This window comes from Pieris brassicae, chromosome 7 (genome assembly GCF_905147105.1).
Source record: "Pieris brassicae chromosome 7, ilPieBrab1.1, whole genome shotgun sequence".
Taxonomy (NCBI): Eukaryota; Metazoa; Arthropoda; class Insecta; order Lepidoptera; family Pieridae; genus Pieris; species Pieris brassicae.
In genome coordinates this window covers 8,264,686-8,316,370 of record NC_059671.1, presented here as the reverse complement: position 1 = coordinate 8,316,370, position 51,685 = coordinate 8,264,686, and the positions used below count along the sequence as shown (strand labels likewise).

General features: G+C 34.6%; 4 protein-coding genes across 12 annotated transcripts; 3 read left to right on the top strand and 1 right to left on the bottom strand.

Annotated features, from left to right (window-relative positions):
* The first annotated feature begins 4,935 nt into the window (after positions 1-4,935).
* LOC123711619 (globin-like) lies at positions 4,936-15,364 on the top strand. Of its 2 annotated transcripts, none has more exons than XM_045664249.1 (4): positions 4,936-5,091; positions 13,895-14,055; positions 14,637-14,862; positions 15,127-15,364. In XM_045664249.1, exons 2-4 carry the CDS (start codon positions 13,901-13,903, stop codon positions 15,262-15,264), a joined length of 519 nt encoding a protein of 172 aa, XP_045520205.1. In that variant the 5' UTR covers positions 4,936-5,091; positions 13,895-13,900; the 3' UTR covers positions 15,265-15,364. The 2 variants fall into 2 exon arrangements, with proteins under 2 accessions (XP_045520205.1, XP_045520204.1); XM_045664248.1 differs by lacking the exon at positions 4,936-5,091 and adding an exon at positions 13,143-13,296.
* Positions 15,365-19,744: 4,380 nt separating this feature from the next.
* On the bottom strand, positions 19,745-36,391 carry LOC123711618 (protein Gawky). 6 transcript variants are annotated; one of them, XM_045664242.1, is made up of 18 exons: positions 36,273-36,391; positions 35,254-35,354; positions 34,002-35,011; positions 33,723-33,824; positions 33,084-33,209; positions 32,602-32,771; positions 31,970-32,527; positions 30,658-31,106; positions 30,319-30,573; positions 29,858-30,014; positions 28,036-28,158; positions 27,636-27,773; positions 26,968-27,122; positions 26,550-26,682; positions 25,440-25,769; positions 24,161-24,280; positions 23,836-23,976; positions 19,745-23,735 (listed from the first exon to the last, which is right to left on the bottom strand). In XM_045664242.1, exons 3-18 carry the CDS (start codon positions 34,786-34,788, stop codon positions 23,619-23,621), a joined length of 3,861 nt encoding a protein of 1,286 aa, XP_045520198.1. In that variant the 5' UTR covers positions 34,789-35,011; positions 35,254-35,354; positions 36,273-36,391; the 3' UTR covers positions 19,745-23,618. The 6 variants fall into 6 exon arrangements, with proteins under 6 accessions (XP_045520198.1, XP_045520197.1, XP_045520201.1 ...); XM_045664241.1 differs by lacking the exon at positions 36,273-36,391 and adding an exon at positions 36,084-36,144; XM_045664245.1 differs by lacking the exon at positions 36,273-36,391 and adding an exon at positions 35,761-35,861.
* A 1,897-nt stretch (positions 36,392-38,288) lies between these two features.
* LOC123712234 (transmembrane protein 104 homolog) lies at positions 38,289-41,992 on the top strand. Its single transcript, XM_045665239.1, has 5 exons — positions 38,289-38,521; positions 38,942-39,154; positions 39,341-39,606; positions 39,882-40,084; positions 40,360-41,992. The coding sequence occupies exons 1-5, from the start codon at positions 38,444-38,446 to the stop codon at positions 41,124-41,126; spliced, it is 1,527 nt and encodes a 508-aa protein (XP_045521195.1). The 5' UTR covers positions 38,289-38,443; the 3' UTR covers positions 41,127-41,992.
* Positions 41,993-45,767: 3,775 nt separating this feature from the next.
* Positions 45,768-49,900, top strand: LOC123712575 (transmembrane protein 104 homolog). 3 transcript variants are annotated; one of them, XM_045665742.1, is made up of 6 exons: positions 45,768-45,990; positions 46,072-46,151; positions 46,496-46,708; positions 46,885-47,270; positions 47,540-47,742; positions 48,021-49,900. In XM_045665742.1, the coding sequence occupies exons 2-6, from the start codon at positions 46,113-46,115 to the stop codon at positions 48,773-48,775; spliced, it is 1,596 nt and encodes a 531-aa protein (XP_045521698.1). In that variant the 5' UTR covers positions 45,768-45,990; positions 46,072-46,112; the 3' UTR covers positions 48,776-49,900. The 3 variants fall into 3 exon arrangements, with proteins under 3 accessions (XP_045521698.1, XP_045521697.1, XP_045521699.1); XM_045665741.1 differs by having other exon boundaries at positions 45,768-46,151; XM_045665743.1 differs by lacking the exons at positions 45,768-45,990; positions 46,072-46,151 and having other exon boundaries at positions 46,706-46,780.
* The last annotated feature ends 1,785 nt before the right edge of the window (positions 49,901-51,685 follow it).

Below are 51,685 nucleotides of genomic sequence, written 5' to 3'. Positions count from 1 at the left end.
TCACGCGACATTGCACATTACATAGGGTACATTGCAATGGACATTAGATGCCGGTTAGCAGATAGCACTCTTGAGACACTTTAGAAGATACTCTTTTTTTGGAAGTTACTTTCAAAATCACCAATTTTAATCTCCTTGAGCTATACCTACTTTTGTTTTGATTATGTTCATGTAATTAAAATTGTTAGTTGTCTAGTTCGTAATATTAAAGGATAAAGGCTTTTGTTTTCTTTCAAATAATATTTTATTTTAATTAACCTCACTATCGCAAACATGCAGTTTTCATCGTATTCAGTCACGTGAAATTTTTTTTAAACTAAGATCCCGAAAATTTCAGGATCCCGCTGGATTGATATTTCTAATCCCGCGGGATCTCGAATTCACGATCTCGAGTCGGGATTGCATTCCCTAGTTTCGACTGATCTAATAATGATTTTTTTGATACTGCAAAAAATATATGTTACGATATAAAAATATTTTTTTAACTATTACGTTTTATTTATACACCATCGTTAAATAAATGATATTATGAGTTACAACTTCCTCCACTCTCCCTCGTTTTTGGCAAGCCCAGCGCCTGGAAAGTGGTGCGACCTGTTAGGACCTTTACTAGAGCCAGCGAGTAAGGGGAGGTCTGGTGCACTCCACAATGTCAGTCACATGTTTTTCTATATTTTCTGGATCTCTGCGTGTTACATAGTCAAAGAAACTCGGGATCCGCTGGTAACAAAGTGTCGAGAGACGATTTTTTACCTGTAACCGTCTTATTATGGTTACATACATACACATTATTATCCTTATCTGTCCAGACCATCATAAGAATCCGCCACCAAAACCATATTTCCAGAGCATCTATTTTCCTGCTACAAAATCGAAAATGCCAGTTATTATACATAATAATTTAATAACTATTATACCTACATCCATATGTTGAAATTTAACTATACATTTTGCTATCTGTAAACCAAGGAAACGAATTTGGTTAACTAATATTACAACGATAGACATAACTAAATTGATGCAGCAATTTCATTATTAAAACGTGTTCGTTCGTCTATTGTAACCGGGGCTGTATAAAGATCGGAATATAACAAGAACATAATAATTTAGTGCTTAGGCAAATAAACGCCATTTCATAGATTGTATATAAAATTTAAGACTGGTGGTCAATCTAGGGTTTTTAAATTGAATTTTGTTCAAGCCAGTCCTGGAAAACTTTGACCAATTGTACTGTGAATTTTCGTAAAATTTATTGGATTCCATATTTATTTACAAACTTTCGCCCGCATGGATATTTTGGCGGGATCTTCAACGAATTTGGTTCATGTTCAGTCAAGCGTAGCCGAGGTATTTCATTTTATAATATATTACGATATTTTACATTAATAATTTTATTAATATGCCGACTGCACTTATCGGCAGTCACCTCACGGGGCACCCATAGACAATAGATCGTTAACACTACTTAGCATTGATTTACCAATCATGGCGCGTTCACGCTGACTACTGAATACAGTCATTTATTCGCGCTTGATATTTACCAAATTCAAGGAACTTGCATTATATTTCTTTATTTCAAAATTATAAATGGTTTATATTGTTCCTACAGCTTAGTTTTATCATCGGACGTCAAGGCAGAAAACAAAATAGCATAGCTGTTTTACCTCGGCGTCCATCGTTCCACAACTATCAACTAATAATAAGCGTTTCTTAAGGTGCCTCTTTGCGAAAGCAGCTGCCCACTGACGTATAATTTCGAACCAATTCGACTTAGAGTCCTTTAAGAAAAGAGCGCACCAATTCTTAAAATGCCAGCAAAACACTGGACAGCCTTCTGGTAATATGAGTGTCCATGAGTATCATTTAACATCAGGTGAGACTCCTGCCCGTTTGCGTCCTGTTACACATTGACTACTGCGTAATTTATTTTGCGTGGTAATCTAAAAGTGTCACCCAAAGGATTTAAGGGTAAGGATTCGTGTTGACTTAGCTAAATAAAATTCTCGTAGATCAAAAACAAGTCTCCAGTCGAATACCTAAGAGTACGAAGGCTTAAAGCGACTCCGTCGAGTTAGTTTCACATACACGAGGAACATGTGACATATATATGAATTATGTTATTTCTTGCTTTGTTCCCTTTGGAGCAGAGACTCTTGGGCCGTGTGGTGTAAGTGTAAAGGCGCTAATTAAGGATTTAACTTGGCGCCCGGTAGACACTGACACGGAGCTGATGCTCTCCTCGATCAAAGAATAAGTATCACAATGCACTGAGGAACACTTAAGTGTTAACGGTACATTGCCACATGGACGAAACTTTTAAAATGTGTTTTGATTTTCTTTTCATTAATATTTAATTATTATTGTTACTATTCAAATTTGTACAAACAAGGCCGCAGTCTACAAGGGCTTTAATATTGTCCTGCCTTAAAATCTGATTATTTTAATGTGAATACAATATTTAGTATTGCCAATACACGGTGCAATATAAATATTAAAGTAGTCGAGCTGGAGCCTCCTAGGTCCGATCCTTTGTAGATCGTAGCCAAAGAACAGCTTTGACATACCAATTACCAAAGACAATTGATAGGAACACATGGATATTACTCCATTTCTGCTACATATATTCTACAAGATCGGTCTTAATAAATTCCATTTACAGATTAGCTTATCAATATTTATCGCACAGATTAAACTTGTATTTCTTCAAATTCCAATTTCCAGTTTTAGATAAACGTATGTGTCGATTTATGAATTACAGGAATACTTTGAGTGAATAGTTTATGTTTTTCTGAAGACCTTTTTAATTGTTTCCGTAAACCTTTATGAACACAAAAGAATAAAACACTATTTTTGCTATCTACAGAAATGATCTTTGGTTTACGTACTACATTACATTTGCGAAATACATTAATTTCAATAACTCGAAATTTCTAGTGCTTTTCCGCAACTATCCGCGAGGGAATCGTTAATATTCGATAAAAAAGTTTTATTTACGAAATAATTAATATACTGTTTCTTATTAAATATGGAAAAAAAATCTTAAATAGGTTAGGTTTCAAAATAAAAGATTTTTTTGTATTGATAATTTTCATACTGTTGATAGTTCAGAGACAATAAACGATAATAAATACATCAGGTATTTTCTATACAACTGCCCTTGCTAAACGCGGTGATTCACACTTATCATTATAAATTGTCCATGTTCCTTTCTGAGTCAAGAGTCCCGTTATCCCCAATATGGCATGATGCAAACCCATATCTACACTCGTTTATTATATTTTTTTTTAAACTTAATAACTAACTTGATAATTTCTGATTTGTTGGCATTATATGTTATGGGAGAAAAATCTAAATTACATTTATTACAATCTAGCCCAAACAATAATTATGGCTAATATGTGACTTAGTGTTCTATAATGTTTTGACGCTATATTCATGTGTCCGAGATATCTCACTCGCACTTATATTCACTACACTAGGTAGATTAAATCAAAAGGTTTGGTTCTTTTTAGGCTTTTTATTCCTGTTGTGTCAAGAAGTTTAATTGCCTCAGCATTCACATGCTATGCCGCCTGGTTAAGTGAGCAAAGGCCGTTTCCCCGTATTTAGGAGCATACGATTGGCAGATTGGCTTTCGTTTCTACATAAGTTAAAAAAAGTCTTACATTAAAATATCAAATATGTAGTGACAAAATTTATCACTTCTGTACGTTTACACCCTGCCCCATAAAACAATTAAACTAACTGTGAATATACGTATATACACGCATAGTACTTAGTGTATATATGTATATACGGAATATACGGCGTATATGGAAGATACGGCGCGCCTCACAACCTTGACACGGAAGTAATGTCATAAGCTTAAAGACAACTTTATGTAGACTACAAGATGCCACGCGTGCCTCGCAGACTTAGAAACCCCTTGGGGAACGTATATATCGTTTAGTACTCTCTATTTGAAAGGGCTGAGTAGATGGAAATTTTATATGAAGGTATGAAAATTTTATATACATACATAATATTTATTAGTTAAATGAAAAGAATAATATTCTGTTACTTTTTTAAGAAAGAAGAAAAGTAAGTCCCTAATCCAATGACACTATGAAATTGAACGTCCAAAGATGCGTTCAAGGTGTAAAACTGAGAAGGTCATAGTATAATAATAAAAACATTATTTGTATCTTATTATTGTCAATACGAATAGATTTCTCATAAGATTTACTATGGCAGATATACGTATAAAGGCAGTTGTTTTATTTTAGCCAGCAAAAAGCGTATCCTTAATTGTACCGTTTATTGAGATACTACAATTTAAGTAGCAACTTTTTAGTTTGTTCAATGCTCTGACGGTCTTAAGTTGAATAGCCGGCGAAAGAATTGTTACGAGCAATCAGTAAAAATATGTGTCCCAGGTATATTAGTTGGAACAAGTGACTGTTGAGAGTTACGGGACTTAGAATACCAGTTTTTAGAGCCTCAGATTTCTATATCTGTTTTATGATAATTTGTCCATCTCATAGGCGAGTAGGTGATCAGTCTCCTGTGTGTTAAACACTCCGACGACTTTTTGGGTGTAAGGCAAGTCGGTTTCCTCACGATATTTTCCTTCATCGTTCGAGCGTATGTTAAATGCGTACATAGACAGAAAAGTCCATTGGTGGACAGACGGGGATATAACCTACGACTTCAAGGACGTAGGCCTTCTCACTTACAACATACAAGGACACAAAAACAATATGCCATAAATTCAATATTTGGTAAATCTAGTATTTATAAATGTGTACTTTAATACGGTTCTACTTTATTTACATATATAACCGCTATTTCTGATAAGGCTAACAGAATTAATAGTTTGTTTTCATCTTAAGAATTAGGAGTGCAGGGCTAAACAGCCTAAGGGCCCAGGGCGGGCGGGTGTTAAGTGAAAACAGAACTGAGAATTCAGTTCTGTACATATCATCGGCATTGGCGCACGTTTCATATTCTTTAACGTTTTAATTACGCGGAAAAGTTAAAAAACGAATTATGTAAAAGTTTATGTACTGTCAAAACTGTGATGAAAAAAGGATTTAGTGCTCGTACGTAAAGGTGGGTTCTTGTAAATTGCATAACTAAAATGCGTACTTTTAATCACGTTATTAATATAGTTCATATGAAATTCAGCGTCATTGGAATTGACATTTACGTAAAATAGTTTTAATCTGTAGATTATGGTCGTGTTTATGATCACTTAATTCTGGTTTTTTGATAATAAAGAGCTTTAAGATTTCTTAAAACGTGACCTCAATTCAAGTTTAACATTTATTTTATTGATAATTTTAGATATCTGTCAGTAAATTAACATTTCTTAAATTTATAATATTTTTAATGAGACGTAAAAGCCGGCGAAAATTCGTCATTTTAAATATTTGTAGGGTTTACATATTATATGCAAACCAGGCGCAGACAAACCAGTTATTTATTTTGTAATAAATGGGCGTTATGAGTGTTCGTGAAAGTGTCACGGCAACATTTATGTTTATATTACTGGAAAGAGATTTTGAAAGTATTATTTATATCAAAATTATTAATAATGTAATAAATAAGTATTATATAATGCGTAAAAACCTTTTCCAAGTTCTTTTATTTAATAAATAGTTGTTATTTATCAGATATACACATTATTTTACTAATCAACATTAATTTGCTTTAAATAATGTTATCGTAAATGCTTAAACTATTTATAGTGTTATCGCGTTATATTATGATTAAATAATCCATTAATTACAATTATCTATTCAAAAATTAATTAACAACATGTTCTTTAAATTCTTAAGTAAAACTATTTGGACCAGGTGTTCAGTCTCATTGTATAGTTTCTATTAATTTGGATATTAAACATACTCGTACAATCAACAAATGTGTTCCTCCATTTTGCCAGCATTAATTTCGTAGTAGTATTATCGAACTATTGAACGAAAAATAATTATTTAATTCGAAATTTATTTTAATAAACAAGCAGCTACAGCTGCAATAATTTTAGCCACTTTCGTGCTAAAACTATAGTAATGTGTTCGTTATTAAGTTATCAAAAAAAGACCAAACCCATCCCATTTTAAGTAACATATGATACATACTTAAGATGTCATGTGGAACGTGGTGTAATGGTTGCAGCTCCTTACAAACGTTGTGAAAAACAAAAAATGGCGATTAAAAAGAGTGGCGGAGAATTTATTACGAGTTCTTAATTTGAGGATTGGCAGTAAATGTATCATTAGAAGCATTTTAGTTCTGTTTTTGACGTTCATAAGTGTACATTGTGTTTCCTATATGAATAAATGATTTTGAATGTTGAATTGTATGTACGTTCTCCTGTACCACAAGCTAAATACACGCATAACAAAATTCGCCAACACTTAAAGAAGTTGCACAAAATATAATGCCAAATAAGTATTATCTCTGGATCAGGCGTTTTCGTGTTTTCTTTGTAGAATAAGTCTTCATTCTGTTATCGATTCAGGATAGATACAAGTTAACTTAAAAATGTATGAGACCAATGAGCAAATCATTTTTAACAACTCTATATAACTCATAACAGCGAATGCGTTTGTTATCGATTTTCTTATCAAATGCTTTGCTTGAAATGCTCACTAAGCGTATAATTAAATAAGAAATTAGATATTTGTATTCATTTGATTAGGTATGTGTATTCAGCGCATATTTCTGCATCTTTTATGTATTAGTCAATTACTACTGATACTGGCACCTAAGAGTAAATTTTAATATTTTTTTGATAATTTTTCTTTAAAGGCAAGTGTACACGCGTAAGACATGATAAGTGTTAAGCCGGTATTCGAAGCAGTGATGCCTACTCAAACGGAATGGGAACTTTAAATACCTCTAAATATCGATTAAAAACTCTTAAAGTTTGTTTTTGTACACTCGGTTTGAGCGGTAATTTCAAATATGCATCAAAAATACATTCAAGTAGTATAAAATGTAAAATATAATTTGATTTCAGTTATAACGCATATTAAAATATTTGGATTAATTTGTTGGTTCTGTTTTAGGCTTAATATTAATTGTATAGAATCGTGTGTATGTATCGTGATCGTGCGCTAAAAAAATCCTGTATATATAGGTACGTCCTAAAATCTCCCAGGACATCTTGATTAAATCATAGAATATGACATCTAAATTTGGAGGAAAAACTGCCAATTTGACATTGATTCGAATGCACTGACTGAAAAGATTTAATTCCCACTATATCTGTAAATGCCATCTTTACATGATTTGTAGTGCCAGGATTCCTTTTCTTTTATCAGTTTCATAAAATGGCTTAAAGATCAATCAATATAGTGAATAATACACGTGGCATAGAAACCGTCTTTTTGGCTTTTAAAAATCGATTAATAATAACAAATACGAAAAATGATATGTATTTTTGCTATTATTAAAATTGGTCCAAATATATGACAATACAAAATTGGTTATATTAATTATAATTGGAGACGAAACGATGTTCCTCTCTTCGAAGATAATTTAGCTACATTCTATATACACACGACATCTGTTCAATATTTATATTTCTGTAGAAGACGCCAAACTGTAATTTGTTCTCGTGGAACAGGTCATTGACGACTATGTGGTAATTTTCGTTATATATAATTTTCTATCATGTTTATACATTTGAGAACTGTAGTATTCAAGAAAAAAAGAGTACTGCATGAAATGTTTTATTTAATATATGTAATAATCCAAACACTTCTTTATATTGATATTATAAGCTACTAGCTGACCCGGCAAACGTCGTCTTGCCATGTATATAATTTATATAGGAAACATTTTTATAGTTTAATAAAAATAACCTATCTACTATAATTAAAAATAGGAGTTGATCGTAAAGGAGTAGTATGTATTTTTGTATGTTGTATCATAAAAAAGTAAAAACAAATGTTTTGTCTGGAAAAAAAATCTGATCACTTAGGGGTTTGAAATATAGATAGTAGCCGTTTCTCAGACTTACTGAATATGCATAAAAAATTTCATAAGAATAAAGGAGTATGGGAATGAACATTGTGACACGAGAATTTTATATAAGCTTTGAAGGAACAACCGTTCTACAGGACGCTTCGGTCACGACAGCTATTCTTTATTGAGACTCAATAGATAAATTAAAATTCACTATAAAGCTGACTAGCTTTATTGTATGCAGAAGAATTACGGCGTGTGTGTACACACTATTGCACTGTTCTGTTTCATTATTTATATACTATTAAAGTACGGATGTCCAAGACCACCAGAGTATCACAAATGTGCGTCTGCTGTAGTAATGTTCTGACACTTTTTTGCATATCAACGTTCGTCTAATTTTTGGCCAATATATGAACCCAAGACCAAGAAGCCAACAATATGACACCCATGCCACCAGCCATGACACCAGACGAAAACCCCCAACACTTGTGTATAGTAGCGGCAATGTTCCGTACCACTTTTCTATATATCTTGATGAAAACTTTTAATGTTTTATTCGCTATGTGAATTAGGAATAGGCTTAGAGCGTCCTCAGTATTGTAGTGTTATATTTTACAAGTGATATTTAACACATAAGCACTAAACGCTTCCAATTAACATTTGTATTAAACATAACGTTAACTGACGTGTTTAATCAAAATCAACATGTTTGTATTTCTGATGCTTGTTTGGTCTGTGTATTATGCTGATACAAATTCTGCATTACTTTTATACGTATACCTACTTGTAGCTATGAAAGTATTTATGAGAAATTTATATCGTATATATTTAAAGTTTTTTAGAATAGTTAAATGCTCTGCCCATGGACTTAACGCTGCAACATAAAAAGTCTGTGATTCGCTCTTTTTGTCGTATTTTAATTTTTAAGTTATTCACAAAAAATAGCTCTGTATACCATTTTTATTTATTTCACCAGATTCATCATTCTCCGCTATACGTCACATTATTTCATAATACGACTACATTGATTATAAAACGCATAATGAGTATAACATTTAATTACGCAAATTTAGATGGCTGATTAGTAATCAAGGCATAGCTAATCTAATTTTATTTATTCGTATTAACTATGTACACTTATGAACGTCAATATTAACAAAAAAATGATCTAGATCTACTTGTACTACCAGTTACCAAATAAAAGTGGCGTAGAGCGGGCTATAAGAACTGGCAAGAAACTCTGCTACTCATTTTAATCGCCAAGATTTTTTTTGTTTTTTTTTAATTATACAACAAGGGGCAAACAGGCAGGAGGCTCACTTGAAGTTAAGTGATTCCACCGCCCATGGACACTCTCAATACCAGAGGGCTCGCGAGTGCGTTGCCGGCCTTTTAAGAATTGGTACGCTCTATTTTTGAAGGATCCTAAGTCGAATTGGTTCGGAAATACTTCAGTGTTTACAAGGATATTGTAAACTGCAACCATTAAACCATTCATCACATGAAAAAATTCAATGTACTGTGATCAACAAACCATTATTTATGTAAAGAAAGTATAGAACAACTTCGTTACGCGAAATAAGCGCATTTCTTCAAACTTCAAATACGTAAAACGTAGCGATAAACAATAGCTTGTTTTGAGAGCCAATTACGTTGCAAACAATGTGTGTCGTGTATGGCAATCATAATATTTACATGTTATAAGGGCACATACATACCATATTAATTTATTTAAGTAGCATTCAAATGCATAATGACAACTGGCCGTTTTCACCAATGTTTTAACATTTCTATTGCTAGTGACAAGTCCTACGGCTCAGAACAGTTTACGAATGCATGTGCATTTTATGTTTTGTATTTGTATTGTGTAAGTGTTGATTGTATTTTTTAAATATAGGATAGGGGAGAATATGTAGATAGAGGTGCCAAATAAAAGAAAATTTTAGATCTTTGATTATAGTATTTACATATAAGCATGGAACGACCTTTAAAAGAGTATTATTAACATGGAAATATCAATCTTAAAGTATGCGGGTACAATTTACCTACATCCCATTTGAAGAACATTTGAAGAAATTTTACTAAAAAATATTTAATAAAAACTTGCGATTTTTAAAAGTTAGTGAAAGAGTCGAATTAGCTCGAACTATATCCTATACGTTTTCGATATACTAAGCGCCTTCCGTAACTCAAAACTCTATTGGATTTCTGCATAGTTCACGTTACCTTCGAATAAATCAAGTATACACGATCACTTCATTGCACACAAAATTGTCATCGGCATCGCTGTGGCTGAATGTTACAGTACCGAATCTTACCATAAAAGCTCTCGTGCGATCTGGAAAACTTAATTGTGGCGTACATTTTGCTTGTATAAAATTATGTTGCTACACAAAGACATCATTAGAGATTATGAGTAATAAGTAATTTAAAACTGGCCTTACGTACTAAAAAGGATATTTAACATAAGAAAGTGTTTAATAACTTACAGTCTCGATTAAGGGGAACGCAGTCTGTTCTTGTTATATTTTTTCCACTTAAGTAGCATACATTGATTCATAAACTTTCTATAAGGCTGTATCAACTAATGTCAGACAATATACATATATCATTTTTTTCCATAGAACAGGGGGCAAACGGACATGAGGCTCACCTGATGTTAAGAGATACCACCGCCCATGGACACTCTCAATCCCAGAGACCTCGCGAGTGCGTTACCGGCATTTAACAATTGAAAAAAACTGCCTTATATAATGCTCAGTTGTGGAACAACGGACTTTGAGGTGATAAGGGTGGAATTTCGTATTCTGTCTCGACGTCCGATGTTAAACTGAAATTATCTTTCCACATTCATTGAGTGAGACATAAATAAAAAAACGATGAATACTCAAAAATACTTTACTAATGTCACATGTGATCGTTGGACCTTTAGTTCAATTAACAAAGGCCCGGGTATCGAATTGCCACAAGTTTGCAATGTCTATAAACAGTGTGGCGTGGGTGGGGACAAATAAGTGTTCAATTGACATAAAGCGTTACCACGAACGGGTTAATATCATTACCGGGTTCAATCAATTTTCAATTATCCTACACACGCTGAGAGTCATATTGATTGGTCGTCGTATTCTAGAAGTTTCCAAGTACCACTTAATTAAAATAAAATACTGGCGCTACAACCTTTTTTAGGTCGGATTTTTGTCTCAGATTTCTACGTCTGTTTCATGATCATTTGTCAATTTAAAAATCAAGTAGGTGATCAGCTTTCTGTGCCTGACACACCGTATCCAGCCGGGAATCGTATGTACGACCTCGGGGGTGAGAGCCGCACACTGGAGCCACTAGAACAACACTGCTCAAAGTTTAATTAGCAAGCCGTTAATGTATAGGTCTGTTAACCTTTTAGAACAATAAAAGAAAGCATCATTTGGTATTTTTATTGTCCAATTTGACGTTTCCATATAACAACTCTCTATAATGCCAGAATATGCGGAAAATTCCGCGGGGGTTATATATAATGTAGACTTTATATCCCAATACAGCGAGGAAATACTGCCAGCATTAAAGGTACACTTGCCACAGGGGCCAAAAATTTTAAATTCATTTAATTATTATTCCTATGTAGGTTAGTAATATTGTAAGAACATTTTTGTATACATTATGTATTTCATCTTTGGCTATATCTTTAGTATAATTGTTTTTTCTTATACAGTATAATTTATGCTAGCTGTAGGATTACGAAATAAATAAAATAATAATGAAACAATCTTGCCAAAACAATTTAGACTATCATTGCTTTATATGTATTTTTCCGAATACCTCGCGTTTGAAGGCGTGTTCAATGGAGCATGGGACATAGTTGTGTCAGTTTTATTGATAACTTTTTCGAACCTCCAGGTTAAACATTGTGCGTCATTAAGCGACGGAGGCGCTAGTCGGGGGAGCACCAATTTACTTAATGAAAATAACGAATTATAATATTGTTTTTGTGGTTTTATTCGATGAACAACACATAAAAAATAGTGCATGACATTTTAAGTGCTTCGACAACCCTCATTTGGTTGCATGACAGAACAAATATTGATGTTTACAACATACATATTGCCCGGTAATATTCATTTAGTTCAAAACTATAATGTTTTTGATTACTTAATATAAATGCAATGAGATCCTTCACTGGCAGATCCTGAACAGGATCCAAAGACTGTCCATTATGTAAAAAAACTACTTAATAACTGGTTCGGTTTTTTGAACACTTGGAGTATCTGAGGTAATAATAAGTTAGACTTCAATTGACGTAATCGATTCTAAACCAAATCTTAAAATTCAGCGCGCTTACGAGCCTCCTGTGTGAGAGTCCACGGCGGCGGTATCACTTAAGGCCCTATCCCAGCACGAATTGCTGTGTCAGTGTTTCAGGGTGGACTGTGGTGCGTGGAGAGCTGGAGCACCGAGGCGCGCCGGCCCGTCATAACAATTAGTTATGTAAAACAATCAAATGTAATTTTATCAATTTTTTTCTGAAATAGATTACTTGGCTTGCGATAAAATATATAATGTATATTTCAAAATCATGTTCTAACTAAGTTATTTATATCGTGTATCGATCTTTCATAAAAAAATACATAAATTACTCAACACCCCCATATATTTTTGCCATTAACCCTACTTAAAGAAACGAAGACAAAAAAATGGAAAAAACAATTTACTTTTTTGGAGTTTGTCGACCGGATAGGTCCTTAACATCAGGTGAGCTTAATGTCCGTTGTAACATAAAAAAACGTAGATACTCGTACGTTTCATAATACGTTCATTTATAAAGCCTCAATAACGAACACTAAGTAAAACGAATCTGTACTTAAGAAGGAATCAAAAGGAGATTTTGTGGGTTATATTGACACAGCTGAATCTTATTCAGAAATTTAGATTTATGCCTTAAACATTTATCATCAGTAGCGCATATATTTTTTATTAAAGTCATTGCAATTGCATGTAGAGACAGAGTTGTCAATTTGTATTAAAAATATCAATGATATATGAAAGAAAAGCTCTTTAATAACAATTTAGTTCAGGTTACCGCGGTACACCGCAATCTTATCAAATAACATCAACATAAATAGCGAATGAGTAACATCGAGTAATTATTTAGACACTGTATTTATTTATGTCTTGGGAGACAGCAAATACGATAAGAAAACCATTGTAAGAGTTTCCATAGAGTCCAGTCTTACTTATTTTGCGGTAACGTGCAGTTGTTGAACAATGTTATTTTTCTATCTTTGTTCAACATTCATATTGCTCTCCGCTTTCGTTATTTTGAAGAAAATTAAAATTGGACAACGGGTAAGAGACAATAGCGTCTTAAAACATTTGGGAACCTAAAAATAGCGCTTTATATCAAATCTCGTATTGTAAAAGCAGCTCGATCTTCTAAGTTGTTATTTTAGAAATATTCTGTATACTTCGTTAAAAGCTTTAGAGGCGAGACGTAACGCTAAGTGTGACTGAACCTTACTGTACGAATAAATTAGAAGAATATAAATAAGTTCACCATAGATCCAATCTAAAAAGTTCAGTTTCATATGTCAATCATCGAGCCTTTATATATCTTAAAAGGTAATTTAAACCATTTGACTTAGAGTATGGTTGTTTGCAGACAAATAGCTAGGAAATATTGCTTAGTATGTAAACGTGTACATAGGTCTGGCAAGATTCGAGTTAAGATTAATATCGCCTGTAATACACACTGTATGGTTTTATATAAATATCGATACAACTCAGGTAGATGGTCGCTTATGGCAATTGTTGTACGGCTCAGCCACTAAGCCTTTAAGTCGAATGTTAATAACATTGTCATTGAACCATTACATACTTGCTTCCACGAATTATGTTACCGAAGTGCTTACCTCGTAGAATTTTATTTTACTTACGATTGTTACAGTTCAAAATGGGTGGCTGGTTAAGCTACCTATGGTGGGGCGGGGATCCAGACGTTGTCAACCCGAAATCAGGTCTATCGAAAAGAGAAATATATGCTGTCCAACAATCCTGGGCACCTGTTTATGCAGACTCTATCACCAATGGAACAGAATTGTTGAGGAGGTAAGAAAAAAACTGTACTGTAAAACTAAAATCGTTTCCTTGATTCACAAACTCATAATTTCAAGAGGTTTAAAATTTAAATTATTCATTTGTATTCTTTATGCCTGAAAATAGTTTATTTATTGTTATCTACATTTAAATCCTAATTGGGCACCCTAAGTAGATTTTTTGTCGAGTTACTAGTCGAGTAGTTAGAAATGTAAACAAAAATAAAATTCTATTCACATTATTCAAAACTTTTGGGAACAATCATGTTGACATCAGCGTGCGACTCTCGGTCGTTCGAATCCATGCCGAGCACCAATGGAATACCAGTCTACGAATGAATCTAACACTGGGTCATACAGTAAAGTAAAACATCGCCAAGTAACCGGCATATCTCAAATTGGCGACATGTCTCAAACAGAAGTCCTGATAACCTACTTGTCATCTACCTATGAAATTTTTATCAAAAAAACGGACGCAATCAGAGGCCAAGACGTATTTAGGGTCATAACGCCACTGGATAATTATTTTTGTTTAGCAAAACAAACGAAACATTAATACTTTTCCCTAATTCAGCATTCCTATTGTATTTACAGATTATTTCAAGCATATCCTGACACAAAAGAATTCTTTAAAATGGTTAAAAACTCCTCTGAAGAAGATTACCCTCAAAACCCCCAGTTCAAGGCTCACGTGATCAACCTCATGTCGTCACTTAATATGGCGGTCACAAATCTCAACCAACCGGAAGTGGTGGCCGCCATGATGAATAAATTAGGCGACTCGCATGGAAGACGGAAAATACAGCAGGAACATTTTAACGTAAGAAACAGGTTTTTAAAGATTTTATTCCATACCAGACGTGTCCGACGGTTGCGGTTAATTTGTCAATGTATTCATGATATCTCATAATAACGAAAAAATAAATAATTTGCTAGTCATTCGGGATTACGTACACTTCAGCGGTAATTTTTTTAAATAAAAAAATAACTGTTTTATATATTTTGAAACGAATATTTCCCAAAAAAATGCCTACATTTCGATTTTTAAACAGGATCCTTAGCCTTTTAATATATTTTTTTTCAGGACTTAAAGAACGTGATAGTGAAAATGTTTATAGAAGTGCTGAATTTAGATGCTTCAACTCTGGGAGCATGGGGGAAGACCGTAGACTTCTGGTACAAGCATATTTTCGAGACTCTTGGGAAAATAGAGACAAGATAACGTGGCTGTTATGTTTAGAATAAGATTTTAAATGGTTACATTTCTACAATGTATTAATCTACATTTATAAGGTATTATTAAAATATATTAATTTATAGTTTTCTTAGCTTCATCAGTTCACCTCTACCAGTTTAATGTTGCGTTTAAGGGACTTCGAATTCCGAAATTGACGTTTCTTTTTATGGGATAGGGAAAGGGGAAAAATAAAACACCAAATTTTTAAATATTTTTTTATTTTTTTTTACAATTAATCAGATAACATACATATCAAACCAGCCGAAGTATGGCTAAACCCATTTATTATCTAAACTTATGAACAATACAAGAAATTGATACATCTCAAATTCACTTACATTAAATATAGATATATTATATATGCATCCACTCTACATAAAATCTACAACCTACTTATTCATAATCTAAGTTTTGCATAAATTCAAAGTAAATATGCCCAAAAGAAATATTGTTGAACTATGAATATACATATAACTTTTTGGCAATTAATTGAGTATCATTTCTGTGCATAGCAAAATTAATTTTCTTTAAATGTAACTTAGATCTTATTTATAAAGAGGCCACAAATATAACATACGTTTCTGTCGTCAGTTCGATTACATAGGGACTTTTGTTAAACATTATTGCCTATATACTATAAACGTTACTCTTATGAAATGTAAGAAAAATATCATTACTCGTTAACTGAATTAGCCTAGCAGTGCTGTGCAGTGAGTCGAGGGTGTACGGACGGGACGCCGCGGCGAGCATACGAGCGTACGTGCGAGCGTGCACGTCCCAGCCGTTGTGCGTACACGTTGCGCTAACGTACCTTACAACTCCCTTTCCTCTACGTCTATCCTATCCTTCCTACACTTAATATAACATATACCAATACAATACCATACAACACTTCACATAATGATCAAAACAACTATTTGTCATCTACATAAATTTTTTTCCAAATGTTTATATTAAAATATTTCTACTTATCGTAACCTTTACTTAGTTACAGCCAACTTTACAAATAATTGATACATTAGACTCTCAAATAGATCTCTACTAACTATTATTAATGGTAAAAAATAAAGAATAAAATACTTCTAAACATTGCATTTCAATCACATTAGGTTTAGTTATAATTATACAATAATAACATCTTTTTAAAACCCGAACATAAGTATTACAAGAACATTGATATCGTTGAGTTCTGGAATGGAAAATAGCACATTTAAATTCACTAACTGTTACACTTACATAATAATTATTGTTCTCCTGCATTGTTTGTAAAATACATTGCTTTTAGGTAGAGTTTCAGAAAAATAACAATCAAAATATATCAACTATGCTATATGCTGATATAGTCCATGATATATACCTTAATTAAAAATAACCCAAAGAAAAGTTAAACAGGTGGGTGTACCAAATAACAGTGCAGTGCGTTTGATAAGTACGGGAGAGGCGATAAATAGTTAATATTAATACATAGGTGAGGTTATCGAATGAGGTAATAGATACAAGGAGATACTGCCGAGTGTCCCGACGCAAATCGCGCGCGGGCTGCAACCGAGACTGCCTCTCTTATTTGGTACGCGAGGTTTATCGACTGAACACGACCGACTCATAGTATCGCTGTAACATCAAGCCTCTACATCAAGGCACATACACGAACCTGCGCAATTACTGCGCTCAGCTCTTTTAAAGCGTACTATGCAATCGAAGCGACCGCGTCGGCCTCCGTGCGAACAACTGACACGTTCACAAACGATGTGCTTTATTTCACCCTACTCCCTTAGGCGTAACCTTACGACAACTCACAAACACACAATTTGAGATATCGAGAATATTAAACGAGTTTCAAATAAATGCCGAATAGTTACAAAAGAACTTAAGGAACACTACAGCAGCAATCAAATTGCGAATACATTTGTACTACATAAAAACTTAATACACAACCATTTGCGCGAAAAAAGACTGAAAAAGTTCAACTTTTTGTCACAATGAAACAGGTAACAATAAAATATTCAAGCGTAAGGGGGGACTTCTCGCGCCTTCGACAGATTCCCTTTATATCTAAATATTGAAACTTTGTAATCGACACATCTATCTAACGCGCGAGATATTGCATAATACCTGTTTCATCATCGTTTAATACTAGATCTTTAGAATAAATTTCTCATCACAGAGATTTGCACAAAAAATCCTCTAATATTAAGCCTATTGATATTCAATTATGAAAAATGCCTTATTACAATTATGTCCGATAAAAGTACGAATATTAAAGAGGATTATTACATGGTTGTTACGAGACGAGACAGCTTAAAACTAACACTAAACTTATTCTTTACTATTATTTTGATATTGTTATTTTTACGTCACTGCAACACGCTTTATATAAAACTACATTGTACTTTCAAAAACAAAGGTGGTACCGAAAAATATACTTTATTATAAAAAACAACGCCAATACTTTTATTAATTTTAGAGAGATGCCACACACTACCAATAAATGCATCTAGTGCAAATAGCTTGAAACTGTTTAATAGAAAACTTCCGAATGTTATCACGAATACAGAGAACTCATTCGATTAAGACATGTCCGACGATATGCAACGTTAAGGAAAAGAAATGTTCAGGCTACATCGGTGGTAATAATGGATACCTAACATTGTTATCAGTCTCTCTTCGTACAGATGTCATGCGGTTTGGTTTGACTAAGACTCATTGGGATGGTCCTGCACAATGACAAGGTGGGCTTGGTGACGCACTCCTACTAAGCGCTACGGCTACGCGCTACGGGTGAGTTTACGTAAACTACGCGCAGTACGTCGCATACACGCGTGTCGCTGGCAGTAGGAAACCACTAACAAAATAAATATTCTCATCCGACTCACTGGATAATATTAAAAATATTTTCTTAATCACAGCTATCAGTCTGTTAAAATTTAAATTAAGTATATTTCAGAATTGGATTAGTCGTTCCTCACTTATAGGTATTCAAGTACAATCAAGGTACAAAAGTGACTAAGTTTAGAGTGCAGAGTATTGTTACAAGTCGCCAATACGAGTTGTACGATAAATTGGAACATTGGGAAATTTGGTCGTTGAAACTATGTTAAGTTTTGGTGGGACGCGGCGCGTCGGGACCGTATCAATTCTCTTATAGTAATTGAACAATGAATATAAACTTCACACAGGTACAACAGAGATCTAATGAAAGAATAATACGAATACAACTAGTTATAAGGATATGATATAATTATGCTCGATAACAAAAGCTCTTAAGCGATGTTCGAATGCGAGAGACTAGAGAAGCAACATGTTGTGGTAGCGAGCAGTACCGGAGTCTACTGCATCAATTAACTTCGTGGAGAGGTTGGCTTCGATACACATACATAATATTTATATACATTACACGCGATATACTCTTGTGAGAAAATTAAAATGCATCATGAAACGTATTTATTTACGAGAAACGCGCTCAGTGACGCGCACTGGCGCCAATTGTACGGTCGCGGTTGTACGTTTGACGAGTACTGCTCAATGAACGAATGAACGGACTGAATGTTTACTTATTGCTCTACGATAACTATAAATATAGCAGTTAAAAATATTTTCGGCGATCACATTAATATTACATTACCACATAGAGAAATTTAGCTTAGTTCAACATTTTATCATGGCCCGCTGTTTACACGTAAAGTCACTCAGTACAATTTTTTAAATATTTTGTATTAATCAATTATTTGTGTTTATCAACACCCTTTCACTTACAGCTATATACCAATAATACAAAAATCCATTTACTATATAATTAAGGTAAATTTTAGATATTTAAACACTAAAATGTAAAATATGAAACATCCTAAATAAACTCTGATATTCCAATTATAGGCATTAGCTCAATTAATTAAATATATTCTTGAGTGACTATGACAAAAGAGAAATGCAATACAATAATACTACCCAACGATTCCCTTGTAACGAGTCACAGGGTCCAAGCTGCTCGGGCCGGCCTATCGTCTACGATACACTAAGTCAAAGTGTTCGTAAGTATATATTTGGTATTCACTTAATCGCACCACAAACAAGACTAGAGGAATGATTGCCTCTTGTGTCGACGTCGGCGCCGCATCGCCGCCACTCCGCCACCTACCCCAATTATAAGGAAGACTAGTTTCATTGTAAGATATCACCTAATGTGCTTCTATTGTATCAACGTACAAAAATATATATAAATTAGGACAACAAGCAAACATCTTATCAACTTAAAAAGGCCCTGAACATTGTGCACTATACCTACGTTTATGACGCTTAAACTAATCACGTCACATATTATGTCTTTTAGCATGCATCGGCGGTGAGCGCACATGAGATTTCGTAGACAATTTGGTCCCTACACAACTGTGACGGTGAAATGCGAAAGCGAGCTGAGATCGGTTCTTTGTGAAACGCTGCGCTTAACACCATGAGACTCGGTCACTGATATACAAGATATAAAAATATTCGTATAAGAAAATAAGTAGAAAAACTATTGTACCTATATCGTATTGGCCATTACTACGAGCGTCAGCAATCGAGACAGACAAACCTAAACACGATGCCGTCTTAGATGGTCCATTTAATTTTTAAAAAAATCATTAAAACTAATCATTGGAGCTGACAATACTAATTAAATTTTTACTCCGCTAAGGAAATGTTAAATATATAAATAATAAAAATAAAACAACAATATTATGAGCAACTACCATTAGAATACTTGAGCTAAATTAATAACCGGAGCAGCTTGGATTAGAGGCCGTGAAACGCGGCAGGTGGTAGAGATGGCTCCCATTTGTACGGTCAACGTTTGTGATGTCGGAGATCCACGGATATTATCTAATGGCATTAAGACATCGACTTTGGCATTTAAGTATTATGGAATCGGTCACGAATAGGAATTCATGAAATTAAAAAAATAAATAGATATTATTTACACGTAGGAATATATATAAAATGTTAATTGATGACATAACACTTACAATAAAAGTAAAACGTAGCTAAGCTCATTAATGATTACACAAGGCGTTGGCGCGGGCCCCGGAGCTCGCAGCCTTATATTGTCTACATCTAGTCCGAGCGGTGCCTAACGCACGAATAACTTTGAAGGAAACGATTCAACCTGCCATCTTTTACGGTAACGTACCACAGTTCATTGAGGCACAATCATTGGTTTTTTATCTTTTTTTTAAATTATTTTTCTTTTTTTTCTTTTTTTTTCTTTTTTTCTTACAATTATATGTATCTATGATAGTTATTATTATAATTACTTTTAGGTACGTAAATTTATTCTAGTTAACAGAAACAAGTCACGTAAATGTTAGAAGTGAAAGCGTGAAGCGTATTATTAAAATATTTAATATAATTTCACAATATATACATATTATAGTATATGTGTAAGTTATAAATATACAACAACATAATAATAACACAGACTAAATTGCACGTGGCGCAATTGTGTGCAGGAAAATGACGCAGTCCATGAATCGAGTGGAGATTCAGTTAGCGCGGCGCAAACGCCACTCATCACAACCTAGCCGGGATATTAAGGCTCGCGGACACGCTCTAGGCGGACACTTGGACGTCCGTCGCAAGCTTGCGTGAGACCCCTCTAGAGGGGCGTGGCTGTCGCGACACAAGCGCCCCCGCTCACCAGAGAACCGACAACTAACACCGCTACACCACACGCATTAATTAACTTTACTCATTTATTAAGTACTGATTACACGTTAACTGACTAAAAAGGCATGACTTCTATCGTCTTTAATCTATGGACACATACGCTACAGGGCACTGGATCATTATACTTTCGTTACTTGGCTTGACTAAATTTAAAAATTGAAAAAATTTTATAAAAATTAATTTTTTTTTCTTTCTTTTTAATCAATTTTATTGCTGTATTAAATTCATTTTAAAAACCTGTAGGCAACTGCGCTTGAGGCATCGAGTTTCGGTGTATACGTGGACAGAAATACACCAGACGATTAAAAATAATATACTTTTATTTAACCTTATCAAATCGATAAAAGAAAAGCCCTCACTTAACATTGAGCTCGACAACAATAGAATTGACGTTGGCCTGCTATCGCTATAGCTATTGTTGCGCAGACGTAACACGAATGGTATAGGAACATCAGATCAATAACCCGTACCGCAAATAATTTCAAAACAATTTGGAAGATATGTCTAAGCAAATGCTATGAATTTTGTTCCAGCCACCGTCACAATTCTTTGATACTGATTCTTTGGCACCTAACATTTGTCGCGATGACACGGTCATTATGGCCCCTATAAATACACAGTGCAAACGTGCCTTCGAGGATCCAGAAGCGGGACTACAAATGCGGCAAAGGATACGCAACCGAACCGTCCAGTACTTAGGAAGATGTCACGTGAACACATAGAGAACTAGAGCTACGTATCCGAAGCGAACGTTACCAAACTCACGAACACACTTTATATTACTTTGTGAAGAGTACAACGAGCGCGTGGCTCGCTAAGGTACAGCGATTACTTACAGCTAACTTAGTACTAATCGTTAATAAGATCACTGGAAGATGCTCAATGTACGAGAAACACGTCGACAGTACGCTTTCGTGATCGCTGCAGATATTCATGGCGGCCTATCGGCTCGCGGGCCGAGTCACGCTTCGACAACGCCTGGGCCCCGTCGCCCATACCCAATAATATACTGGTAATGATATAATATTTTGGCAGAGTATCTCTGTGGCACACCATCAATAAATTAAAGTAAATAAAAATGTAAATAAACTTTTATATAACGAACATTTACAAGTGCGATCGTTGCCGTAAAATATCATACGCCTATGGGACATATGTTAGCTTACTCTAAGATGATCGTAATACCGAGACGACTACCTCTACAGGTATATTATTAACAGAATATCTAAAGCATATGTCACTTTGAATAACGTTCAAATTGAGCCTATAGAAAATACCACAAATCTTTCATTAAATAGATATTGATATGGCTAAATTTAAGTTAGAACTTTATACTTATCTATACACAAAAGTGTAATATTTAAATTACCGTCAATTATAGTACTTTATAACATGTCTCACAAATGTGTGTAATATAAAATGATAAAACAATTTTTAATTTAATATATTAGGTTACCCTTACATTAATCGTATAATCTAGATAATCGTTTTATATATTTATTTAAACATAAAGTGGCACTTGAATCACAAATACTGGAAAAAATTTGGGAATTCGGCATCGGCGGTGCCTCGACGGCTCGGCTCCTCCACTTCTCTAACTCGCTAACTCCTTAGGCAAGATCACATCACGGGGCGAGCCGGCCGCTTCCCTTCAGACTATACGGCTTAAAGGAATTTATCGCTACTAGAATGCACTTCCAATCTCAATCTTTTTTTTTTTGTTTTTTTTTATTTTATTTTACGTATTATTTATAAAATTTATAGACTAATAAAACATATTCAATCCGGGTAAAATGCACTTAAAAGTTATTGCTGAATAAAATATCACTACTGGAAAACGAGAGCTCGACGAGCGAATTCGAAATAAATAATATAAATACGACACGGTAAGCGAATAAAAACGACCAAAAAAAAAACGCGAAAGAAAAACTTGGAACGCAATCATCCGCGCGGCGAAACAGCAACAGCCCGCGGACGCAACAAAATAAATACACGCTAATATATGCCACTCGTACGGAAGGAAAACTGACGCTTGTAGTCCGCGTAGGAATCGCGGCCGTTCGATTTTTAAAATCACTCGAGTTCCATTTTCGAATTTCACGTTCGGCCTACAAAAGTTAGTTTCGGTACAAGCGACACGGCACGGGACGAGTGAGTGAGGTAGCCCGCGACTCTAACCCTACCGCCGACACTACCATATTTGGTGCTCGCGACGACGCGTGCGCACGCGCGTCTTACACGCGCCCGCGCGCACCACTCGCGACTATATAATGCTAACGGCTAAATACTACAATGAACACTTACGAAACAGACGATAGTATGTGGACAGTTGGCTACCGCGGGCGGGTCTAGGCGTCCCAGAATCTGCTAGACGAGACGTCCGTCGGCCCGCCCGCACCACGTGACTAGGCGAAAATCCCACTCGGGGGAAAGCGTAATTACAACTAGACACCTATTTCGGTCCGAACCTTTACATTTGTACATAACGGCGCGGACAAAATTGTGCAACTCCGGAACACTTATTTGTATTGGTGCCCGATTTGTGCTTTGGAAAGTTGCACAAATTTGTTGACACGCGATTTAAGTGGATCGTGAGACACGTTGAGACCTTATAGATGTTAGGACTTATCTAAGGATGCTTAAATGGACTCTCCGCCGAGTAGATCCGGGGGCAGGAACGAGTTGAGTCCGGAGGGCGTAGCGCGAGCCTCGTGCTGGTCGGGCCAGAGCCCGGGGAATCCACCCCAGTTTTCTTGCTGCAAAAACAATTGTGTTAATACTTTTCGTTCATTAATTTCTATAAAACGTCTTACTAGAGGAGCAAAATAAATAAAACTAAAAAATTAATTAATTTACCTTAGAGCCACCACCGGCTCTCCAAGCGGGTCCGCCGCTGGAGCCGAGATGCTGCAGTAGGAGCTGCACGTCTGATTCGACTGGAGACTCCGCAAATATAGTAGTGTTGCTTAGCACACAGTTGTTGAGGGCCATTTGAGCCTGTTACCATAATAATAAAGTTTAGTATTCCCAAGGTTTTACTCAATTCATATTATTATTAATATGATCGTGAATAATAAAAGGACCTAATTTTAAATTAAAATAATATTGAAATATTAAACAAAAGAAAAAAGACTTAATAAATGAATAGAATTTCAATTTAATTACACTAAAGGAACATTACCTTAGCAGCCTCTTCGCGTGTGGAGTAGCGCGCGAGAGCCACTCCTTGGTTAAGGTAAAGATGGAAGTTCTGCAATGGACCATGCTGTACGCATAGTGTCTTCAAAGTAGATCCGTCGATCTGATAACAGATTTTTATTATTAGCACAAGTCTATAAAAAATATATAAACATAACATTTATTACTAAAAAGCACACAAAGTAATATGTTGTAATCAAAAAAGAAAAAAATATACGGAATAAGATATCTATATAGATAAAATAAAATGAAATGTGCACTGAATTTTTCATAGCATAGATCACAAAAACCTTACTAAATTCCAAATTAAAAATACCTACTTGAAATCAAGAATTTCTCTATACCTGTAGAGTATTTTTAAATTTACTAATGTCGGACATTCTACGTAAATTCTAAGAATTTAAAAATGTATTAGATATATATTCGTTATAATGTAAAATTAATCTATTATGATAACAAAAATATATCTATAGTCCGGCTTATTAGACTTACCACTACCACAACATCGATATCTACGCGAAACTTTTGTATGATGCCGCGGAATAAAACCCCGTTTAGCTAGGCCAAGGCAATCTATTGATATTCTTTTGTTATATTTGCATAAATTAGACAATTGAAAACAAGATATTGTATCGATATTACAACATTAGACGATCGAGTATTACAAAACAATGTTAAACACTTTGAATGAAATATTGTTGTGTTTGTTTGTTTGTGTTTACTGTTTGATTTTTTTTTATATTTTTAAGGCACCTTATTTCAAATAGCCGTCACTTATGTTAGTAACAGATTACAGTCTAAATCCTGGGTCCGTAGCAATTTGACATATTGATGGCAAACAAGTTTTTCACACAAATAATTTACTGTCAAATTTAACATTTTTACTAACTAATATTACAGTTTTGAGTTGGGTCATAGTTGTTATGTTAACTGGTTGTACGGTTCGTTGTGCTTAAAATAACAGAAGATTTTAGTTTTACTCTATATTAACCATTCGCGTACAACAATATAATATAAGCGAAATAATGAAATGTAACCGTTGGGCCGTAACTCTGACGATTTTAAGAAAGTCGAAGTGCGTAAAATGTACAGCCTCGTACACTAAGTGCTTACCCAGATCAAAGTTCGTCTTGATATTACTTTAATGGCGTCTTATTTTTTACAGTGTTCGTTAATAAAAAACAATGTTTAAGAGTGATCTGTTAAAATAACCCATATGTTTTTTTTCAACTTGTTATTGTATTAAAATATCTGCAGCTTACCTGAGCAGTAAGGTTCTTCAGCAGCAGCCAAGTGGAGGCCTGCCAAGATGGGACGCTACGGGAGTTATTCGCGTGGTGTTGGGGCCACTTGTTAAGTCCGGGTGGGGCGACTCTACCCTTTGCCCCCCATGCGTCAGTCTTCAGCCCGCCAGCGCTGGTCACGGGCGGATAGCTCCAGGTGGATGAGGAGAGGCTTCGTTCACCTCCAGGTGGGGAGGTCTTTCCACCGAGCATGTCCGAATCTTTGATAGCGGTGAGTGATAGTGGAGATCGCACTACCGACCCAGGTGTCATGGCTGGGTCGTCTTCTGCAGTCTTTAGTTGATTGCCCTGATTAATAGATATTTGTTTAAGAAAACACTTGTTAAACGGATTGAACCTATGTATTATCATTATAGACTTATAATTATTTACATAATTTTAAATTTAATTTTTTTCCGACGTTTCGCGTGTTTTACAGCGTGCGTGGTCACGGTGACTGAAGACAAAAGGTGTTGAATGTCAAAAGTATCACAGCTGTAGAGAAAGTTGTCTTATATATATATTAATATTTATACCACCATATGACCACGCACCCTGTAAAACACGCGAAACGTCGCAAAAATTTAAATTTAAAATTATGTAAATAATTATAAGTTTATAATAATAATACATAGCTTCAATCCGTTTAAAAAGTGTTTTCTTAATGTGTAACAGGCATTCCAATTAATTCTAGATAGAATATCGTGATTGGAGCTATAAAACTTAATTTTTGTAAAGGTAAGTTTCAGCAACGAGACTTAACAACTCATGATTATGAGACATGTTTCCGAATTTAAAAAAAATGAAGTTTTTTTTTACGGGATAAGATGCGAACAAGCAAGCGGTGTGTTGCCGACCTTACAGGGAATTGTACGCTATTTTCTTAAAAGCCCCTAAGTCGTATCGGTTTGTAAACACTTCTCTGGTTCCACAAAGAGGTGGTGCGTTGCAGAAAGTGCGAAAGCGAAAAATATATTAATTAAACAGAGAGAAATGAAATATAACCATATACATATAACATCTTCATGCCTTCTATCTAAACTAAAGAATAAGACAGGGAACCTATATAAATAAACAGACAAATCTCACCTTCCAAGGTTTGCCAGGCTCAAACTCCGGCACGAGATCATATACGGGTGGATGCGTGTGCGCAGGCCAGTCCTTGCCGTCGGCCACGTCGGCGCCTTCGCCCCATTCGGCCCCACGCGCTACACCCCAAGTGCTGCAACACATTTATTCCTATTTCTCATAGTTCCAAATAAAAATATCAACAAATATTTTTTCTAACACATTCCTCAATTTTTTTGTGTTACTTTAAATGAGGAAAATCTTTGTTTTTTTTAATACAGTAAAATATAACTTTTTATTAAGGCTAAAAACTTAACCATGGACACTGAATGCCATTCTCGCGAGTGCGTTGCCGGCCTTTTAAGAATTGTAACGCTATAGGTATGCTACCGTATTACGGTATCTCATGTTTCGTAACAAGACGTATAATATAACTTACGAGTCGGGCTGCAAGCCCATCTGGTTAAGCTGGGGGCTGGTGGCACTCTTCGCAGTACCAGGGGCGCGGCTGAAGTCCGTCCCTTCACTCTCCTTATCTAGAGACGGTAGCTTCCACTGGTTCAGTCGCGATTGTTGGTTTGTGGCTCCGTAGCCCTAAACAAATATTATATTGTCACTATTGGTTGTAGTATATGAAAAAGAATTTAGCTGGTGTTGTCGCCGTAGTGCTAATTTTTTTTTACGTCATGATAAAACATGTACGTCATTATAGTTTAACAGCTAATATGCAGTATATATGCAGTAATGTTGTATATTTCATTTTAATTTCGACATTATCATATTGGCTTAGATAAGGATTTAGATAATTATTAATATATATATAATATTTTATTATATATAGTTTTATTAATATAAAAGTAAATATTATATAAAATCACATAACTGCCGCACCCTTTAAAAATTAAGATTTCTTTATTTATTTTAATGTAAACATTACAGTTAAAGTCGATGTCCGGAAAAAACAGCTATTTTCTGGCAATTTTTCCTTTGGCTACTTATGGTGTAAATAAATAAAAAAAAAATATATATATATATTATTTTACATCGTTCCAAAGAATAAGACCAGAAAGAATAAGAAGAAACTGTAAATAATTAAAAGAAACTTACAGCTTGTGAATCTTTGGCAATTGTCATATCGCTGAAATTGTTGCCGAGCTGAGTCAATGGATCATGGCTCTGCTTGTACAAATCAGCGCCACCAGCTTGCTGCTTCATGTATAGAGCTTGCTGGTTTACTATTTGGTTCTGAAAAAATATTTAAAACTTTAAATGTAATTAATTTTTTTACAATTGGACCTAATATTATAAAAATAATTTGCTTGTAATCTATAAAATATAACTACTGATTTTAAACATATTCTATATATTTCACCAATATATATCTACAAAAATGAAAGTTGGCTGATCACTCAAGATGTGACTCAAATAGTGTGTCATTCAAGTTAAATTAAACAGAACAATATAAATAATAAATATAGACCTATTTAGAGAAAAAACAAATAGTAACCTGTAATGCGGTAATCTGTTGCTTCGTCTTGGACACCTGCATTGAGTACTGTAGTGCAAGGGACGAGTTGGCCTTTGAAATGGCCAATGTGTGTTGTTGCATCAATTGTTGAAGCACCTTTATCTGTTAAAACAAATTCAATACTATGAAACACCTCGCATAATTATTTTTAAAAAAAGAAAATTTTTAAACACTAATTTTTTGTTTCGATATGTAAAAATAACTAGATGAGCATGACGTACGATCCGAAATCTGTACTTGGAGAGCAAACAACGTCTATTTTTTAAAGGTGATTAAATGGACTGGTCCGTTATAAGCCCCCCCCCCCCCTGGTCAGTTATAAGATAGCCTTACCTAACCTTAAGCAACATAAAAAACATGTTATGGAACTACTTTTATATGTCGCGCTCCTAACAAGACTCCTATTGTTACATTAATACAGTGGTTTTCATATGTAATATAACATGATTTAGATTAAATATTATATTATTCTATAAAATAAATAAATGTAAAACAGAATCTAGTAATACATGTGTGAGATACTCATAATTATACTGAACCGAGTTTAATGAAAGTTTCCCGAAGTCAGAATAATATAAATACACCTAGTTCCAATCATTAAAATCTAACGACAATTGAAATGTAGTTTCACTAACAAGCATCCCTTTAGTTTTGCATACATTCTTAAAACATACAGGAATAAATACAACCATTACGAGAAACGGTTATTTTACGGTTTTAAAAATAAATAATTAAGCAAACAATCTATTATTTATAATATTGATTTTTATTAAAGTCAGTCACGTAACACAAAGTAGAATAGACGACGACGTTGTCTAATCCTTATACTATTTTAGTGTTTAATTATGTCGGATTGTTTTCGATCGATATATAATTTGTGTAATTTAAATATGCTAATTAACACGTAAAAAAACTTGTTTGTTTAAGTTCCATCCACACCATCTTGTCTACAGAAGCATTTTGGCGGGTTCTTGAATTTATGAATATTTGATTCGAATTTTAAAAAACATTACAGATACATAATAAGACATCAATTTGTGTATCTTCTATAGTAACTAATGAGTAAATCTTTTTTAAATCTTTTCAGTCCAAAGTTATAATGAAACGGTCTTACTATTTGTGGATATAATGCAAGGAAGAGTTAGAATATTTTTGTTAAAATGTACATTTCTATATAGACTTAATCATCTTAATCGTTATAAATTACTCAGTAAAGACGAGTTTCAACATTAAAACTCCATTACGTGTAATTACGGAGTAACGATGCTACACTATGCCTATTAATCGAAATACTCATTAGTTCTTGTTTAATTAAAGTGTACTGTGTTAAGTACAAGTTTTATCTACTGAAGAGCTTAATTAGAATTTTTTAACTGTGTGTGTGTGTGTAAAAAACATGGAATAAATAAGTTGTTCACGTTTGCTTCTCAATCCTAAGGTCGTGAGTTCCAATCTCTACTGTGCTACAAATGTTTCTTTATATGTGCGCATGAGGATACTATGACCAATGGAATTAAGACTTTTTAATGTTTCTAATTAGTATGAATATTAAACGCAGTTTTTTTTAAAGACGTCATTAAGTTGGTGTAGTCATCTGTCATTATTATTTTGTGTTTTTGACATTAGTATTGTTTCTGTATTTTAAAAGTTAATTTTAATATTTTGAATTCTTTTTTCAAAATCTACTTTCAAGAACTTTCATACACTATAGAAACTACTTTTCTTTACTTTTTGAGCATTATATCTTCCTCCAGTCGCTCCATATATTTATATGTTTTGGTAAATAAATAAATTTAATTACCTGTTGTAAGAGTTGGTTAAGTAGAACCAAGGTTTGTGGTGCAAGCGGCTGGTTCAATATCTGATGGTTCAGGTATCCAGCGGTCACAGCCATTTGTATCTGTTGTACTAGCATCCGAAGCTGGGCTGTGCTGGGTTGGCTGCTATTTCCAGAACCGCTGGATATTAACAAAATATATTATTTCAATGCTAGTTTTAAAGCTACAATTATAGTATTTATTTTAGAGGCTTCAAAACCAAATCCATATCAATTTTAATTTAAAAAGACATTATTAAATTTGTTTTTATTCATACAAAAACATCTTTTACTTTTAACTCTTTCCCTAATTTATGATAGTTAACAAAAACTCTTTTTGTTAAGTATCATATATTAGGGATTTTATTTGTTAATCAAAAAAGGCATCACAAATGACAATTTTAATGATATTTTGGTATTTACTATAAGGTCCAGATAATTCTCACCTGTTGTGATTAAAGGATGGATGATGCTGAACCGCATGCGGAGGTGGCTGGTTCAGCAACTTCTGTACCACCGCTGGCGAAACTGACGGAACAGCCGGTTGCTGCTGGAACGGTCCATGGTGGAAGTGGTCATCCCGACGCCAGCTATCTCCGCGAGCGGCTGCTAGCATCTCTGCCGCCTCTTCTACGTTCATATCGCGGCTACGAAGAGCTGCCTCGGCTTCTTCCTTTTTGTATCCCATTTCCAAGAGGATTCTAGGATATTGATTTTTAAGTTATTTTTATATGTCAGTACAATATAAATTAAATAACTGTTATTGATAATTGTAGGATACTAACCTGAACTGTTTACTATTCCAGACCATCTCCTTGGTCAGCTGCTTGCCGATGGAACCACCCTGAGGCGGTTTGGGGCCTCCCCACTCAGCGATATCTTCAGGCCAGCCCCCAGCGGGACCGGCCGGCTTTGGCTTCGGTACGGGCCACAAACCGGGAGCTGATGTGTCCGACCAGGAAGGGACGTCACGGTCGGGCCAGCCCGCGTGGGACTCCTCCCAGGAGCCATTTCGCTGGGAGTGAGTGGCCCATACGCCTTCCGGCTTCGAGGGCGTGGGTGGGATCCTCGACGGGGCGGGGGGGCCTTGGGGCGCACCTCTAGCCATGCCGCCGCCCATGCCCGAGCGTTGGGCCCAGAGGGACGTACCGTCGTCGAAGGCACCCGCTGCGCGCCGCGCAGCCGGCGGAGAAGGCTCCTCCCAACCGCTCACCTTGATACCATCCTTTGGTCCCTACAATGATAGTCTATCATTAAAGGCAATCAATTCTAAGACCGTTATTTTTTTTATATTACACAAGTCAAGGTAGATATTAAACGACATTTTATAATAGACAACCTTCATGGTTCGTTTAAAATTAGAATACTAGCAGTTAAAATATAAATTCAAATGTTTCAAGAGAACAATATTATAAATGTGTTTACTGTTACGGCTGTCACTCCTACGAACGTGGGTTATATACATTTATTTTATTTATTACGACCTTGGTTGTAGCGACAATTTAACTATAACGACTTAGATTTCAGTCCCATGAATTTAAATAATACTTTAGTGCAAAATTCTTGTGGCTGTAGCGAATGTATGTAAAGCCGAGTTCGGGTATAGCGACTGTTTTAATGAATAACAAATTCCAAGAAATCCTATGCAGATATTGCGGCAAAAGACACAGAATTATTTCTTTCACAAACATTTCTTATCTTTTGTTTACATTCACACAGATTGGTCAGCAACCATGGAGACCTTTACCTTTTGTTTATAGATATCAGCTAAGTAGGTAGGTAAGCGTTTACGTTTCGGTGTTAAATTTATAGGTCAGTTTCAAACTGATATTCTGAGTGAATAACTGCCATGTGCCAATGTTGACAAAAATGCGTCAATAATAAATTAATATAAACTATACAGATGTATACCTTTATCTCAACCAATGCCTGTTCAAACACGAGTTCTTTATTGTCGTTATACGCCATTGTATTTTGTTTTTTTTTTTATATACGTAACGAAACATTTTTTTTTTCTTGCTTTATGTGACTAATTATAAAACATTTTTACAAAAACTATTACTTGCCACACAATGCAAATGCTACGAAAATTATTACCTGGGAACCCCATTGGTTGACAGCACCACTAGGCATCATCTTGTTGGGAGCGGCAGCCGTGTGCTGATGATGTTGATTCCACATATCACCATTGAGGCGGCCGGATATCCCTCCGCGTAGTTCTGGGGGTTGCTGGCGAGGGTCTGGGGTGCGATGGGCGTCCAGTCTGGGGTCAGCTGGCCGGTGAGGTTCACCCCAAGCGTTCCAGTCGTCTTTCTTTGGTACTGCCCACTGCTGCGAGTGAGCCGGCGGACCCCCTGCCCATTGCTGCTGCTGCGGCGGCCCGGTCCACACATTAGCAGAATCCGCGGCGTCGTCGTCTTCACCCCACGTCCCACCAATGTTCGTAGTAGGGGTGTGACCCCAGGGCGTCTTGGACGCGGGTTGCGGCGGAGGTTGGCCGCCGTTCCTCAAGTGGGCCTCCCAGAGATCGGTTCCAAGAAAAGCACCATTATTGATATTTGGTTTCCAAGGGGGTGGCCCTCCGGCCGCGTCCACCTTAGCTCCGGGTTCGGGAGATCCGGGCACGTCCCAGTTTGTGTCTTGGTTCACATGTTGCTATAAAAAAAACAAAATATAAATCACAATATTAGAAATCTCCAAAAATAACCAATAAATATCAGTCAACTTACGCCGCCCCAACCGTCTTGACTGAAGAGTGCCTCTCTCATAGAATTAAGTTGTTCTATTTTCGCAGAGGACGTATTATTTGTCGAGTTTCCATTGTTGCCATTTGAAGTTGGTCCGTTTGCATTGGCATTTGCGTTTGCCATATTACTCCCGTTTCCATTTCCGTTTGTACCTAAAAATTATAAAAATAAAAATGCTTTACTCAAACACATTACCATCTAACTTCTCTTAGTGGCAATTTGAGTCACTTGATTAATGAGACATAAAAACAGTACATTTGGACTACTAAACTTAATGCTGTGATTAGCTAACGACTATTTAAGGATAGGAAATTGTAAAAGCCCCGTGATTCATGCTACATTGAACTTATTAAAACCATTACTAAATATATATATAAAACCATATATATATATTTTATATTTATATTTATATAAAAATCGCACAAACAAATTAATTAAATAATAGATCCTTTTAAAGTTAATACCATTGCTCGAAGGCGCACTGTTATTGTTGGATTGGGAATTTGGCATGTTTGGTGGGGAGCTTTGCCAATTTTGTGATGCCGCACTGGTTGGCGGTATTGGATTGCCACTGCCTTTATTGCTGTTCACTGCAAGCAAACAACTCATTAATATTTGAGTCCCTAAACACTTATGTGTTTTTTTACCTTTTTTTTAAATTTCACATTAACAAATTAGGGTTTATTAAAATTTGGATGATACAACTAGTTAGTTAAATATATGAAAATTATTCGAATATTGTTTTTCAAAGGGAATTTAGCAGGAAATCAATGTTACAATATATGTCAGTTGGTTAGTAGCAATAAATTACATACTTAAATCCTATTTGTATATATTTCTGTAAATTTTAATTTAGAAAAATATTTTAATGTAGCTGGGGCAAAACACTGGTTATAATAAAATGGATTTGCAGTCTTAAGACATATTTAGCTGTCTACCAATGTAAATTAAATTTTACATATGCTAAAGGAAAAATTTGCAGTGTGAATGGTTGCGTTCAGTACTATATCAGTAAGTTGTGAAGACTTGAGAACATTTACCTAACCCTATCCCTAGTCATTAATTTAAATACATGATTTTAAAAATAAAAATAATCAACTAACTGTCAGCTTGTGAAGTTGGCGGTCGTTGATTGTTGTTCCATTGTTGAGTATTATTTGTCCCATTATTGGTTTGGCCACTGGAATTACCACCCCAATTACCAGCTGCAAAAAAATTCGGATTTGTTTTCTTTTATTCCTACTAAGCTTATATTAATAAACCTACATAAATTTTTAATATAAGTTAAACCTGAAGTTATAACCCTATATTGACAAATTTTCACAAACTTACTGACAAAAACCGTACTTTAAGACCCTAAAACCCAGAAGTGTTATACATACCATTATTAGATGTGGGTGGGCTTCCCCAGCCTGAGGCAGCATTTAGGGAGCCTTCACCGCCGCCGCACAGCCGCAAGCGACGAGGCACGCCCCAAGTATCTATTTCTTCACTCTTCTTAATATCATCCAAGATTCTTTGTTCATTCTCCACCAATGCCAACATACCATCTAAAGTCAGATCGCCATTTTTGAACGTCTTCAATACCGCCGACTGGCTCATTGAATCACTGACGCTCAATATCTTCTTGTCATGGTGATTGTGTACAGACTTTTCATGTGTTATCATTCGAGTTTTGCAATTCATATTATCATGAGCAGACTCCACATTTAGTAATTGTGTCTTATTCGTGCAAGGTTCATCTCGTATAATACAAACTGAGGATTTAAAAGCGTAATCAGACTTGTTCATATACTCTGGCGCTCCAAACGCCATCTTATAGTTTAAGTTAAAGCTACTGAAATACGGGTCACTGTATGAGATACCCTGGACTGTTATGGCGTTAATCATTAAAGGAATGCAGTAGTTAGGCGTACCGCCAATCATTTGGTTTTGTTGGATCCTATCAACAAATTCTACATTATAAATATTATTATCTAACATTTTTACACTAACTCGCTGACTTTCATTCTTCTCTTCGACTCGCTTAAAAGCACCAATTTTATTTGTGATTACCACCATTGAGGTGGATAAATTACATTGCATTGGTTCGGTAACAGTATCAATATTGGAGTAACAATTATCCTTAAATAGATATGGAACACATAATATTACAGAAACATTAGACATCAGACAATTATTATAAATAGAATAATTTTCTACAATATCCAGCTAAATTTATACTTATTTTCACAGATTGCATATTGTTTCAATTAAAGACTAAGTAACAATGGTTTGTAGTGATGCAGTCAATTAAGCAGGTAGCAGTGTTTAGTGCCTCTATAATAGAGGGCAAAAATGAGATCACCGCTGGAAGCTGCTGTGGATGCCTCTAGCCCCGAGTGGCCCAGCCCTAGAACAGAATGTTTTTGGTAATGGAATGACATTATCCCGGGTGCATAATGAACAAAACTATGGGAATCACATGTTTCAAAAAGTTCGTGTCATGTATCAACATGGTTTTTATTAACTCTATACTCGATCAGACATGAGTATAAAATAGTATTATGTAATCTTTAAATATATCAAAACAAGATATACTTTACGATACAGACAATACTTGGAAACTAATGATAATAAAATATTTATACAAACCTTATAGGACGGACGAGAGGCTGAGCTGTATATCACAGATAATGCGGGCTCGGCAGATCCTTTGAAGCAGCTTTGCAGTAGCTCGTCTCGTTTCACTTTGTCTGAATATAGAAAATACGAATTAATTATGCTATAACTTTCAATATAATAATTTCTATATCAATGGTAATTGTACATAGCAACAAACATCAATAATTTAAAATTCCACATTAAGTCAAAAATATTTGAGGTTATTTCAAGGACTACGGAACATGAAAATGTATACTTTGTTTATTTTTTTACTCTTTTTAAACAATAACTAGACATATTATACCAATCAATGTAACCTGGCTCTCGCTGGTATTAAAATTATAAAATTGACAGCATATTGCGTCGCGGACATGATAAGCGCATATCAAGCCACAGTAGCGATTCGCGAGTGGCAACGATTCGAACAACAAATTCACAAATCAATGATCACACTGGTTTTAAGACTGCACAGAAACGGAATTTATGATAAAACCTCACTTTTCTCTAGATTATAATCTTTATTTTAGTTTCAGCAGCAGGTACATAGTAGACTGATATTATATTTGTGTATATTTCGGCCTTGAGTGTCGATGTTGAATATCTACAGATTCTATACCTACATCTATGTTATATATTTATCTAGAGTACCTATCTACAATCTACAGCTAGAGTGAAAGTTAAAACGACCTATTCGCTTAGTACAAAGCAGAAAACCGAATAAAAACATTTCCATACGTGAAAAGACACTCAAAATTCACTTTAAGCCTAAAAAAACACCAAAATATCACAGTTTTGCAGGAGAAAATACAAAAAATTCTTACGTGACACGAACGAGCGCAACGGTGTTATATTACTAGTTAGAACGGGACAGACGTTTTGTGCGATCTTGACGCGCCGCTTATTAGAGCGAGACAATAGATACGCCCGAGAAAGCGATGCCATAAATGCTTAAAAGGTTCTATGATAATTTACATCACTTTGGTTATTATTTTACTGAACTATAATATTACCTTTGTTCTGTAAGCTTGTTGGCACAATCACGATATAGATTTTTATAAAATTACAATCCCAAACCCCAAGAACACGACTTAGACGGCTGGATGGAATGATTTCGTCGTCGGGGTTCGCACGACAACTTGTATTACCAGGCCTATTCTAGAAGGTTACCATTTTCAATACAAACGAACGCTTACATAATACAATTTTTTCTTGGTCGATTAATAGTATGCGCTATACAATAAAGTTAGAGTAGGTATATATTACGTTCTATAGCATCGTATCGAGTATATACAGGATAGGTAGATGGAACGAGGTAGGTACATTATATTATGGTACATAAATACCGTTCGTACTTGGTGTTTCGCGACTTGAGCCGATACGCAAGTGCGACTTACGATTCTCAACTCGCAATTATTTCTTCTAATCTGATTTTTTTATAATTTTGTCTTATAGGTACATGTATAAATATTTTAAGGCTTGCTATGATTTTGTAGTTATTATAGTTTGAAAAATGCACTGCGGTAATTACTGGTCAGCTTCAAATGCATGCTGCATATTCACTTATTGTACAGATAAATAATATTATATAATAATAATAGGTCATAAAGACTTAAAAGTGTAATATAGGGATACTGATGCATCCGTGAATTTTAGCAGTGAGTCTTGTACCTATGCAAATATCATCATTACTAGTATTGAATACTCAGATATTGAATATCAATAAATATAATATTGTCTCATAGCGGCTTTATACTTGCTCGCTTTGCCGCGAATCGCGATGACCCGAGTCTCGCGTAATGAAGTTCGCCATGATGCGCGCGGATAAGCACAAATTTTAACTTCTCCATGAGTACTGTATTTTTTTATAACATTAACTTTCATTAATTTACTGTTTTAAATATAAATATGTTTTTAAAGGTGCATATGTAGGTATACTGTAATTTTTCATTACAGATACAGGCATATTGAGGTCTGATTTTATTTGTTTAGTTCAGAAACGTTTCCTAATTTTATTATTTTAGACTAGGTATATTAATTGAGACCATGAGGACACATTAGTTAAGGACACTCGATCCATAGGCATTTACATTTACTAAATCCAATTAATTACGTATGGCAATCATAACCTGAAAATTACTCTTAGCGCTAAGGTATTACATACATATATTAGGTATATTCGGTTTCATGATAGAAGCATATAGCAAGTGGTACAGCGTAATCCATGTAAAGTACAGACTGACCTTTATATTATACAATGTTCAACGTGATTAAACCTTTACTTCAGTTCTGTGGTGTTTGCACTTATTTGCTTGGAGGATAAAATTTTAAGTTGGTTCTCCAGTCTCCTAGATCTCCTAGAGTAGTCACGTGACTGACGAACACATCAATGGTCTTCGCCTAGGTACATCGTAAAATTTAATTACAAATGTCACCAAATAGGCAATCACTATTGGACTTGATATTACTTATTGATAAACAATTATTATCTGCTATGAAATAATATTATAATCAATATATGTAACTGTGAACACAGCCAATTTAAATTAATTATTTCTGCAAGTGGCAATATTTACTAATTAAAGATGTTTTTATATTTAATTGAAGTTAACAAAATCTCGAAATAATTATATTTTATGAATAATAATACATTCATCATCCTTAAACAATTCATACTTAGGCAATTGAAAATATTGTGTAGAATTATTTTATTTCACCACAAGTGCCAGAAGAAATCATTAATTATGGTGCATACTAGTCTAGAAGGCATAATATCTTGCTCGTTGTCTCTCTATATTCCAATAAACTGTTAATGCGTGAAGTGCGGAAGTCGAAGAAGCCTTCTTTGGGATGGTAATCACGTTGTTTCTCTTTCCGCACAAAAAAATAATTATTACTGAAATGGACAAGTTTCAAAATTTAATATGTAGTTATAATGTTCTGTGCTGTATTTGTTGATTACTATTTTACAAATGCGTGTTGACAGATTACAATTGACACTAGTCAATTATCCAATGAAATATCGCAAACCGATCACCCTAGAAAATCTTGAACTTACAATTCGATAGTCTTTTAATAATAATAATTTAAATACGTGGAAATAATAATTATAGTTCATAGAGATACATTTTTAAATGACATAAATATTAACTAAAACAGCTATGATGTCAACACGTTATAGGTCATGCCTCGTCAACGGTGGTTTTTAAGAAGAAATTTAATAATGCCTGTTGCTGAGGGAGGCGATCAATACTCTGTCTGGGTATGTTTATTAAATAAATATATTAAGTTAAATTAATAAACAAAAAACAGTTTTTTTAACCTTTTAAGTGCGAAACATATGTATCAAATAATTTGGTATATTTATTATTAATCATGAAAATGTGAAGAAAGAAACTTGGTTTAACTTTTAATGATAAGTTTAAAATATATTGGCTTACAATTATTAGATATTACGACAAAACCTAAAATTATAATTTTCTTTATAACTAAAAACGAAGGTGAAAGTCTAATCTACAAAATATTGACATTTTCTCTTTATTTAATTTTTGAGTTTAAAAAAGTTCCTTTGTTATATTCATCTACTAATTGTAATAATTATGAGTCTTGCATTTTTATATAAATGAACCTATAAAATAAAATGTACCTACTGTTCCATTTATGATTCATATAACTTTTTCAGGTGGGATTAATTTACATATTTAACTTAGTAGTTGGCACTGGGGCTCTGACTCTTCCAGCTGCATTTGCCAGAGCAGGATGGGGGCTAAGCACAATATCTCTTGTATTCCTGGCATTTATGAGTTTTATGAATGCAACCTATGTCATAGAAACTATGGCTTGTGCCAATGCTGTCTTTAAATGGAAAAGATTGCAATTTTTAAAGAGGAATAGCGTTAGTTCTTTTTATAATTGATATTATAAGTAGCCATAAATAATGTAAAGACTTAAATGACTAGTATTCTTTTCTGTCAAAAGGTAAAAAAAAACATCTATTCAGAAATACATATTGTCTTAAGTTACCACCTGAAAACCATTATATTGATGTTTTGCAACTATTAAATTTAAATTATCATTTTAGATGCAAGATGAAGAAAACTCAGATGAAGAACAAACTACCTCAAATGCTCCTATATATGGAGAACTTGAAGATCCCTTAGTTTGTGGAGAAGCTGTACCTTCACGTTATTACAGTCTTGATAAGAGAATTGAGCTAGGAGAAATGGCTAATCTCTTCTTAAGTAAAACTGGACGGACAATGTTCTATTGCACACTATGTGTTTATCTGTATGGGGATTTGTCAATATATTCTGCTGCTGTTTCTAAGTCTTTGATGGATGTTGTGTGGTATGATTTCTTATATATCTCTTTAGGAGTTTTATAATCCAGAGATTATATTTAGAAAAACTTATATAGTTCCTGAAGGTAAATAGAGCAAATCTGACCTACTTACAATTATAATTATAAAATTGAGACAATATGTATTTCTTGATGTTTCCATATAGATAGAAAAGCACTTTCTGGCACACCCAGGCTTTAATTGCCTTAGGCTTAAGATTCACTGGCCTTATCAAGGGTCTAACAATTAGATGGCCCATTATTTACAGTATTCTCTTTTTCAGTTCAACAGTTCCATTAAACATGACAAATATAACAGATTGGGATGATATGCCCTGCTTTCATGCCTCTGAAGGGACCTTCACTCGTATTGATTGTTACCGAATGGCACTATTGACCTTCTTCGCAGCAATGGGTCCTTTTGTATTCTTCAATGTACAGAAAACAAAATACCTACAGCTGTTTACTTCGGGCATGCGGTGGCTTGGTAATTATTTTATTTTAATTTTTTTAATACTGAGTTTTAATTTTTACCAAGTACAATTAAAATATGGACCCTAGAGCCTTATGACTTATCTTTCAATATTATATTTAAAAGTAAATCATTGATTAAGGTTCTTAAACCTAAAGAGGAGATATATTTGGTCTTTGTCTTTAGATCTTTATTTTTCAATAAGAATAATTAAGGCATATAATCACTTAGAATATTTGTAGATATTATATCGTTTTTTTAAACAGTTTAGTCTTATTATATTTTTCCAGCATTCGTCATAATGATATCAATGGCGATACATCTTCTAATCAAACACGGACCTCAAGGGAAGCCGCCAGCCTTCGATATCACGGGCATGCCCACTTTGTTCGGGGCCTGCGTATATTCATTCATGTGCCACCATTCCCTCCCCGGCCTAATCAGCCCTATCCGAGGCAAAAGTCACCTCGGGCTCCACCTCTCGCTTGATTACATGCTCATAAGCATCTTCTATCTCCTTCTGGCGTTCACGGGCGCGTTCGCGTTCGCAAACCTCAACGATCTGTACACATTAAACTTCGTGCCCACAGATAATGAGAATGTTTTTCTAGAAATTGTCGAATACTTTCTCGCTCTATTTCCTGTGTTCACTCTCTCTACAAGTTTTCCGATTATTGCTATTACATTGAGGAACAATTTGCAAAGTTTGTTTTTGGATACGAGTCGTTTGGAGTCGTATAATTTTGTTGTACGGAAGCTGATATTTCCAATTGTAGCTGTCGTTCCTCCCCTTTTACTGACATATTTCTTGGAGGATATAGGCGTTCTTATTAAGTTTACAGGGTCCTATGCCGGTACGGGGATACAGTATTTGATACCTACGTTTCTTGTGCTCTCTGCTAGACGACATTGCGCTAATTTGTTAGGTTTAGGTGTGGTTAATAAATATAAAAGTCCATTTTCAAATGTATCGTGGGCTGTGTTCGTCCTACTTTGGTCATTTATATGTATAATACTCGTTTCTGTCAATATGATCGAAAAATATTTAGATCGTTAAATAACATACAACAACCATATTTTAAAATTTAAATAGGTTAAACAGTCGTACTCACATTAAACCATTTAATGATCTCTCATAGTAAATAAATAATAATACATATAATGCCGGTAGGGATTGATTTCAGGGTAGTAAAAAATCAGCTTTCGATTCTTGAACGGATTATTTTTTTTACTAAATGTCTTAAGAAACCTAATTTAAATTAACGACTCTGGGTACGACTGAAAACATTATGTAACTGATTTTTGCTAAATATGTTAAAAATCGTGTTAGAAACGGCGAAGATGATACGTTACCAATAATTGCCGATTAGTCCTAATTCCTGGTAACCAATGTGATTTATTTAATGTTTATAAAAAAAAACAAATAATTTCGTACAAAAATGTGTTCATTGTTGATTTATGCATGTCTAATGCACAAGAAGTTTGGATATTTTTGTCTTTATTGCTTGTTAACTAACTTATGCATCATTACATCGCAGTACCCCCCCGTACGTTAGTAGAGGGTACCTATTAGGTTTTTATAATATAAATCTCCCCTTAAAGTCAAAACTGCAATAGTTTAAAAAGTAAATAAGAATTACGTATTTATGACATTTATTGTGTAAACTAAATTGACCGATGTGCTTGTAAATTTTTATGCCAGTAATTTAAATCATAATAAAATTGTTAAATGCTAATTTTATAATCGCTGTCTAAATATTTGAGATTAATTGTGTATGGATTCCTAGTTCTAATAATGTTATGGCTTTTATATGTTTTACTAGAACAAATAAGGAATTGTGTTAAAAATGTTATTGGTACAATAATAATTTTCTGTGATAGCGTAAAATTTTGTATATGTATCTAATTGCTAAAGTGACTGATTGATGTATTTATTTTATTCAGAGTATTTTTACAATAAATTTATTTTGTGTGTTTTAAACGAGTTTTTATTTTGAACCATATCGAACAGACATCGTCCGGAACAATCTAATCTAAATAGTATATAAAATTCTCGTGTCCCGTTGTTTGTAATTAAGCTCCTCCGAAATGGCTCGACCGATTTTTGTGAAATTTTGTGTGCATATCGGTTAGGTTTGTGAAATGGACAACATCTATTGTTCATCCTAAATGTTATGGGTTGGGACTGAACTCGTAGTTGACATACATAGTTTTATTGCCTACTTGCGGACCTGACGGACCTTGTCCTCTCTTAACTATATATAAATATATATATGCACAACGTTGAAAGAGCGATATGCACTGAAAAAAGTATTCTTAGATTATCTAATTTTCCGCGCACTTTTCTTATTTTTTTTCTTTCATTAGAAATTTAGAATAAACTTTATATGTGGTCTATAAAGTTAATAACTTATAGACCACAATCTTAGCTTTAATGGTCATATTGAATTGGTTTCGGGGCGTTTGCGCAAGCTAATGTATGTATTCAGGGGCCTGCATGGGGTTGCTGACTCCACTGCAATTAGAATGGTGTAAGAGTCGCTTTGCCAATCACTGCTAATCTACTGTGTAATGATCTGGGAAGGCACATATAAAACCTCACTCCTGAAACTTGAGCGAGCCCAACGAGCAGTTCTTCAAAACCTCATTGTCTCTTCCCTTTTGTTTCCCTACTGCTGAACTTTATGAAACCAGTACTGTACTTACAGTTCGACAGCTGTTTACCTTATACACTGTTCTTAAGCAACATTCGCTGTTATTCTTCGATACCGCAATATTGGACAAACGTCGCAAGCGGAGCGTTTGTGCAACCCCATCCTTTTCTAATTTTTCTCAGCGATCGTTCTCTTTTCTGGGCTGTTACTTGTATAACAAACTTAATTAAATTCTGGATATATAAAACTAAAAAATGTGTAAAGCAAATAGTTCATACATTTATACTTACTTTGAACTATGAACAAACTGCTAGATGTATTAAAATAATTTTCACATATGTTCTCAGGCGTGTGCCTGACATACCCACACACACCCTTCTAACATTCACTCACACACGCGTATATACCCTCTCCCACTATCACACACACTCACATACACCCATAAAACTAGTTAACTGCTTTGTTTTGTTTTACTTTCATTATGTAAAACGTTAAATTTGTTTGCCTACCTATAAATGTATGTACTTTTAGTTACCACTCAATATGACTTTGCTATGAATGACAGCCTGATTATCTATATCACAGGTTCTTAACTAGTTTGGAAACCAGTCTCCCAATACCTTCTCAACTGTAATCTTATTTCTTGTTGTAAATGTTATATGGGAGTAAAATAAATAAAAATATTTAAACAATTTCTGTTAAGTTGTATATAGTAGATAATTTTTCTAAAAATAAGGTCATAAAGAAGTTTCACTTCTTCGTGTGTACACTTGTACACGCCCACATTTTTTATACTAGTCCATGTAAGTACCTTACGCTTAGCCCCCTTTTCACGATGTAGTTGTATTTCTTTACTGTATGTTGTTAACACTTAATTAAAAGTTTCAGCTGGCGTACTATTGCTTTTATTTTAACTTTTTTTACGAGTGTTGCAACCTTCCACAACCTCAACCACAGCTACTTGGGCAGCTGACGGTCGGTTTGCTTATTAGACATATATGATCAACTATCGATGTCAATATCAGCCAGCTTACTATAACTTCTAGTCCGGTTAATTTAGTTTAATTTCCGGAAAGCTGAATTTTGGTGGAGAGCTAGGGTTTACCATTACAAATAAAGTTTTAAAAATGCCCCTCGATCTTATGTGTGCTACAAAAGTTATTCGGGGTCAAAGGTCAAAATTTGAGGCTGTTGGATGTTGTGCCCATCCAGGTTTCAGAAAATAAATAATTGTATCCATTGCAGTCCTTGCGGTAAGTAGTACTAACAAATCAACATTTGTAGCACACATAGGATCGATGGAGATTTTTAAAACTTTATTTGTAATGGTAAACCCCAGCTCTCCACCAAAATTCAGCTTTCCGGGAATTTTTGTTATTTCAAGTGTCTATATTGACCGAACTATTTTATATTTGCAATGCAGACTATTCGCCCTCAGCTCACACTTTGAGTGAAAACAACAAATTTTACGTGCAATTTTAATTTACGTGACAAATTCACGACAGCACGCCCCCTAATCAAAACGAAATCTGAACATACCAGAAAATGACAACTAAATTGTTGTTTCGTTAATTATAGCAAATGTACACGGAACAATTTGGCAAGGATTTAAATGGTAAGGCATAGAATAAATAAGCATTATAAATAAATATTTGTTGATATTATAATAATATAAATGTTTGTTAGTGGGTTAAATACACAGGTCGAGATGTAAAAGAAGGCGATCCATCGTCTCAAAAACATCTTTCGCAATAAATATTAATGCGGATTTAGAGAAACTGTTACATCTCAGATTTGCAGACAACATATTTATTCTATCCAATATTGTAGAGTGTAGACGAACGAGATTGAATATGTCTAAGAATATACCTGGGCCCTTTGGTGCAGATTATTCCCTTCATAGATCGAAAAAAAAGTCAAAAAATGCTAGAAAGGGATATTGGACATTAATCAAAGAAACATAGTCATAGCTATCAAGAAAACACAATGCGATTCATTCATTCGTCCGGTTTTGAAATACGGTTGCTTGAGCCCTCACAAAAATGCAAAAACACTATCACATCATCAAAGATCGATAGTATCATGATACTTAATATAAAAAAGATAAAAGTATGAACAAATAATAACACTATCACGTCGTTTCTCTTTCCTACATATTTAATATGTAGTCCAGTTCCTACACCAAAAGGAACAAAATCAAAGTTCAAGGAAAGGTTCTTATATGTAAGCTGTTTATTATTACCGCCTGCTCTGCGGGTGCCCCAGCTTGCTTTGCTTGTTCGAGGTATGTGAGACGGGGCTAATGTATCCACTCAAGTAGCATCCTATCTTCTATAGGATCAACGACAACCTATCCGGCCGTTTCACATCATCTCTAGCGATGCCTATGACACATTGACGGAGGCAGGAGGGCGTAGAGGCGTATGATGTTGAGTACGGCGTGGCGGGAAAACGACCTCCACTGCTTTGGCAATGGATAAGGCGCAATTACCGGCTTCCCTAGAACCCACAGCCACCAACGTTGCGCGGTCTGTAATTGAAATGTTCCAAAACTTTGGAATCAAGATTTGCAAAGACGATAATCCCTGCTCCTATACTGATTACTATTTTACAATTGCGTGTTGATACATTGCAATTAACAGTAGTTCAGTCTCCAAAGAAATATCTCTGAAATAATCTTGTTACAATACATTAATATTTTACCCTCTACACTTTTAATGAAGTATATGGCTACATCCTTGCCGGCTATATCCTAAAAATCCAAAAAACATTTTAATGCAGCACAGAGCTGAAATTTATATATCTCGGTACTTATGTGACTCATAATTTTGTCTTTACACGATCTACATACATGCCTGCAATGGTGGACGAATTCATACGCGTTGCAGAAGCTTATATAAAAAATACTAAGAAAAATGTGAATTAAACCTTATTTCAAGTCTGGAAATGAGACTCGATAAAGTATGAATACTTATTTAAAAACTTTACAGGAATGTCACGAACCGTGGCAAACTTCACGTAGCACGAAAAAGGGGCGCACGCAACTTAGCCCTTAGAGCGAAATAGTAATAATATGGCTGAGAAATATCGCAGGGTTTTCGATTGAAATACGGTTGGGATACTAGACATTCATCTGACATACAAATAATATTTGGCGATATATCCCGGCCGTACTAAAAATATTGCCGACTATTGCATAGTGTAGCCGCAAATTGCAAATACCCGCTGATGCTACCAGCCACACCCTTGGCTACGTTATACGTTTTGGTAAAAAAATGGACCGACTAGGAGCCCCTTAAAAGACTCAAATATATTAAGTAAAGCAGCTATAATAATAACACGTTTTAGGTACCTAGTGGCTAACGTGGGTTTTAAGAAGAAATTTAATAATGGCTGTTGCTGAGGGAGACGATCAATACTCTGTTTGGGTATGTTTATTCATTAAAAATATATAGGTCAATTCACAAACCATATTTTTTTTCTAAATTTTTATTATTAATCAAAAAATGTTAACAAAGAAACTTTTAGAACTTTTAGTAATTAGTTTTATTTTGCCTTTAAAAAATTATATAGGTATATACATTAGGGCAAAACCTAAAGATATAATTTTGAACGAAGGTGAGTCTAATCTACAAGATATTGACTTATTTTCTTTATTTTATTTTTGAAGTTTATTTAAAAAACCTCCATTATTACATTTGTCTACAAATTGTAATGACATATAAAATATTTGTATCTATTGTTCCATTTATGATTCATATAACTTTTTCAGGTGGGGTTAATTTACATATTTAACTTAATAGTTGGCACCGGGGCTCTGACTCTTCCAGCTGCATTTGCCAGAGCTGGATGGGGGCTAAGCACAATATTTCTTGTATTCCTGGCATTTATGAGTTTTATGAATGCAACATTTATCATAGAAAGTATGGCTTGTGCCAATGCTGTATTTAAATGGAAAAGATTGCAATATTTAAAGAGGAATAGTGTTAGTTCTTCTTTATAATAGATATTATAAGTAAACTTAATTAAAATTACTTGTATTTGTCTCTTTCAAAAGGTAAAAGGTCTTCCATTAAGAAATAACTATTGTCTTGTCTCTTTTCTATGTCAATTTTTTTGTCATTATATAAAGTCACTATTAAATTTATGTTCACATTTTAGATGCAAGATAAAAAAAACTCGGAACAAACTACCTCAAAACCTCCTGGGTATGGAGAGCTCAAAGAACAAACTACCTCAAAACCTCCTGGGTATGGTGAGCTCAAAGAACAAACTACCTCAAAACCTCCTGGGTATGGAGAGCTCGAAGAACAAACTACCTCAAAACCTCATGGGTATGGAGAGCTTGAATATCCCATTCTTTGTGGAGACTCTACACCTTCAAGTTATTACAGTCTTGATAAGAGAATTGAGCTAGTAGAAATGGCAAATCTCTTCTTAAATAAAACTGGACAGACAATGCTCTATTGCATACTATGTGTTTATCTGTATGGGGATTTGACAATATATTCTGCTGCTGCTTCCAAGTCTTTGATGGATGCTGTGTGGTATGATTTCTTCTATATCTGTTTAGGGGTTTTTTAATCTAGAAGTTACATTAAGAAAAAAATATATAGTTCCTGAATGTAACTAGAGCAAATCTGACCTACTTACCATAATGATTATAAAGCAAGACAATATGTATTTCTAGATGTTTCCTTATAGATAAAAGAACAATGTGGCACACCCAGGCTTTAATTGCCGGCTTAAGATTCATTAGCCTTATCATAAGTCTAACAACTAGATGGCCCATTATTTACAGTATTCTCTTTTTCAGTTCGAAAGTTCCATCAAATATGATAAATATAACAGATTGGGATGATATACCCTGCTTTCATGCCTCTGAAGGGACCTTCACTCGTATTGATTGTTACCGAATGGCTCTATTGACATTCTTCGCAGCAATGGGTCCATTTGTATTCTTCAATGTACAGAAAACAAAATACCTACAGCTGTTTACTTCGGGCATGCGGTGGCTTGGTAATTATTCTATTTGAATTTTTTTAATACTGAGTTTTAATTTTTACCAAGTACAATTAAAATATGGACCGTAGAGCCTTATGACTTATCACTCCATATTATGTTTAAAAGTAAATCATTGCTTTAAATTCTTTAACCTAAAGGGGACCAGATATATTTGGTCTTCGTCTTTAGATCATTATTTTTCAATGAGAATAATTAAGGGATATAATCATTTAGAATATTTGTAGATATTATAACGTTTTTTTAAAGAGTTTAGTCTTATTATATTTTTCCAGCATTCGTCATAATGATATCAATGGCGATACATCTTCTAATCAAATACGGACCTCAAGGGAAGCCGCCAGCCTTCGATATCACGGGCATGCCCACTTTGTTCGGGGCCTGCGTATATTCATTCATGTGCCACCATTCCCTCCCCGGCCTAATCAGCCCTATCCGAGGCAAAAGTAACCTCGGGCTCCACCTCTCGCTTGATTACATGCTCATAAGCATCTTCTATCTCCTTCTGGCGTTCACGGGCGCGTTCGCGTTCGCAAACCTCAACGATCTGTACACATTAAACTTCGTGCCCACAGATAATGAGAATGTTTTTCTAGAAATTGTCGAATACTTTCTCGCTCTATTTCCTGTGTTCACTCTCTCTACAAGTTTTCCGATTATAGCTATTACATTGAGGAACAATTTGCAAAGTTTGTTTTTGGATACGAGTCGTTTGGAGTCGTATAATTTTGTTGTACGGAAGCTGATATTTCCAATTGTAGCTGTCGTTCCTCCGCTATTAGTCACATATTACTTCCCGGAGGATATAAGCGGTCTTATTGAGTTATCAGGGCCCTATGCTGGTATATGGATACAGTATTTGATACCTACGTTTCTTGTGCGGTCCGCTCGACGACATTGCGCTAACTTGTTAGGTTTAGGTGTGGTTAATAAATATAAAAGTCCATTTTCAAATATATCGTGGACTGTGTTCGTCCTACTTTGGTCATTTATATGCTTAATACTCCTAGTTTTAAACAGAACCGAGTAACCTAAAGATCGTAAAATTACATATTTTAAACCTTAAATAGGTTAAACAGCCGTACCTACTCACATTTAACTATTAAATTATCTCCTATAGTAGCACTTATATAATAATAAATTTAATGTCGGTAAGGTTTTTTGTATGGATAACCCGTTTCTGGAACTGATTCAAATTTTTACTAAATATCTAAAGTAACTGTAAATTTCAGTTAACGACTCTGGGCACGACTGAAAACATTTCGCAACTGATTCTGGCTAAGTACGTAATCGTATAGAGACGTTACTAATATTTGCCTATTAATTGAGTGCTTGTAACCAAAGTCATTTAATTGAAATTTATAAAAAACAAATAATTTCGTACAAAAATGTGTTCATTGTTGATTTATGCATGTTTAATGCACAAGAAGTTTGGATATTTTCGTCTTTATCGCTTATTAACTGACATATGCTGACGCAAAGTCCGCTCCGCATCGCAGAAGAACGAAGAAGCTACCTTTTTTCCTGTAGTTATTGTTATAAGAGCGGTGGCCTAGCTTGCGAAGCCTTAAGGTAGATCTCGGCTTTGCACCAACGGATTCTCCTATGCAATTAACAATTACTCGGAATGCAATCATCGCAAGGAAGCACATCTTCAAAGTCAGGCTGTTCATCTTGTCTTTAAAGGAACATGATTAAAGCAAAGCCAACGGCATCGTTGTTGCGGCACTAAATTATTTAGATATTTAAATATTATTGTATCGATGAGACATTTATTGTTTAAAATGTCAATAGTTTACTAAGAGTAGGATGAGATTTGAGGGTAAGATTCAGATACCAGATTTAGCGTAGTGTGTATGAGATGTCTCTAATCTCGTTTCAGAATTTTCATCCTGAAAGTCAGAGCAGTACAATAATTTTAAAATAATTAGAAATAAAATTAGAATTACGTATTTATGACCGTTTATTCTTGATGTGATTCTTAATATTTATGACAATAATAAAATTACTAATCGCTATAACATAGTTTAAATATATAAGATTAAATGTGTATAGATTCCTAGTCAAGTAAAATCTTTATTGCATCTAGTTTTAATAATTTAGAACAAATAAAGAATTGTGTTAGAAATGGTGTTGGTACAATAATGACTTTCTGTGATATCGAAACGTTTTGTATATGTATATATTTAATTGTTAAAGTTAAAATAACTATTTATGTTCTTTTTTTTTGAACTTTCAAATAAATTCAGTGTTTTTACAATACATATATTTTGTGTGTTTTATTTTTGAACTATATTAATAAAAATTTAGACTAAATTTGGAATTAAATGTGTGGGAAGGTTGGGCCAAAGAGTAGCAATAAAAAAAGAAACGTTTACTATTCTAGACGAAAAAAACTATTTAACCGATTTCGTCGTTATTAATGCCATCATTCGGCGCAATCCTCTGTTAAATCGTCATGAAATACTTCTACACATTATATTTGGTGGGTTACACATCGATTCACAGAATTCAGCCATAATTAAACAGTATTGCTGAATTTAAAAGGTTTTATACAGAACTAGTAAGATTTTTTAAGAGACGTCGTGTTATTTGGAGTATGTCCTCTAAAACAGAGCATAATTTGAAGTTAAAAGGGTTAAGGTATGCGGAGGGGTCTCTAAGCTAGATGAGGGCCAGTTCTAAATTCTTATAAAGTCCGGAACACTGGTTTTAAGCCAGGCTTGGGTAGCTCGTGCCTTGTGACCAGGTACGGAATCCTGCTGGAAAAGCCTCGGTATATTTTTAAAGTGTATTTCCTGATAAGTTTCACAACATGATCCAAGACTGTATCTTGACATATTCGCTCAAGTTTTCACTCCTTTTTCATAAAAATGTAGTTTTGTGACTCCTTGATAGGACAAGCCATACAAAACCATTACAGACGCAGAATGATGACCACGTTTTACCTTTCCGACCACTTGAGCAGCTTCTTTAGAACTGTGAGCGTACACTTCTTCATCTTGCTTATTGTAGTGTTCTTCAATCTTGAAATTTTTTTACCAGTAAAGTGGATATTTCTTTACTTTTCACCTGCGTATCGTATTCTAACGACCAAATGTTGTTGTATCTGTTGATAGTACGATAAAAAACCATACGGTTGATACCAATTGGTGTTAGGAATTTGACCGACGGCTCTATACCCATTTTGTGCAAGGCGATCAATGCAATACTATTTTCTTTAACACCCCATTCCATATTTTAATTTGATAATGAACACAAAAAAATATGTGAAATGGCGCAAATCGAAAGAAAAATAATATACGTGTTCCAAATTCAAAATAATTAAAAAGTTTAAAAATAGCAAAGTTTTTATGGCCAGTAATTATAATTACCTATCTTTGGCAGTCATGGCGCCAAACGACAAAGATACCCAACTTTGTGTTGTTAGTTCTGCATGAGTCTTCCGATAGCCAGCATCAGTTAAATACGTAATGTGTAGGTTATTCAGAAGCCGATTTCACGGCATAACAAGCTAAATACTTTACTACTGCTACAATTTTTTTGCCATAGTTTCATAATAAAATCTCCCGATGTTTGAATTCTGAGAAAGTCAACCTATCCTGATATAAACTCGCAAAACGCATAATAATGCGCAGATTTGGATTAATATTCTGCAGAGGCCTTACTACAAATTTTGACATGACTGTGGTTCCAAAAACTAACAGACACGGCGCACGCTTATAATAATTCTTAGCCACGCCAGTTGTAATAGTGTTATTATAAGCAAATATACACAATCCCATACATGGGGGTCATACTTGGTGGAGTTACTTCACTGGGTACAATGTGTCCTCCTGTATATTAATCTGCCACGCTGTAGGAAATCCTGAATGCACCTATCGAAGGATCGTCTTAATAAATTATTTACAACTATTTTTATACAAAACCTTGACATGGA

What these genes read in the sequence shown, in the direction of transcription:
- LOC123711619 (XM_045664248.1), top strand. Translation starts at nt 13,216, where the DNA reads ATGTTATTTTTCTATCTTTGTTCAACATTCATATTGCTCTCCGCTTTC. An exon ending in AAATTAAAATTGGACAACGG is followed by an intron (nt 13,297 to 13,894) that starts GTAAGAGACAAT and finishes CGATTGTTACAG; the next exon opens with TTCAAAATGGGTGGCTGGTT. An exon ending in TACAGCAGGAACATTTTAAC is followed by an intron (nt 14,863 to 15,126) that starts GTAAGAAACAGG and finishes ATTTTTTTTCAG; the next exon opens with GACTTAAAGAACGTGATAGT.
- LOC123711618 (XM_045664242.1), bottom strand. Translation starts at nt 34,788, where the DNA reads ATGTCTAATGTTTCTGTAATATTATGTGTTCCATATCTATTTAAGGAT. An exon ending in CAGTGCGCCTTCGAGCAATG is followed by an intron (nt 32,772 to 33,083) that starts GTATTAACTTTA and finishes TATAATTTTTAG; the next exon opens with GTACAAACGGAAATGGAAAC. An exon ending in AGCCTGGCAAACCTTGGAAG is followed by an intron (nt 25,770 to 26,549) that starts GTGAGATTTGTC and finishes TCTATTAATCAG; the next exon opens with GGCAATCAACTAAAGACTGC.
- LOC123712575 (XM_045665742.1), top strand. Translation starts at nt 46,113, where the DNA reads ATGGCTGTTGCTGAGGGAGACGATCAATACTCTGTTTGG. An exon ending in ACGATCAATACTCTGTTTGG is followed by an intron (nt 46,152 to 46,495) that starts GTATGTTTATTC and finishes TAACTTTTTCAG; the next exon opens with GTGGGGTTAATTTACATATT. An exon ending in AATATTTAAAGAGGAATAGT is followed by an intron (nt 46,709 to 46,884) that starts GTTAGTTCTTCT and finishes TTCACATTTTAG; the next exon opens with ATGCAAGATAAAAAAAACTC.
- LOC123712234 (XM_045665239.1), top strand. Translation starts at nt 38,444, where the DNA reads ATGCCTCGTCAACGGTGGTTTTTAAGAAGAAATTTAATAATGCCTGTT. An exon ending in GCGATCAATACTCTGTCTGG is followed by an intron (nt 38,522 to 38,941) that starts GTATGTTTATTA and finishes TAACTTTTTCAG; the next exon opens with GTGGGATTAATTTACATATT. An exon ending in TCTTTGATGGATGTTGTGTG is followed by an intron (nt 39,607 to 39,881) that starts GTATGATTTCTT and finishes TCTCTTTTTCAG; the next exon opens with TTCAACAGTTCCATTAAACA.